The sequence below is a fragment of the Harpia harpyja genome, chromosome 20, assembly GCF_026419915.1.
Source record: "Harpia harpyja isolate bHarHar1 chromosome 20, bHarHar1 primary haplotype, whole genome shotgun sequence".
Classification (NCBI taxonomy): Eukaryota; Metazoa; Chordata; class Aves; order Accipitriformes; family Accipitridae; genus Harpia; species Harpia harpyja.
Window position 1 is genome coordinate 1,787,269 of NC_068959.1, and position 55,036 is coordinate 1,842,304.

The window sequence follows — 55,036 nt, forward strand, 5'->3', positions numbered from 1 at the left end:
TTGGAAAGTGCTAGCATACATTCGATGGACAGGAGGCTTCACTTCTAAACTGAAAAAGTGGAGTTTTGGATTGGACTGAAATATAAATCTCATCATTCCTGTAACTCTGGGCCAATAAGTCCTGACATAATTTTACATCAGTTTCTCTTCTCTAGTTTTCCATTTCCCAAACATTTTCCGTTTGTCCCACAGATAAGAAAAGCTCCTACACTGCGCTGTGCACCAAAACATTTGTGAAGACGTGCACAAGGACTTCAGAGTATTTTCCCTCGGAGGAACTTAACCGTCACATCCCATTACATTTGAAATTCAGGCTATTTTTGCCCGTGTGCATCATTCAGCACTTGTCCTCATCGGCTCTCGCCTGCCAGGATGATGACTAACTCTCTCCCTTCACTTGTTCCCTCCACCCCTGAGAACATTCACATCCATCTGGAGTTTCTCACAACAAAATATTTTTAAGCTAACCAAAACACCGTAAAACAGGATCAGCAAACTCCACTCGCTCGTCCCCGCATCCTCCCGAGTCTCGGCACACGACGGCGCCGGGCTGAAGCCGCGGAGCCGGTGCCCTTGACCAGGGGCTGGCGGAGGGTGGGGGCTCCCATTGATGCCAACACAGCTCCGCAGGGCGCCCTGAGCGAGAAACCCACTTTGAACCAGGGTTTGTACAGGCCTTTTCTTAATCACTTCGATCCTGTTCATTGGCTACTATTTAATTTAACTTCCCATTTTAGAAGAAACAAAAGAGAAGCCCACCTTGCCTCATGCTTCAAGCTATACAGCCTCACTTCAACTCCCCATCCCGGCAGGAAAATGAGGCTCTGGAGGATGCTTTACCCAAAGTACCCATATTCTACTCAGAATAGAAAGCTAAGGAGGGACAGAAACAAAAGGATGCTATCAACCGAACATGAATTAATTACATTAATTAGCAAGTGGGAACTGAACAAGATGTAACAGCGTTAAGCTGCAGCAGAGGACACAGATTTCAAGGTGCAGGAAAATCCTGATAACTAAGAATGGCGTGGCAGTGAGACCAGGGAGAAGGCAGCCCAGCCGCTGTCAGGGATGCCCAAGGCTGGCCTGGGAATGCAGCTGCTGGGAAGGGCTGAGAAGTAACTGCAGCCTGCGGAGAGGTGATGGGGGCCAGCAGCTCCAAAGCCCAGCAAGCCCCGAGCTGCTGGCACCCCTCACCACAGTCCCCTGTTCTCGCCTTTCTGCACATCTTCCTCCAAACCTTAAAGTCGATATTGCATTCAAATATTTAACCGTTTCCTTTGGCAAAGTGTTACAAACCTGACCGCTTCCTACCCCCAAATGGTGCCAGCTTGCAGAAGGGTGTCAGGTACATCCACCCCCGTTGTATTTGGGTTTCTCCGAACACAGCCAAGGTCCTGAGCTGGAATCCTCCCGCTGTCCGCCCAGAACCGATGTGGTGCTTCCCCGCCTCTCCTCCGCAAGGTCAGAAATTAGGTCTTGCAAAAGCAAATTCTTATTATTTTCAAATATTATCTGCTTTTGTTCATCAGTAGCCAGGGCTAATTACTACGCTGAGGAAATACGTCACCTGAAATTCGTTGCCCAGACTGTTTCATCTTTAGGCTGCGAGTCTCAGACATCAATAAGATCACTGACTTGCAGGAAGAAAGAAGAACTCTGAAGAGAACCAGTAACAGCAGAAAAGAACATGAAGGTGCCCAAAGAAGACCTCATGAGTAACAACACAAGGAAAAAAAAGGTTTGAGAGCCATTAAAGGCAAATCATTTAACATTTACTTTCTGTTGCTGTTTTAAATTTCCACATTACTGCACCATTAATTAGGGAAAACTACAGGAACTGATGGGTATTTTGACAGGGCAGAGACTGCTGGACTCAGCCCAGCAGAACTGTCATAACATTCTGATATACAACATTAGGGGTACTGTGGGTTTGTGGATTGTGGGGTTTTTCTAAAGAAAAAAAAAACCAAAAAAACCACTAAACCCCAGTAATTCTGTGAAAGGTAACAGGTTAAGGCCACAAAGAAAAGTGGGTTTTAAGTGTTAAAAAAAAAATTCCTTTGAAATCATGTATTTTCCAGTCTATAACATTTTAAATGGCTATAATCTGGGTATTTTCAAAGCAGGGACAGGAGGAAATTAGTCAGAAAAATATTTAAGTGTTAGAATATGGTAATTATATACAAGTATGTGACTCTGTAATACCCAGCAACACTTTGAAGAGGGAAGGGCTGACTTAATTTTATTCTACTGCCCTACCCTGTGGAAGAGTAAATGCATGAGAGATGGAAAAACAGGGGGATCGGATCCTGCAGGGAGAGACAGACACCCCCCCCACCTATGTGGGTCTGGGAGCGAGGTGTGAGCCCCCCCAACCCGCAGCCTCCATCCCACCGGCATCCCGCTCCCGCTCCAGCCGTTGGCACAGGATGGGGAGGGAGAAGCGGGACATTCACTCGGCACCTCTTTGTAAGGAGGTATTTTGATTTCTGCGCTGTCTGAGGCTTTCTTTCAGCGGGCTGTAACGGCACAGCTGCCCACCGCCCAGCCAGGGCGATCCGGCGGGGAACCCACACCGATCGACCGACCTGCTTAAAAGTTCACCCGAAATGTTAATTCGGAACAAACTCACACCAGTTGCTTGAGCAATGTCGCTTTCCCGAAGGAACTTTATCTTGGAGGAACATTTTAGCTTACGGCTTATTTCAGAAGTTATAAATCATTAACGAAATGTTACATTTCATCCTTTTCTATTGTAATATATGTTACATATACACATCACATAAAAAAATCAAAGCTAGTTAAAAATTACTGCATGAGGATGGAAATAGGAGCCACACAAACCATATTCGTGCTACAGGGCACAAAGGACCTATGGTTAAAATATGCAGTTAATCATCACCAATCCTGGGGAAACAGCAAAGAGTTACAATACAGGATGGTTTTATAGTATACAGAAAGAACCCCAACAATTGTTTTCCATCAGCACAGCCACCTAGCTAGCCCCAGCGTGCAGACACCATCTCCAGTGAAGTTTTTGCATTTAACCTCGGAAATAACCGAAATTAGTTAACAGAAATACTGTTAACTACTGCAGTAGCTAAGTTGGAATTAAATATGTTCCTTTTTGCTACAAGTTTCATAAACTTAAATCCAGAAATGCAACAGGAAAGAAACATTAGCGGTACCTTGGCAATCACACAGTTGTAAGCTCAAGTGATTTATACATTTGCATTGTAAGACTTTAGCTCTTTCTAAAGAAACAGCCCCAACATCTTACCCAACAAATCAAAACTAATTGCCCGCAAAAAGTATTTTAAAGCTGAAGCCAGATTATTTAACTGAAGAGACCTCAGAGATCATTTTGCTACAGTCTCTTTTCAGGGAAAGTTCAATTCTACAGATGGGGGGAAAAAAGAACATAACAGTATTTGAGTTTTTATGCTGATACAATTAATTCAGTATGGCTACTAGTGATCAGTATCCCTCTCTATATCAGGTGGAAGGTATAGATCTTATCCCTGCCAAAATAAAGATGGATTTGCTGTCTGCTTTTGATCACTTCATTGTAATATATGCACAAAAAAAAGTTGACATTTAAGCGTTTGCTTTGCTGTTCATTAATTACATCATTTCTAAATGGAGCCTTGCAGTGAAAAATTACATGGCTTTTTAGGAAAGAGTTATAGCTTTTTCTATTCAAAATATAACTGAGTATTAGCGAGGGTTTCAGGGAAAGATGCAGCATTTTTTCAGGCTGCTGTCAGTACTTTGCAGCTCTGTTTATGGACTGGTGCCGGAGAAGTGAGAACAATCCCAGTACTTGGATTTTTCAGGCTCAAACTGGCCTGCTATAGCAATACAAACACCAAAAGGCCCACAAAGCACTGCTTTATAGTCACTATGACTTTTAATGTCAGTACTTTTCCACAATGTTGCTTTGTTTGCCAGGGAACACAATTTCCTCCATATGAAAATTCATTTTCTTAGTCACAAGTAAACTGATAGGGCTTTGAGAAAGGTGTGCCAGCAGGTAACAGGCTGGTAGCATCAGTTCTTTTTGTGCATTTAAAAAACGTATATACGTGAACTATCACAAGCCCATAAATCCATTAGGAAAGACAATCCCCAGCTGTTCCAGACCTGACGGAGACAAGCAGCTGTGCCATGCCAGGTGACCACCTTCCTCCGTCAGAAGCATCAGCCACATCTGGCAGCAGCTGGGCAGATTCACCCAAGGGGGCAGTGACAAAAGGGACAAGACTAAAGCCTCAGGCAGGCCCAGGGAAGGTTTACACGATCTGGGGTACTTCAGGAGTAGATTTGTTAAAACCTTCTGGGCTGAATGCCACCGTCACAGCCTGGGCTGCTGGGAGAGCGGGGCCGGGCTGCCCCCATCGCTCCTGCATCCCCATGCAGCCACGGGCACATAAAGCTCCACATGTCCAGTGGGGACATGGGACACAAAAAGCATGATGTTGGCATTACGAAGTTGCAGGATAGCCAACGTCCCTGTACCTGCCCTGCGCAGACCAGCCGTTCGCTTGCAAGCCCCCCCAGCCACAGGACGCTCCGCAGAAGGGATCTCCTCCTTGTCGTGTTTCAGGAGGCCTGGGACCAGGGCTCCCAGGCACTCAGAGAGAATGCGAATAACAACAGTTCCACTGCCCTGAAAATATGTTTGCATTTGTTCACTTAGTTGCTAAAAATGCTCGAGTCACATGGGAACGCCTGGGAATGCAGCCCAGGAATTTCGTTTGTAAGCAGAATTGTGTTTCTGGAGATTATTGACCTGAATCGTAAATAAATACTCAGGAAAAAAATAGAAAGATTTACAATCCTTGAGACGATCTCTTCAATCAGGAAGAGTTGGAAATACTTCTCACAGGACCCTCACTGATCTACAATCAAGTGGCCAAGTCCTGTAGATTGGTAAATAACCCACAGCCCTTTCACGGATCCAGTTTCAGACCTGGAGCCTACGATGGGAAAATCCATATCTCGGATTTAGAGTCTCTGCCTGATAACAAGCGCTGTTATTCTGCCAGTTGGACAACAGGAACGATCACAGCAGCTTCAGAATCCTGTTTATTCAGAACAACCGGGCCATATCTGCTCTCTACCTCAAGGATTTCTACCTGTGCAAACCACAGTTACATGGAACAGCCAGTCTGAAAATCTGTATTCTGGTAAGGTACCAACCTCAGAATTTGCATTTACCTCAATGGAATTTTTTATCCCAGTGAATGGCAAATTGCTCTGATATAGCAAGTTCAGATTTTGAGACTGAGACAGCCAGCACACAGCAAACATTAATCAGAAAACATCTTCAAGCCAGCAAAACCTTGAAAAGCAAGTGCAAAAGATGGTACGCTTAGGTGGAACTAAAGTTGTCAGACAAGTCGGACATAATTGCAAAAAATAAAGAAGTATATAATACCTGATCCTTCAAAAAACCCTTATACACAAACCTACAACCCAATAATTCCCAACTGGGAATCTTATTCCATCAGTGCCAGTTAACTGCAGGTGTCCAGAGATTTCAATGTGCCAGCATCATCCTGTCACTTTAATACTGAGCAGTTAAATATTCTTTGGGATTACAGGTAACAATGTGGTTCTGCTCAGGTCTATGGTAGACACCTAACATATCATGCTGAAGTATAAGGTAAATATTATGCTGAAGTATAAGGTAAATTTCATATATACAGATTTAAGCGCATATGAAAAAACAGTAAAATAATTTTTGCCATTGAATGGTGGTATCAGTCAAACTTAACCACAGCTTATGAAAATCCCTTTACAAGGGAAGCTGTTTAGTGAGAGCTTGTTATTCTGTCAAGCAATGCACCTGAGTGAAGAAGACAGGTCAGTTCTGGTCTTGATTTTTTATTTGATAGCTGCAAGAATTACGTTTTATTTCCTGCTTGTACCAAATCTGACTGAAAGTGAGGGAAGAAACAGGCCAGCAAGAGGCAAAGGCAAGAGAGCTCCTGTCAGCCTTCTCAGGAGAGAGGGCAAATCACAAGTGATTTGATGGGATGTGGAAGGACAGGCACAGTTTTTGCCCTGGATGCTCTTTACTCATTTGGGATCTCCTTTCTTCCCCCCTCATTGAAGAATCCCATTTTTCTGTCTTCCTCACATAGACCGTCTTTCCAAGCTTCTCATTACCTTTCACTTTATCCTAACTAAACCGTGAGCTCAGCGAGTTAACGGTGTAGGTTCACTTACTACAGTTGTTCATAAACACCCAATTATTCATGTAAAACCAGGTCAATAGTTATTAAAAGCTGAAGTGAATTACCAAACAAAAGCAAATAATGAATTACTGCAGCAAGCAAAAGTGCTGGCATTATGGTTCCTACCTCAAACCCTGCACGTACGGGCTGCTGCCAGGAGCCAGGCATCAGTGCTAGAAATCAGCCGAAAATAACCGACAGTGACACACGCTTTAGGAAATAGTTCCCCTCGGTACCATCCCAACCCGCCTTGGAGCGTATTGCACAGCTCTCCATCACCCTGGGGCATAGCCAGCTCGGTCCTCTGAGACACAAGCTGATGGAGATGGAGGACGTGGCATTTTCTGAGCACAACTTCGCAACTGCAACAAGCGATCGCTGCGCAGACTTTTCTTTAGGTTTGCTGCTTTTTTTTTTTTTTTTTAAAACCACTCGTAAGGAACTGGAACAGAATGTCCCACCACAGACTGTGGCTGCAGCACCAGTTCAAGACTAAAGAGCATCCCTTATACCAGACTAAAATATTCTCATCTTTCACGAGCCAATACCCCCAAAGCTGACGCTGATTTCCATTCCTTGTATTAAAACTCAAAAACAACACCGAACATTCCCACAGCCAGGTAAGGCCACAGCAAAACTGCAAGGGAAGGAAGGAAATGAAGCGCAGTTGGTGTTAATTATGCAAAACAAGATGTGACTTAAAGGATGTGAGTAATGTCTGGGTACAAGCAACAGGTGCCTGATAAGAAGAGGAGGAAACCCAGACCTTTCATCTGTACCACAGAAGCAGACAGCAGCAATAGCTTCATTTAGAATAGAGATAACGATACTTAGTCACCTCCAGGGTGGACTACAAAGTTTCTGAAGTAATTTCATAACAAGAAGAGTGGATGCACTGCCCCCGTGTCAGGGAGCCTGGCTGCCGGGGAGAGGCCCCCGCTATGTGCTCTGGCTTTTCAGGGCAGCAAGATAAAGCTCAGGAACACTTTCATGGTGTATCGCTGCGTGGATGGGCCCAGCACTCCCTCCTCCCCACCAGAAATACAGGGTCTGCTTTGACATCCCTCCATCCCTCCCTTTCTGGGTTCCAACGGTGGGCTTCTCTCTTACTTCCTACGGAGGCTGCAGGTGGGTGCAATCCAAAAGGATCCAAAAAGGAGCTCTTGAGAAGTGGTATCATTTCCAATACTCCCAGATTCTGCTCATCTTAAAAGCTTACAAACACAGCCCTGCAAGAGTTGCACCCAAGCCTAATATCTCTGCATCTAAGCAGGCACTTCTATTTTCTGTTTGGCATCTGTTTTGTAGCACCTGATTTCTGTTTGGCATCTCGACATGGACCTGGTTCAGGCTGTGACTCATAGCCCACAATACCACTGCCAATGTAGCAGTCACCATTTTGCCAACAGTTTTGTCACCCCACACCTACCCCTTCTTATTTATTTGCAGGCATGACAGACCAGCACAGTAACTGCTGTTAGCAATGCACAAGGGGAGGAGAATTCCTACAGCAACATCCAAACAATTTAACTTAGATATGTATGACAAATATTTGGCACAATACACAGTAAATTTAACAGTGGGCCTAATTTTCCCTACTCTGCCTATGGCTAGAAGCATCACAATCATCAAACACATCAGAAATAGATGATGCTGCCCTAGATGGATTTTGCAGCAATGCATTTCCATGCAAGGGGCACATCACCTCAGTGGACTAAAAGACAGAGATCCAGTTATCCAGGTTTTATGAACTGTTTCTGAGAGTTAGGTGATAAAAAACCTGGAATTCCCTTTTCTCATTTTTAACAGGAAATTTTAACCTATGGTTTCCATCCTCGTAACATACACAGAAATGGTTAAGTAAATAATGAGAAGGAAAAAGTTCTCCTCCTTGTACCACCAACAGATGGCAAAACCACCCATAAGGGCATCCTTTGGTTTCAAGAGGCAAGGCCAAGTTTAAAAACCACCTCTTCTGTAATAACTTGAGCCCGCTGCCAGCAAATTAGAAAATTCCACATGAAATATCAGTTCAGACAGAGAATTAGCTACTTCTTCATGCAGGAGTGCTGCCTGCATGCTGACTTACCGTAAGCCTACAAACACCAGCCAGAAAGGCTTTGGAGGTACATGAAAACCTCAGCAGATAGTCTACACATGTGCTCTTGATCCAGCTTAAAGATAGTAAAATGCCAAGTGACCAAAGATTTAAGACAGAACATGGCTACGCATTCAAAACGTCTCAGAAGCACAAGTTACGCATTCCCCAGGGGGTTGCACTTTCACTTTACTAAATTGCCTGCATATTTGCTTTTTTCTGATGGTAGATTAGGAACCATGCATTTCCTTAAACCGCCAGCTTTTGGCCAAGACACACACGCCCTTCCTGGAGACCTGCCAGCCCACACTCACAGAAGAGGCAGATCTGGAGAACCACGTTCCAACGTAAGCTGCTCCAAGGCGAGCCCAGGAGCCGGCTGCCAGCGACTGCCAGGCACTCACCATAGACCCAGCTCCCTCGGGCCAGGCAGGCGGGAGTGCAGTTAAAGAGAGGAAAGCTTGGCCGAGTAGCCAGACCCCTCTGAACAAGGCCCAGGGTTCAGCCTATGGCATTTTGTTAAATCTTTATACAATAATTTTGTGACTGTGAAAAGTGCAAATTTGAAAGCCCAGAGGAAGAAGCGTATGTTCTGTTTAACATGCCTGATTGTAAGGGGAACTTTTTCGTTTTTAAAGCTAGGGAAAAAGGAATATAACCTTAAAAACATGGGTAGTAACACGCATTCCTCTAAGGCAGACCCAACTTCTGAGCCTTGAAACCCCTGTGTGCTTCCAGAGGCCGGTCACGTGTATGCTGCACAGAGCAGGCTATATAGCCTTAGTGTGAAAGCCCCTTAAATATTCTCTCTCTCTGGCTATCTGTTCAGTACTCACACACACAGCGTCTTCACGCAACGTCATCTCCTGCTGCGGGTAGCCAGGAAGAAAACTGCGCTCCAGTTGTCCCCAGGCGCGAGACGCTGACAGACCCCGTCCTCCAAAGCGGCCCCGTCCCCCTCTTCCAGGCACACGCATACAACTCGGATATCAGACCTGCCTCGTGCACAGTTTGGTGGGTGGATTATGGCCTTGCGAGGCACAACGCATTTAAGGAACATGACCAGATGGGCATCTGATGTCTGAAGACACTCGTCCAGGTGGCACAGGTGATGAGCAGAAGCGAAGGTGCCTGCTCAGCACTGCCTGGGCGATGCCGAGATGGGATGTCAGAAGAGGTGCCTTTATCATGCACCATTATTTTAGCAGGGTGGTAGCTGGTAAGTACTCAAGACTCTCAGGGCTTTATAAACAGTAACTAATAACATGCACTTTACAGAATCACCAGTGGTTAGCAGAGTGGGGTACAAAATGAACATTTCAGATGTCATCTTACTGTAGTCTGTTCATAGAATCATAGCTCTTCTACTAATTGCAGAACATATAAAAGTTGACTGCAAAGTGTTCAGCTAGATGATGGTGATGAGTATTTCCTGTCCTCATTGGGAAGGGAAAAAAGACAGGCAGATACTGGAGGTTCCAGGAACAGGCAATATTATATTAGCTGGACAAGTATTTTGCTGCTCCATATAGTTTCAGTGAAACAAATAATATGACCTGAAAGTGCCAGTCAAAATAACATAAAGCCCTACAGGAGATAAGGATGTAGCCTCTACCACAAAGCACAGGCAACCTTTCAGCTTTTCCAACGATATGCAAGAACAAAATCAAAGTATTTACTTTACAGGCAATGCAGTTGTGGCAGCACCACAATTCATCCCAGTGAAGAAGTCATGTTCAAAAATCTACAGCCATTTCAGGGTTTAAATATGCATGAAATGCATAAGCAATTAATTTCCTGCACAAGAAAGGAATGTAGAGTTCTGTATCACTGGTACTGCCAACATGTATAAACATATTACACCTCTCAGGATAAGTGGTATTTCTCTCAAAGCCTCAGCTTCCAGAACCCCACGATGGTAACATGATGCTCCTCCCTGGCACTCTTTATCAACCCCACAGAGCCCTCGCTACAAGGACAGTCTCATCCTCGTAGGAAGTAGCACAATCTTCTTCTTACAGAAGAACAAGGAGATTTGAGAGGCAGAGCAGAGCCCCAGGCGGATAGCAGAGGTGGGGAGAGACGCCAGCCCTCCGGCTCACATCCCACCCCGTGCCTCGCACGCTCCTTCTGGATTTGTAAGGCTCACGGCAGCGTGCGCATCTTCAGCTCCTCCTGTTTGCAGAGGAAAGTCAAGATAGCCAGGCGGCTCCAGAGTGCAGATAATCAATACACCACCCTCGCGCTGCGGTTTTGCTTCAGTGACCCAGAGCTCAGCTTCTGAATCCTGACCCAAACCAGGGCCCACTGGTACAAATGGGACCAGCAGCTTGGAGGAATCCACACGCGGTTCCAGTCCAAAGCAGCCTTACATGCCCGGGCATAGCAAACATGATAAGCTCTAGCAAGAAACACCTCTGTCCATAGGGAAGAATTAGCCAAACGTGTTTTAAATATGTTAGGGATAGAGGCAGAAGGAATAGGAGGTTAATTAACTCAAAGATTTACCATTTCAGAATTCTATGCTTAAAAACGTTTCATACAGTTTGCAGTGATACTAGCAATATTCTGAGTTTTCCTCACTCCAAGTTTTCTCTCCCTAGAGCCATATGGCCAAACCCCATTTCCTCCTCGCCCCTCCACACACACACACGAACAATAATTTTTATTTCCTCTTTTCAGTTTTATTGCTAAGGCTTTTGTCAAGAGTGTACTGTCTAGTTGGGCTTTGCCTGTAACTACTGTGTAATTGTAGTGTCAGCCTTCTTTGCTATTACATAGCAGTTTGCAGTTGCCACAGAGGCGGACGGGGTCTCGTGGGGGGATGCTTACTGTACTGCAACAAAGGACTTCCCCTGTGTGTATTGTACATGTGGCCCTGAAATACAGAACTCAGCAGTCTTATATAAAAAGCCTTTAATTCTGAGACGCTTGACTCTCACACTACTGCAATGTTACAGCACACTTGCAAAACTCCAGTTAAGGTTCAGAATTCATGCATAGGCTAGTGTTGTAAAATGATGGGATCAGAGCAGATTTTTTTGCTCAGGCATTTGAGTCTCTCAGCTTTGAGCTGGTTTCCAACACTAAATACAGCAAGATGTTTGGGGTTTTTTTTTTTTTCCTCTATATAAGCTTTTTAAAAATTGCATTTTCTTCCATTATCCATTTATTTGCCAATTTTCAAAATCACAGACGAAGAATTTCTATGCTTGCCTGTCCTTCAAGCAGTATTTTAAGGTAAAGAACACGACCATTAACAAAGCAACATTTTTAACAACCATATTCTATTTAGTCTCAAAAGCAAGCATCTGCCTTTTATATTTGAAGTCTAGTAATATTTTATGCACCACTCGGCTAAGCTGTTCTTTAGAGAGTCTCCTTCTTCTGTCCTTTCCTTGTTAAATTGCATTTGCCCATGACCCATGAACACTGCTCCCACTTGCAAAGGTCTCTGCCCTCAGAGACAAACACAGATGTAACCAAACAATCAGCCTTAGAGCAGACGCTCCAGGAGAGAGAAATCTTTTCTGTGGGGTGTATCTGCAATAACACACAATGTTCATATTAGCACTAAATAAATAAATAAACAACATAGACATCTCTCCAGTGCTGTGCAAGCTTTTCAATATATGTGCCATAAATATGGCAGGAAATGAGAAGGAGCTCCATTTGTACTCTGAAGGTGACTCTTCACACATATTAAAAATACATCATTATTCTTAATGCATTTTCAGTGTAAAGCAACCTGCCTGCGAAGATCCTGGAGGGCTGTGCACACAGAGACCCAGCCTGTCACCGCTTCTGCGCCAGCTGAGAATTGAGATTCTCCATTTGCTGAATGGGAACCGAAGCACATAACGACATTTCGGAGCTCTCAGCACGCAGTTAGGGCAAGGTTTTCAGGGGAGCTCAACACCGAACAGCAGAACAGCAGCTGTTTGCTAAAGATCGTTTTAAAACCTGGCCCTGAGGGCCTGCCTCACACTGCCTGCAGAGCGCTCGGGATGCAGTCCAACAGGACTTACAGAAAGCTGAACATGGAAAAAATTGCAAAGCTGAGAATAGCACAGAAAATGCCTCACTTCCACCAGCAGGACCATCTCCTTGCTCTTGGGGGTTTTGTGTGACCTGCACAGCTCTGTCCCACCTCCTCCACCTTCTCAAGAGCCATAAAATAAATCTACAGGTTGCACATACGACATGCAACTACAGCTATGGGTTTTGCTTGCATTTTCACGCAGGTACTGCCAGCGAAACGCCCAAGCCGCAAGGCACAGCTACCCAGGACGGGAGTGTGTCACGGCACCGCAAGGAAGGGAACGAACCGCAGGGCTAAACACAGGAAAAGGAAGCCGAACGCTGCAGGAAAAATCAGGAATATCTTCTCGCTTCACGGTCGCACACCCCAAAACCGGGGATAGCCGAAGCCTCCAGCTTAACCCGCCCCCCCCGGGCCCGCACAAAGCCGTCCGGGCTGCCAGACCCCCCCCGGCTCCCGGCGAGAAGCGCTGCCCGAGCTGCCGCCCTTCGCCCCGCTCCACAGCGGAGCCGGGGGGGCTGCTCCGCCGGCTGGGGCGGGGGGGTCTGCCGAGAGACTGGGGGCATCCTCACGGCTGCTCTCCGCTAACGGAGGGGCCGGGGCGAGGGGCGGCCGGGGCAGGGCGACCCCACAGGGCCCAGAGGGGAGGAGGGGGCTCGGAGGTGCCCCCCCTTACCCCCCCCCCCCCGCCCCAGGCGGCCGGGAGCGCGGAGCCCCCCGCCCCCGCTTCCCCCGCCGTTACCTCCAGCCCCGGGCGGGGGGCGCGGTACATGCGCAGCTGCCGCCTGCCCTCCATTCATTAAAAAAAAAAAAAAAAAAAGAAGGGGAGGGAAGGGAAAAAAAAAAAAAAAAGCGCGAGCCGTATCCGTCCTCCGCAACTCGCAACACGCTCCTCTCCAGCCCCCCATTCATAAAAGGCAGCCGAGCATGCGCGGTGGCGCCCCGGTGCCCACCCATTCATAGAGTCGGGAGGCCGCGCAAGCGCAGAGGGAGCTGCTGCCCTCCCATTCATAAAATAGCCATTTTCCCAGGCAGCGGCGGTTGCAGCATCGCGGCGGCCGCTGACAGCGCCGCGCTCGCAGGTCCCTTCCCGCAGCTCCAGCGGCTCCTGCCAGGATTTTCCCAGGTCCGGCCCCCCTCGTCCGTCTCGGATTTAGGATTAACTCGCCTATGGAGAGATGGTCTTAGCTGAATTACTTAAAGTAAGTGCGAGATCTGTGTCTGCGAGCAAATGTTAAATATTTTTTAACTAGGAAAAATAAAGCCTGCTTCCCGAGGGAAAATCTTGTGCTCTGTCTAGATGCATTCATCTAGTCCCTTAAAGATCACTGATCATAAGCATATTTCTGACTATGACTTTTCTAACAGCAATTATCTATAATTATATATAGTGGATAGCTGCCTGGTGCTTCACAACCTAAAGGAGACTTTGCATTCTGAAGAAACATCCTGTTTCTTGCAGAATTTGCATTTGTATTCCTGTGCTTCTTATTTATACCTCTTTTCTGTGTTCTTCCATCAACATCTGCATTTGGTGTACGTATATGGCAGGCAGGTTTCACCATACTTGCGTCAGGTTTGTTTGCAAGGCTTTTATAGCAGAATAAGGCTGCTCTTTCTGTTGTTGGGATGTCTTCTCCTTCATCCCTTCTTCCTCCCCCCAAAAAGGAGCAGAAATATATGGACACCTGGGCTGACAAATAAGAATTGGATATTTCTTGCTTTGGAATATGAAAACTGATTATACGCATTTCCTGTCTTTTCCAAAGCCCTATGTCTTGTTAGTGTCAAATAGTTCTGAGCTGTCTCCATAATAGGACACTTCAGAGATCAGCCACTGGTGTGTCAGATCATTCCTGCATGACCTTTGCTCTTCAGCATTTTATTTCATACAACTGCCTTTTTTTTTTTTTTTTTTTTTTGGCCTCAGTGCCTTATTCCATCACTGTTCTGTTCCCTGTCTTGCTGTATACTTGGTTGCTTCAGTTTTAAATCTGGATGGATTATATATTTTAAGGGCTAGATAAGTAATAAAATGTGTACCTAGAATCATTTCATAAAGGTATATGAAATATATTATATATGGAGGAAAAACCTGTCTTGGCTGCTCTTCTCTACCAAGTGCGTAGCAAAGATAAGCCAGGATTTTATTTTCTGGTACCAGTCCTGGCGTCACAGGAGAAAGACAAGCCTAGAGACGACATGTTCTGAAAATTCATTATCAGAAGGGGAATGGAAAAAACAGAAAGGGGCATGTAAAAGGCACAAAGGTCTTAGAGGAAAGCAGGACTGGAAATGCAGACCTTGGAAATGGCAGTGCAAATGAATATCAGCATTAATCACAGGAGGAAAAGGCTTCACTCTTTTTCTTCAAGTGACCAAGGGTCTGATTTCTTGATTTAAATCTTTTATAGCCCCAAGTTTTTCCTTGAAGGGTAAAGGAGAGAAAGAAAGAGAAAAGGAAAAGCATCCCTGAGTTAACTGGAGTAGAAAAGGCACGTTCTAGATTCTTTAAAACTTCTTCAGCTGCTACCTTTCTTCCATACCATGCTAAGGGTACAGTATGTCAAAAATCAGCTCAGGAATTGCTGTTTAATTAGGTAAAGAGAAACCCAGCTTTCCCAATATTAAGGCTTCCCCCCCCCTCTCTTTATTTTGGGTTAAAGAATAAAGCTACAATTTGTGCACGGAATCACAATGATCCTGATGACTAGCTTCCCCCTTCTCCGTATAAAAATGAATGATAGCAGGAGGAGGGGTTGTTCTCAGTTATTGGAACCCCACTGGGGATGTCTCATTGATAAATGTGCCATTTTCCATGGGCTACTGTGTTGTCCGTTGCTAGAAGGGACTCTATATTGGTATTATAAAATTAGAGGACTATTTCTGAATACTGCAGTCCTTTTGAAATTCTCTGTGAGGTATGCGCAGGGGAGAAATTATTTGTTCTCCTCCTGAAACAGCAAAACAAAAGCTGTTTTCACAGAATCATGACTAATTCCCAAATCATACTGGGAAATGCAACATCTCAAAAAGCAATCCCTCCCTCCCCCCCAAAAAATCCTGTTATCAGACTTCAGTGAAATAAAATTCACAACCCTTGCAACACTACAGCAATAATTAATTCATGGTTCTGATAGTTTTCCAAATATTAACCATAAAAGCAAAAAAAATCATTAATCATATTGCTATACAATTTTCCAAATTCAGCCCAGTACTTAAAACTGCCTTTTTATAGGCAAACAGTTGCACAAGTATTGTTTGGGTTTTATTCTTTTTAAATGCAATACAATGTATTTCCTTAAGGAAGTATAAAATCCTTCTAATATGGTTATCATTTAGTACCATGAGCTTAATAGATCATATCTGAGCTTAGTTTTCTGGCCTTAAAATAAATGTTCTTATCCAATAAAAAGCCTTGACTAAGAAATTGGAGTCCCTAGAGATCTGAACGTTAGTGGGCCAAAATGTGCTTTATTCACTCGCACCATAGGAACAGACAGAGCTGGACAGAGACAGCTTCTTGGAAGTCTACAGGTCTCATTTCCCAGCTTCTGAATTTCCACGCTCTGGCAAGAATTTAGTGTCTCGTTTTAAAAATGGCAGGTTTCCCTAATAAGCTTTCTAATTTTTTTTTTCCTTATTACTCGTAGAGAAAATTCTAGCTGTCCTTAGACAGATAAGGCTACTAAGGAGGGGAACAAGAAGAATTAATATCAATATTTTGTTAATATTAATACACATTTTATGGAAAAGAGCTTTTTTTTTTCTTTTTTAGAACATTTACAGCTTGACTCAAAATTCAGACAGCCTAACTCAGTCTTAATGAACTCCAACACTGTATATTATTCTTAATCACACATTAAAAACATGTGCTTACTGAAAGGTCTCCTTTAACTTCAAGTATAGTCTTCTCTCATTAAAAGCTTTTATTGAACCTTTTGACTTCCAGCAGCAGCACCACATCCCTCGTCACTGCTGGGAGGTCTGGACAAGAGGATGTCCTTAATTCCAAACAAAGGCAATGGCAGAATTTGTTGCCTTATCGCCAGCCTCTCCTCCCTGGGGACTCGGGGAAGCGAGTCCTGTATTGATCCCTCTCGTTCACTCTGGTGGAAGCAAGCCCCGGCCAGCAGCACCCTGCTCGCTCCCACGTTCCTCCCCAGGTCCCAGCCCCGCCACGCCTGCCCCGCTTGGTCCATATCCTCTGTGAAGCCCTATAGATCTTCCCTTTGCAAGTATTTTTTGATAGCAAGGATAGCTCTTATACCAGATACCCTGGCTTCGTTTTCAGGGTATGTCCTGGGCATTTTCCTCTTTCCCAAAGGGCTGTAGGGAGGAGCTGTAACTTGCTGGTGAGTCCTGGCCACCAGCGCCGCGCCGGAGCCAGCAAGGCAGGGTTTGTGCACATCCCCAAAGCACGGGATGAAGCTGTGATCAACGCTTTCTAGATAAGGTTTTCTAGACTGTGTAACCAAACCACCACAGGAGAGAGAGTAGTTATGATTGTCCTAAAAGCAGTGATAAATCGGAGGAGTTTTGCACTGGTTACCATAGATTCTGAACGGTGTTGACTTGCACAGACCTTGAAATATGTCCCTGCCCTTGACAGTATACTGCCCCAAAGTATATTGTTTTCAGTTATGATAATTTCTTTGTATTCAGACTTATCTGTAAAGATTCTATTGCTTATTTTGTTTTCTTCCTGTTGCCCTATTGTTTCAGCAATTTGTGTGTCCCATATAGCAAAGAAAATAAGCAAATTTCCGCAGTACGTTTACTGCACCTATTACTACCTGTATGCTAATCTTAATTAGGTGATTGTCACATCTCTTTCAGAGACTGTAATTCAGCTTTTGCATGGATAATAACGGGTCTAGTATCATAGTAAGCAAGAGGAGGTGTGATGCAGCTGTTAGGTGACAAGATTCAGAGCTCTCTGGTCCATCCCCCACTGTCACTGACCCACAGCAGAACTCCAGGCGAGTTCAGGCCTTACCGCAGCCCCAGTGCACGGCTCCCACGGGCTTCAGCCAGGGCTTGGCCTTTCATCTCGCTGGTAGTTTCTCTATCCTTTCTTCACAAAAGCTTGTGATGCTTCAGTATTCGGAAAATTCTTGGAAACCTGTGATCGAAAATTCTTATTGAAAACCCAAGTTTGCTTTACTCTGCTTATGGTAAGAAGGCAGAAGGCAGCCCTTTCCATACCATTACTCTCCATCCCACCTAGTACCATTATAACCATTATAGATGTCCTAGAGCTGGCCACCACTGTCACAGCAATGGGCAGCACTGCACTGCCTGCATGTTCAGCAGCTTCCCGGCGTTCCAGGGCGAAGGTCCAGGCCCGGGAGAGGGGGCACCGGCGACGTTGCAGAACGTGCACGGGACAGTCCAGCGCCAATAATCCCAGGAGAAGGCTTGGTTTGCCGAGGCAAATGGCTCTTCTCTGACACTGGTGCTGTTCAGGCACAACGGAAGAGACAGGCTGCTCAGGAGGTGTAATTAAGGCATAATTCATTAGAAGGCGGTAAAGTGCCCCCAAATCTGGTACTTGCAGCTTACAAAGGGTAGAAAGAGTTGACAGTGGCTACATGACTTCTCAGTTCGTACTGGTGGTCTCTCTATTAGCAAACATACTCCAGGCACCACGTTTGGAGCTTTTCTTTCCTACGACATTTAAGACTGAGTTCAGTCATTTGCACATCAGCATCTGCATCTTGAAATTTTCTGCATCTTTCAGTAATGGGCTGGGCAAAACTGTGATACCTCATACGTGGTGCTGGGTGGACAGGAGGTGGGTTGTGGGAGCACATTTTCCCATTTTCACATTGACTTCACTGGGAGTGTGGGCACTGGGGATGTGTCAGAGTCACACCAGCGCTTCCCAGGGCTGGGTTTTGCAGGATTGCTTCCACACGGGACCTGATTCTGGACTTATGTCCCTTATTCTCTTTACTCTTTTGTTACTGCATACATCTAGAATGTGTTAAACATATGAGAAAGTACTTATTGTTAACTAATCAGTAACTGAGACAGGTATAAACATTATATATATTTCTGCACTCGTTAGATATTTAAGTCAAGATCCATTTTGTTTTTCAGTAACTGGAAGACAAGTTATCCAACTCCACTTTGAAAATAAAGATACTAGAACCTTATTGCTTCAAAAAATGTTCTGAAGACGTTAATGAGAATGAGCTTTCCTGGGGGTTTATATGACTTTCTCACGGAACTGCCTACAAGGATGTAGCTTTCTGTAGAATGATGTAGGCAAGTCCAAAATCCTATTAAAAAAAATAAGATCACCTTTGTTTTAATTTCATATGACTAAAGAATCTTACAAAACGTTCGAGTCTGAAATAATACCAAAACACTTTAAAATAACAGTTGGTTTCCTACAACTTCGGGACTTGTAATTATGTAGTACAATAGTAATTTTAAATTGGCAATATCTTGATGAAGAGTTGAAACAAGCACTGCAGCACATTTATGAACTTGACTTTTGAATCCAATTTTACTCCCTTGGAAGGAAGTACATTTTGACTTGAAAATTGTATGTGGTGAGCAACCATACAGTCCCTGGATGGCATGGGGGAAGAGACATTTTCTCTACATGGGAGTTTGTTGACACGTCTGCTTTGAAAAGAACTTCATTGTTTCACCTACCTCTAAAGAAGGAAAAAATCCCAATGTAAGAACATACTCATGAATTTTTCTTCCTGTTGTCTACTTTCAGAAAATTGCGTGTACAATTGCAACCAGTGAATTTGTGCCTACGCTAATGCTATAATATGTCTGTAATTACTGATGATCAAAGATTAACTAACTTTGTTTACAAGTATTCTGTATGGCATTTTTTTTCAATTAAAATGCAATTTAGAGTCAAGCTGGATTAGTGCAGTGGATGACAAAGGAACTGCATAAAGTTTCATAGCTTTTGCAAAGTATGTTGCTTAAGTATCTTAAATCTCCTTTTCTACTTTCTCTCTTCTATTTTTCTTTTTTTATCTACAATTTTCTTTAAATGACACATCTTGTTATATTAAATCTGTTCAATTTGAGCAATTAATTCAATATCTGCAAGCAGTACCCAGCTGCCATGCCAGAAAGAGAAGCTCTGTTCACAACACCAACATCACAAACTTCAGTCCTTCCTTCTCACAGCAGATGAGCCCTACGAGAGAAATGTTCTTTCTCAAGGGGTTTGACACTTGCAGCTCATCTCTAGTAACCATCCCCTTCTTGGTTAGCCAGGGTGGCTGTCACAGGCAGCTTCAGGCACTCTAGTTCCAGCGGGGGGAAGAAAGGGGGAGATGGACAGCTCAGCCCATTCTTTCTTGCCTTCCCTCCCAACCGAAGTGGCTCACGTTTGTCACCACTTCTACCCAGGGCTGCTTCAGACACGCAGTGGCCAGTTCCACGTGCCGTATGCTGAATTAGGTCACCTCAGCCTCTGAGCCAACACCAGCAACTACAAGACACAGTTCACTCTGAACCCCACCTTGCTCACCTGCGCAGGCCTTCGGAGCCAATGCAAGAGCCCCAAGGTTCCACCCCTTCAGTTCTTGTCCTTTTTCAAGGTCTTAAGTCCTGCCAGGTCACCCCAAACATTAATTTTCATTGGGGATGTAGCTGGGACAGAAGCTGGAGATGACAAGATACCAACGCTGCTGCTCAAGGCAATGTTGTCCTTGCTGACAAGCACCCTGCGTGCATGATGGGTTCCTGGTGGGGAGCTGCAGAAGGGCATGGAGTGCTGCTTCTGGAGTGGGAATGAGCTTTCCTGCGGCTGAGAGGACATCTTACCAGATACTCCTGTAAACAATCATGAGGTCTCCTTATATCTGCCTGCAAATTGACTGCATTTCAAAGGATGACTTGCTTGTATTGTTCCAGTCATCCTGGAACAGTTTCAGACTGGTTGCAGCTGCATTTTTTCCCCTCTGGGGAGCACATCAACCAAAAAAGGTCAAGTTATGATGTCTTGGAGGATCTTCCAGGGAAGTCAGCAGGATCCATGCACGTACCCAGGCAGGCACACCTCAGCCTGCAAGACTTCACAGGAGCAGTCTGGCTTCTCAATTTGCTTCTGGTTCAGCGCAAGTCCTTAACCTGAGAAGTTGACTGGATTCCTCTTCTTTACCAAGAGAGATGGAGTGCTGTGTACATACACAGCTATCTAGTACCCTTTGCTGAAATCTTTCTTTTCATGGGATGCAGACATAAAGCTTAAAGCAGAAACAGCTCAGGGAAAGATGTGCCCAAGGCACGTGCCAGTGGAAGCACACAGACAAAAAAACCTGAAGCAACCACACCATAAAATATCATCATCATTGTCCTCTGGGCAGATCCCAATGGAGGAGAGCCTCCTTGCAGAATGAACACCACCCAGCTCACTCTCTAGTTCCACACTTGAGATGTTTGACCTGGATCTGTCAGCAGCAATCTTACTGCACTGCTGAAACTTCTGGCGACAAGACCAGCAGCAGCAATGTAGTCACGGTCCTTGGAAAATTCCATAAATATCAGAAATTTCTGTCTCTTAAGCGTAGCTTGAAAGGTGAGAGCAGTTAACTGTGGAAACCCTCTGCTCAGGAGTGAGAAGGCAGGGCAGAGGTTGAAGGACCATGTGTGGCACTAGCACCAAAAAGAGGTAGGGTGTGTATCTATGGTGTTGTAAAGGTGATCTTCAGCAAGAGAGACTTGGTGTCCAGAGCAGGGGTCTGGGAATTAGGAGAGCTGGGTCTTAGTTGGCTGTCGTCACTCCAGAGGTTTTATCCAAGTAGATCCTCTGCCGAAATATCTGCAGGGTCTTTGAGTTTGCCATGTCAGGGCTTCCATTCCGCTTGCTCTGCAGAAATAATTTGCCTGTTAGAAAGACAGTTTGGAACAGTATTATAATGAAAAAAGGTGATGAATAATTTTCAACATCAGCTATCCTAAAGTGTGGTGTTTAGACCAGGGTCCATCTTCTTTCTGTGATAATTAACTCTGAAATCCTGATTAGCATTATCTCAGTTAAGCCATCTTTAATGTCTGCCTGCATATGGCCATGTCTGTGTATCAGGAGTTTGCGTGTTTTAGGAGCGCCTGTGGCTATAATCCTTCTCCAAATTAATCTGATGACATAAATTCCATGTGATGTCATCACCGGTTCTGGACCATTGCAGACTGTGCAACTACAGAGTTAATATAAAGCCTAACTGCCAACTCCTGTGTGCTGCTCCTGTTCCCGGGGGGGGCTGCCCTCCCGCTTGCCGGGGCGAGGGGCTCCCGGTGCGGTGCCGCCAGCGATGCAGAACGCCCTCAATGTGCCAGCCTGGCTCAGAGCTGCCGTATCGGGGAAAATCAACATCAGATCAGCCTCGCTGCATTGACAGAGGCGGTGGATGCTGCCTAAGGGCTAAACAGCTCTCCTGCACACGCGTGCTGGCACACGGTGCGCCTTAAAACAAATAATGCTCCACGGGTCCAGTCTTATCCTGCTGTGAATGGACCGAACTCCAGTTCTGAACTGAGTTCTCCGAACTGAGTTCAGGCCGGAATGCAGAGCACCGTGCTAGAGGTTATTTAAAAATGATGGCAAGGCAATGCTGCCAGTGACATGCAGGAGCAGACAGGTAGCCTTGTAACATCGTTCAGCGTGCCACCATTTCTTCCAGCTACCTTCCATCTAATACCAGCTCTGCTGCACTTACTCTTGGCAGCCAAAACAGCTGCATCTCTCTCTTTAAAAAAAACAAAACAAAGCAAAAACAAAAAAAACCAAAAAAACTGTGAAATCAAAGTCTTCCTGCAAACAGAACACCTAGCCGATAGAGAACTGACTATTTTGCTAAACTCTGACTTGCAGCAAGTACTTTTTATACCGTGAGACTGGATTCTGACATACAAAAGAAAATCAATTTTTTTCCCTCTGCATGCCCCATAGTTGTCAGAATCATTGGTTGTTTTTGGTTTTTTATATACAGTAAATAGGAATAGATGCTTTAAAAACTCTCTTGTTTCTCACGTCAGGATGTCAATGAGCTATGAATAATGAAATAAAAAAACTTCAAATGAATGGCTAAGACCCAGCAGAGAATTTTAACTAGTGAAGAGAAGCAGCATAAGGACTGCATTACAATAATCATAAGCACTGCTAGATAAAGCACTTTTTCCTACTCGTCTTGCACAGCGGACAAAAGGAGCCTGGCAGGCAGGACACGGTGCCAGCGTACAGAGGCGGCATGTGCCGTACGGACCACGCGTTGCCGCTCTGGCCCCCGTCCCCCGGCGTCAGCCCTCTCTCCTATTGATCTTGGGAAACCGGGCAGATTTTCAACCCCTCCAATGCCAAGTGATCTATCAAAGCAACAATTTACAAAAATAATTGTGGACTCCAGTAACATTTTTCAGTGGGTAAAAATGCACTTCCCTTTCTCCTTCCTAAAATGCATAATTAGTTCATGCTCCAATTTTTGTAGCGTTGTGTTAAATTTAGGGGGGAATGTGCTCTTGCAGAAGGGCATACATTTACCCTCTCACACACACACGCTTCTCCTGTGTGCCTTGGTTGTAGCTGGATGCAGTTTTCTCCTGACTTTTCTTTCGGACTGCTGTAATATTAAAACTTTTCACGCTGTTGGAAAAGGTTAATTTGTTTGTCTGAACACAGACAACTGGCAATGCCTTAAGCTGTTCACCATTTCCTTTTTCTTGATACCAGAAGCTTTTCCCCTCCTGCAACTTGCTCTGAAGCTTTACTCACTACTTCTTTAAACTGATCTCCAACATTATATTATTTATGAATAAAGGTCGCCCCGTGAGGAAATGGCACATCTACTAGAAAACAATGTGCACTTTCTAAATTTGAACCAAGTCGTTTCCGTTCTTTGATTTAAGTTTAGTTACTTCCTGTGGTTTCTTGTCCTACGCCGCTGCTGAATCTTTGGATCGACTCCAGGATAAATTGCACTCTTTCAATGAAATTAGAAACTGTGGCAATAGACAGCTTAGCTAGTATAGCTAGTAAACAGCACTTAAACTAAATATTAGTCCACTTAGTGTTTTGGAGTGCCTAATTACCTGCCCGAGGTGACATATGCGGTCCGACCCGTGTGCGTGCTCTCCCCATGAGCTGTACCCGTCCGCTCCCACCCTGGTTTGCAACCAGACGAGCTGCTGAGCAAGAACTTCCACCTCCCGCAGGAGGGCTGAAAGCAGCCTTTGAAACCCACGGCTCCCGACGGAGACGGGACACTGCCTCGCTGAAGCCAAGCCACCCTCCCACGGCACATTCTGGGTTAGCAAGGACAAGTGCTCAGCCCCGCGCTCCAAAGCGTCTTTGTGCCAGGCCAGCGCTCCTGCGAGCCACAATTTTGCATCAGGATTTTGGGGGGGGATCAGGGTCAATTGGGGAAAAAAAACCCCAACCTTAGGTAAGTCATTGCAGGCAGTTTGCTGACAAAAATACATGTGAATATGCACCGGTAACCCTAAGATGTGCTTTCCGTCAGTAAAAATGATGAACGGGCACTTCAGGAGCCTGCAGTAATGGTAGCCCTCCCAGGACCAGAGCAGCTATATATGGCCAAGGTTAGGGAGAGGAAAACAGTAGCAAAGGAGGAGTGATGCCCTTTATACCAGGGCAAGTGCTCTGACTCCCTTGGACACAAGTTTACCTTGTAAGACCTTCTGCATAATAACCAACATCAGCAAAGAGCCCTGTTTGGGCTGCGGTTGCAGGGTCACTCAATAACAATGCGTTCTTTCTCTCCCCTGCCCCTTTTCTTTCTCCTTTCCTTCCCCCAGGATACTTAAGAGCAGCTTTTTCACCGTTAATCAGACTGCGTTATCAATGGAGCCCCGGATTCCCCACAACATCACCGTTGTCCCCAACTCTGTGATGGTCCAGCCCTTGCTGGACAGTCGGATCCCCTATGGGCGGCTGCAGCATCCGCTCACCATCCTGCCGATTGACCAAATGAAGACGACTCACATAGAGAACGACTACACCGACAACCCCACCGCTTCCCAGCTGGCGGCCCAGAAGCATCCCCGAGGCCCCCATGAACCGGTCTTGACCAACCAGCACCTCCAGCGCTGCGAGCAGGACGTCACCCACCCCTGGATTTCGTTCAGCGGGCGCCCCAGCTCCATCAGCAGCAGCAGCAGCACATCTTCCGACCAAAGGCTCTTGGACCACATGGCCCCGGCGCCCGTGGCGGAGCAGTCCTCCCCCAGAGCGGTTCGCATTCAGCCCAAGGTGATTAACTGCAAGCCCCTGGACCTGAAGGGACCTGTGTCTCAGGAGCTGGACAAGCACTTTCTACTGTGCGAAGCCTGTGGGAAATGCAAGTGCAAGGAGTGCGCGCTGCCCCGGACTCTGCCTTCATGCTGGGTGTGCAACCAAGAGTGCCTCTGCTCGGCGCAGAACCTGGTCAACTACTCCACCTGCATGTGTCTCGTCAAGGGCGTCTTCTACCACTGCACCAACGAGGACGACGAGGGCACGTGTGCCGACCACCCCTGCTCCTGCTCCCACTCAAACTGCTGTGCCCGCTGGTCCTTCATGAGTGCCCTCTCCCTGGTGCTCCCTTGCTTGCTCTGCTACCTGCCAGCCACCGGCTGCGTCAAGCTGTCCCAGAGATGCTACGACCAAGTGAGCCGGCCCGGATGCAGATGCAAAAACACAAACAGTGTCATTTGCAAGGCGTTGCCGGAGAGCAAAGCAAGCAGGCCAGAAAAGCCCTTTTGATAGCTTGGGAGGACAGGGAGTGGGAGGATGCTCCACGGAGGGGGGTGGCGTTGGCTCTTTTTAATAACCTGTGTTCTGAGGATAACGTTAGCCTTTTGCCTTCGGAGAAAGCAGAAGCAACTATTTCTACAAACTGAAGCGCTTTGGGTTATTCAGGGTTTTGGAATTGGTCAGAATTTACATAGACGGGGCCAAAGGAGGAGTCTTAATAATGTAGAGTGAAGGCTGAAAACCTATGTATGTCATGAAGTACAGCTGCTTAAAAACTCCTGGTTCGGACGGACGGCTGCTCACCATGCCTGCACACCACAAGAACCATTAACTGCTCGCTTGGCAGGCACGGCCGCACAAGCAATACCCATTCCCAGCTGCGAAAAGCTGCATTGGATTCGTATTCAGGGTGGGCATCTTGTTTTCGCTTTCCTTCCAAACTCTGATTTACTACCAGCAGCCGGTTGAAGGTGACGGGTTAACTCCCTCCGCCCTCCTTCCCCACCTGCACACTGTTAGAAGGGCCAGTTGCACACAAAGTACGTGTTTCCCAAAAGCTTTCTGTGTCCCTCAAAGGTTTTGAACCAGAAGTAAAGATACAGTTCATTTGTTTAAGGGTCTTTTAACATTTAGGCATATTGCTTGCTTTGAACCCTCCTGGCTACATTGATTTGGACCCTCTTTTTAAAGCAAGATGGTAGCAGGGTTGCTCCCTCCCCGGGAAGAATAGCAGCAGGATCTGTTCAGGCAGTTGCATCAGCATCGTGTCATTCTGCCTGTAAGCTGATCCGTAGCATCACGTTCTACTCAATGGAATATTAATTTTACATCAACAGTACAAACCCGCTCCAGAAGGATGTTGGTCGAACCCCGTTTCCCCAACACGCATGCTTGCTCCCCCAGTGCTGGAGCAAAGGGGATCTTAACTCGTGCCACAAAGCAAAGACGTTCAGTGTTTGTTTCTCTAAACCTCTTAAGCTCTGTTAAGAAGTCACAAAAACCTAAGTGTACAATACACATAGGTGTATTTTTATAGGGATATCAATCCAGTACCTCCTCTCCTGGAACAAGCTCTTAGCTCATTAAATACTAAGATTTTTAATTTTTTATGTCTTAGGGATGAATGGTGTTTGCTTGAAGTACAGCCCATTCCCCCATCTCTATTGCTGCTGTTCAACTTTTGCCTCCTCTGTACAAAAGTGTGTCTTTTTAAATGGAGAGAATGCCTTTAATGTTTATTTTAGTGTTAACAAACACTAGGGAAAGCCAGGGGAGGGAAGAGAGCATATTTGAAGAATGTGCCCATGGTTTTCAGTGAGCAAATATCATCGGCTTTGTCCGTGCACTCATCCTAGGGCCAGTTCTGCAGTCCCTTAAGATGCAGTAAGCCCTTTTTCTTGACAGCTACAAGGTGCTAAATAAAATGTTTGTCCAAACATGCAACACTAATAAGTAGGTAGGTACTTGTTGCATGCAGAAAACAAATCTAGATTTTTTTTTTTTTTAATTAGAGGAGATTTCCTCAGTAAATGCACAGCAGTGACAGTGAAATGTCATCTCTAATTAGATAAGCAATAGGCAGAGCTCATGTAGCATTTCCAGGAATCCCATTTGCTTGGTTGCAATACAGTTGCTGCGTAGGAGTTGGCAGGAGCATACTGATGGGACTTCTGGTGTCTTTTGTTTTCAGAATTCATTTAACCTGGATGACTTGGGGTTTAGTTAAGCTTAATTGTAGATATTTATTGAATGAGGAATTTAAAAAAAAAACAAACAACTTTCTATATTTATAACATTTGCTAGCTTGTATATGATAAATTATAGAAAAAGGGATACTACATCTGTCACCAGATACCAATTCCTATGGTTTATCCTTGTTTTGACCATATGGGGACACCAGAAAGAAGGAAGCAGGTGGGGATCCAGAGCTGTATTTATTATCTTGCACAAATTGGAGGGGAAAAGATAAAAGGAAAACCAACCTCAAACTAGCTGAACTGTTAGTTGAATGTATAAGGTCTTGTATTTAATAAGAGAAATCATTTTCCTAAGATGCAAACAGGCTAGAAAACGCAGCAGGAGAGGTATTTACCTGCTGCCCTCCTCTATTGGGACCATACGTATCCAAATGGCCTCCACCTGTGGTTGTTTTGCCTTCTTGACCCTCTGTCCCTGGCTGTTCCTGGGGGACCTGAGCTGAAAATCTGCAATAGCAAAGCCCATGGCTTAGATGCGTGGTCCTTGCAAGCAAATACAACGCTGGAGTGGTCGCCACTGTGCCAATCTACACTCATGTATATACACCCAGCAATCCCGTATGGATTTACTTTCATTGTACATAGTTGTAAACTATTTCTCTGTTGGTTTCTTTTAATATATAAGTCCTGCTATGGTGTAAGCCGATCCCATGCTGGAAGACTGTAAAGCATTAGTGGATGTGTTAGAGCAGTGGTAAATGTAGCAGAGGGACCCTCCCTCTCCTCCTCGCCCTCCCGGCACAGCGGCCGGACTCTGCTCCATCAGCGCCCGGTCCAAGGCACGGCAAGAAAGCGCGGAGCTCTTTGCAGAGCGCTCGGAAAGGTTCGGGGTCAGCCGAAGCGGGGGCTCCGCCGGCCGTGCTGTGCCGGGGGGCTGGCGGAGGGTACGTCTCCGGTCGATAACGTCTTTATTCCCCTCTCTTCCCCCATCCCAATGCCTCCGTTCCCCCATCCCATTTTAAGGTACTTGGGTCTCCTGCCACCCCCGAGACATACCACGGGCACGGTGCCGTGGAACCTCAGCCCCGGCGAGGGCACGGAGGCGGCAGCTCCGGCCATCCTCCCTGTGGGTCGGGTCCCCCCCTCGCAAACTGAGGAACGGCCGCTAATTAGCACAAACCTCGGGCGCGATGTTCGCTCGCCGGCCGTGCCGGTGCGGTGGGCTGGGACCACGAAGGCAAGAGGGGAGGGGAGGGCAGGTTGCCCCAGGTCAGGAGCCGTGCCACCGCAGAGCGGCTCTGGAGGAGGAGGAGGAGGAGGATGGCAAGGCGCTTAGGCTTTACCACCCTGAACTGCTAATTGCTGTTCGTTGCCGGGTTTTGTCCTCTGCCCACACACGGAAGGAAAGACCCAGAAAGCAAGAAGGGGTGACTTCACGGCACGCTGGCAATGCCACGCTGCGTCCCTCAGCAGAGTGGCTTCAAGAGACAAATAAACCGTCACCGCACCCTCTGTCCCAGTGCCTGCCGGGTACAAGGAGAAGCTACTAAATTCATGCTGTTGCTCCCCGGGCACCGGCTTTCCCACCCGGACGAGCCCTCACCCTTTCGCAGCACTGGGTATTCCCCCTCCCCTCCCACGCTCGGACACGCTGATAAAGGTTTCCCCCATCTCCTGTTACCACCCCACCACATACACACCCTGAAAAGTTACCACAGAAGGTTTTCTTTGTATAGAATATTTATTTTGAAGCTCTATTTTAATAGTATTTATTTTAGAAAGTCTACTATTGTAAGAGTTCTTCTGTTTGTGAAGAAAAACAAGTACTGATGAATGTACTGATCTAGAAATTATATATATATATAAAAATATATATTGTTAAATATATAAATGGCTGTTGTGTTTTTTAAAAAAAAAAATCCCGAAGAATGTTTATAGCAATTATTCTAAAAATACAAGCAGAGAATAGCCCCAAATCAGTTATTTGATAACTACACATATCAGGAGCAATTGAGGGAGTCGAGAGCCTGGGTGGGATAACTCAATACGGATGGCACGCTGGCTCCGGGGATGCCGACACGTGGTGCGGCCACCCCTCGCCCGAAGGGGAATCGCAGACCCCGGTACGCACCACTGATGGTTGTGATATGCACCGTGCGGCTGCCACCTCAGCCACCAGCTCCGTGTGGGAAAGCCTTGGCCGTGGCAGACCTTCCCATGGGAAGGGGCACCCCCGAGCCCCCAGCACGGCGGGGACCCCCCGCACCGACAGCCGGAGTCGGAGCAAGGGGAGCCCCAGAAGCATGCGGCCCCTCGCCGGGATGCTCTCCAGCCCCGCGGATTTATTCCAGCTGAGGGACTCGGAGCGATGCTGGGGTTGTCCTGCCCTACGGCCTGGCTCATCAGGGTGCGCATCGTTTAAGTGTCCCCCAGTTCACCTGCAGCGGGGAAGAGCTAGCTCCTCGGTGAGGAGGAATGTCCTACTCCGTCCACTTGGAGCAATTCTCTCCTTCCCTCTGCCTCTAAAATATGCCAGGGAGACTTGCATTGAAGGCAGGCTGCTTCTTCCACGGGGCTAAAGCTCAACCCATAGCGTGAAAATTGGGATAGAGATTAAAAAAACAAAACTCAAACTCAGTGGTACCCACCGCACAGAGGGATTTTGCTGACCGGCACATCACACAGAGCTTCCCTTGACATTTCAGACCCACTCCCTGCTGTCGTGCTTCTCATTTCTAGGAGCAGAGCTGGCACTTTCTGTGTACCGAGCGGTTAGAGACGGGGTCTGCTCAACCACCACAGCCATACTGACGGGGAGAGGAGGGACGGACCGCAGGAGACAGGGATGGAGGCCAGAGGAGAAGGCCAGGAGGGCTCTCCCCTCCCGCCGCCTTCTCTTGCGCTCACCCCAGCGTTAATAACACAATAAGTACGTGGCCTCAGGCAGGTGTCATTTTCATAATTTATGAGTCTCCAGGACAGGAGGGGAGTTCCAGTCTTTATTGTGTTTGCACACATTTCGGCTGCCTGCGCGGTGCTCTGCGGGGCTGCGCATCCCCCCGCGTTGCCCACGCACCCCTGCCACCCCCGGGCACCCGTGATTAGGGGTACCTCTGCACGCAGGGAGCAGGAGGGCACTGAAAACCCCTCCCCGTTTCCCCAAGTCATTAGAAACTCTTCCCACGTTGACGCCAATATTAGCTCTCCATGACCCAAAATCCTCCCGGGGAGGGGGCAACGCGGGGCAGGATGGACAACACCGAGTCACTCACGGGCAAACACGCACCTCGCCAAAGAGCGGGGCATTGTTTCCTTCACAGTTATTTATTTCTAGAGACAAAAAGTCGGAGCTGCTCCTACGGCGTGATTTACCCAGGCGGGGCTGTGCTGCCGACACCGGCACCGGGCACTGCCGGGGCCCTGGCTGGATTCAGAGCATCCGTGGCTCCCATCCACCCGCACACACCACCCCGCCTCCCCCCGCTGCCTCGTGTGTCACCAGCATCACGTTAGACTGCTAAAAATAAAGTATCCGGGTTATTTTTCACCATTCCTGTTATTTATTTGCACGCACTGTGGAGCCATGACTCATTAAAAGACATGCCATGTTTTGTGTCATCCGCAAAGGTAACCCGAGTGCTTTACCTGGCCTGAAATAATATTATTGAAACAATAATGTTGAGTTAGTTACTGGATCAGATAAAGAGACTATAACTGCACTGTACAGATCATGACATCTGATACCAAAAAATTTGCAATAAGGAAAAGATGCTGAATTTATTATGCGGGTGGTGGGTTTTGTTTTTTTAAAACAAACAGACTGAGCCAGGATGTATAAATTTAAATCAGAGTTTAGCAACACTGACTGATGTCTTGCACATAAAGCTTTAAAAATATCAACTCGGTGTTCATGTCTCTCTGCTGGAAGCAAACCAGAGCACTCTTGTTGATTTGACTAGTAATATTTTTTCAATCAGAATTATCACCTTTTTAAAAATCATTTTTTACACCATTTTCAATAATAGACCATTGAAGGAAACCAGTTCCAACACCATGAGCACAGGTTTTAAGATGGCATAGAGATATGCAGAGCTAAAAGTATAACAGACTTGCCAGGTCCAAAGCAACCACAGCTCTTGGAGGTCAGACCAGAAAGGGAATTTCTAGTGAATCAAAGCACCCAAAATACCCATTAAGCAATGTATTAATACTGAGTGAATGGGCTGAAACTTATAGAAGTGAGATAAAAAGTTAATTTTGAAATTTCCTTTAAAACTATTTTGCTAAAATATGTACTTAATAAACATGTTGAGATTTTTCCAAGGGTTTAAAAAACACCCTTGATGAGATGTGAGATCTGTCAGCGTTGCCAGCAGCAGGAGGAGGTGACGGGGAGAGCAAACAAGCAACGCTGGGCAAAAGTTGCATCCATCCTCAAAGACAAACACTGCAATAATCTGGCTTCACACCAAAAACTAAATAAAGCCCTGAAGATGGGGCTTTTCAGTTACTGGCAGCTCTGAGGTGGGTTTTTTTGGCCGGGGAGCAGGATGCATTCTTCCATGGTGAGACGCCTCTGCAAGAGCGAGGGGAACAATAGACACGACGCGATCCAGGAAAAGGCAGGAGCTGCGGCGGGCATCGGATGCCCGGTTCGAAAGCTGGGGCTCAGGCGGTGCAGGGCTTGCTCAGCACCCTGCCACGGGGGACGCAGCAGGATCCGGCCCTCCCACGCCACGTGCACAGCACCGCTCGCTCTCAGCCCCGGGACCAAGGCAGAACCCGTCCCCCACGTGCGGCTCATCGGGGGCTGTAACACCAACCTGCCCAAGCCTCTCCAGTAAAGGATATTTTTTTTAATTCTTTGCAATTTTTTTTTTTTTTTAGTTTTACAAACATTTACAAATGTTTTCCCACCATGTGTACACACGCCTGTAGGTGCACAGATACGCATGCATGCACAGGCGGAGCCGGGGGGGGATTATTTGGTGCCATTCCCCTTAGTGAGCACCTCTGCTCTGTTTACATGGAAACTAGATAAGGGATTCAAGGTCTGGTCTGTCTTTCAAAAAAAAAAAGTTATTAAAAGTCAGCAGATCCACATCCATGATCATGCTGCTGACACAGGAGCTTTTCTTTCATTTCTGAATTTCCAGGTGTGATGCTGGCGCAAGCGTGGCAAGCAGGAGCCAGCTGTGGCACAGGAGGGCTGTGCTGCTCCCACGCGGGTACCACCTCCCACAGCGCTTCTTTCCCAGTAATAAATAATTCCTATCGCCAGGATTAGACACCAGTGGTGTGTGAATGGGCACGATGGCAGCTGTGCCAGGTGGGAGAGCCCCGTGCCCCAGCCGGCCGAGTCCTCGCAGGGGATCCACAGACCGGCATACGTCACCCACGGATGAAGTCTGGCCTTTTGTGAGCGGCAGACAAATGGCCAGGATAAAGATAAATTGCCTTTGCATTTTGTTTTACTTCCTAATGATAATAACCTCCCGTGTGAGACAGTGAATCACCGGGCTGCCCGCTCTGACCCCCGCCGAGCGCCGTAAAACTTTAGGGATCTCCTCAAAGAGCCGAGAATGACCACGACCCTTCAGAGGGCACCTGCGCTCCCACACAAAGCGAATGCTTCCTTTTCAGGGAAATAACGAGATGGTTATAAACATCAAGGCAAAGCCTTTCGGGAGGGAGACGCAGGTCTCACCCCTCCTCTTGCACCCCACGCTAGCGGGGGGCTCAGACCCAGCCGTGCCCTGAACAGACCCCGGGGGCCCGAGCTGGACGCCAGGTTTTGAGGCAGAAGAGGGGTGAAGGGGGTTCACAGAAGCTGCTGGTCATGCCTCGGCCACCAGAGCCCATCGTGGCCCTGGGGAAAGCAGCCCTGGGCACCCAACCTGGGCACCCCGAGGCTTCTGCTGCTTGCTCAGGGGTTGTTATGGCAGGCAAAAAAAACGACCAGCAAGCTGAGAAACAGCAGTCAAAGGCATGACTGGAGGAGATATTCTTCATAAGGTCTTTTTTTTTTTTAAATGAAAAAAAAAACCAAACCACAACCCTGTGGGTCTCCCTGGTGCCAAAGACAGCTGCATTTATTTCACACGGGCTCAACAGTCGCCCACAGCAGCAGCTTGGGCTGAATGACAGCTCAGGACTCAGAGCTCACCCCCGCCCAGCAATCCCCACCACCTATTAAACCCAGAAAATAGCAAAGGAGATCGTGGAGAATTTCTGAACCAACCAGCCAGGATTTCAAGTCTGGGTTCTGCAAATCCAAATGGGGTTTGTGCTCCAAGCACAAAGGTCCAGGATTTTTTCAATAAGAAGCCTGACAAAATATATTTCAGTATACCTGAATAGAGGGAAGATTGAAATGTGTGCTACCCATTTACTCCGTAGCACTGCAGCTTTCATTGACATTTTTCTTCCCCTTACAGCAGGGAATAAATAGAAGTTTATGCATGAAGAAATTCTTATGAATAAATCATAAAACCAAGTTCCGCTCGACGCCAGGTATGTTTGTGATTATGTGATGCAGTTATGTAACTGGATTTTCCTAATCAGAAACATGATATTCTCGGAGCATGAAACTGGGACGCTCTGCACCACGTCCCTTCGCTCCAGTTGCCACAGTGGAGCATCCGACTGTGTGCGGAGCCACAAAATCCTCCACTAAGAAATGTCCTGCTCTCAGCTGCGAAGGAAATGGTTCACATTGCCTCTTCAGTGGAACCGTCTTGTCCAAACAGATGCTAAATCATGAACGTATGAATAAAAAATCCGTTACTGTTGATACAGCATTTAATCGCTTTCATGAAAAGGGTGAGCTATTAGCACAGATTCTCCACTTTAGAAACTACAGGGGTCTAAACAGGGGTCTGTGGGTGAAAGTGCCTAGGGCCCCACCAAAACCAAATTTTTATCATCTCTCATGTTCAAGGACATGGAGTTATGATTCTGTTTCCACCAGCTGCCCCTTCCCTCCGCAGCAGCCTCATCACACTCCTGCACTACTGCAAATACCTTCAAGGCTGGCATGAACCAGCTTTCCTGATATTCCTGTAAGTAATCCTTATAAAGACAAGTACCAATTTTATTTTTTCCTTCACATGGGTGTCTGTACCCACTGCTAAGAAACCTCCAGCCGTATCTCAGAGCAACTGAAGCGCAGCAAAGGACTCGCACCTAGCCGAGTGGGATTCGGTTACTGTGAATTAGGGACAGGACAAATCCCAGCTCACCAGCACAGATCTGCCTAAAACTCCAACAAAACCAACAGCATCTCCACAGCCACGGTGCCCGTGGGCAGATCCCTGCCGCCCACGGCACCCCGTCCTCACCGGAGCCTGGGGAGCATTGGGAAGCGGCACCCACCTGCTCTCAGCCAGGAGAAAGAGGTTTGGCCGCACCATTTCTGAGGGAATAGGAGGTGGGAGTGTAGAATAAGGCCAGAGAGTGCTCACTGCCATCCGGAGATTAAAAAAAAAAAAAAAAAAAGAATTTAAAGGACCCCATGCTGCTGGGAAGTGATGGGCTTTTCTGCCGGTCCCAAAGAAGTGAGTGGAAGATACGGGTTAGGACTCCAGCGAGGCAGCAATATATCTTAACGATCCCTCGGCCAGCTCCTTTTCAGGGTTAGCCTAAACCCTGAAACCCGTTTAGTTAGGCTAAACGCTGTAAACTGCAAAGGAAACCCAGAATGACAAACAATTGTAGGAACCTGAAAAACCAAGTTCCTCTGGATTTCATGGGAAGTGCGATTTTAAATACTCTGACCTGTCTGTCTGAGGGGAAGTGGGCAATAAATAGCAGCCTGGTTGTTATCAAGAGGATGTGAGCTATTTATAAAAAATTCTTGGGCTTTTTGAACTCTGTTTAAAGAGGCAATATCCTTCACTTGGGTAATTGGGGGACTAAAATGCTAAAGCAAACAAGATTACTCAGCCACCTTGGGAAAGTTTAGTGCTTACTTGTGTGTTTCTGAAATTTCAAGCATATTTAAACAGCTGCGCTGTTATTGTCCCCAAATCCAGAGGAGAGCATGAAAAGGTCTTTCAGACTGCTGCGTACGCAGGGATGCACCAACAGCTGAGACCTGCTCCAAAATCAGAGGGATCTGACCATCGCAGCTCAGCGATCCCAACAGCTGACAGCTATGTTTCTTAATTAAATAGTACCTTACATCAACAAAATCCCTCACCTGAAAAGGGGCTTCTACATGCTTTATGACATGCTGGCTTCCCAGCAGGATTAAATTATCTCCAGCTCTGAGACAAAACATGGGTATCAATGCATGCGGGTTGCAATAGCAGAAGAGGGGGGAGATGTTGGTAGGAGGGCAAGGAGAAAAGGAAAACAGGCAACCTGCGTAAGGCGGGATGCACCCAACACCACAAACATACAAAGCAATAAAGACCTCCTTTTGCTCAAGGGAAACTCATCCCACCCCTCTGACAAATAATTGCCTTTAAATAAATTAGGAAACTCTCCTGCCTTTGCTGGGACAATCACCTCCCCATCCAGCCTTTGGCAGCACATGGAGATGCACCCAGCCTTCAAGTGCTTTCAGAGAAACGGGGCTGACAGCCCACGGCACGGTGCTGAGAGCCGTGCTCGGGCACAGCCATCCGAGGAGGGATGGTTAAATGCCCAGGTCACACTGGCCGCGGTGCCCTTACCCTCCCAGCACCACGCCAATGACCAAGGATTGATGGATTTAGGGCTGTTCGACTGGGGAGCTTTGAGCATAAGCCTCTGAGCTGCTCCCCTTCGCCAGGTCCTGACCCCCTCCGTGCAAAGCAACGGCCGATACACGCCAGGGAAACATCCCTCCCACTCCTTCTCACTGTCCCATGATCCACATGTCAGGATGTGGCACTGAACGGAGCCCTCAAGGGTTTCCACTGGCTGCTGCTTTTATTTTTCTGAGCACAGCCGTTGGGCAGACAACATTGCTCCTGTGTGGGAACCACACACAAAGTGTCCTGACAAAATGATGGCATCGTCTAAAATATACAAACATGCTCAAAAGAAGGAAAACCATGAAATTAAGGATAACAAACAACAAAGAGAAACTCACACACAGAATCTGTTAGTGTTTATGAGTCACTAGGGCCTTCCTGTCTCCTCTTATAAATTGTGGGAATCCACTGTGGTCCATCCTCTCCTTGAAAACCACCGAGGTGCTATTTTCCTCACAGCCCCAGCACCCGGGGTGGGGGGGAGCCCACTGCACAAATGAAAGATTTTTTTTTTTTTTTTTCTTCAAAGTAGGAAACCAAATCTGAGGAGCAAATGCTGCGAGGCGTGTAAACAGAGGCGACTGCAGAAGCCTTCGCGATGAGATCACCAAGCGCCTTGGCCCGGCACTGTTTTCCAACGGCGGAGGGCTTAACAATGGAATGGATGGGAAATGCCAGGAAAAGTTAAAGAGCTTTGGACACGAGGTCTTTGTAAAAGCTCATTCTTTATTATTAACAAACAACTTCTCCCCATCCTTCCTTTCTCCCTTTGGCAAATGAGGATTTTCTTTCTTAAATAGTGTTTTTTTTTTTAATCTTAGCATTTTTAACCTCTCCCAGTGTGCCCATTCTGCTCCATCCAGAGCACCCCACCATGCCAGGACATTGGGACGCCAACCGCCGCATCACACCTCCATGCACCACCAACATCACCCCGAGTTGTGCTCTGACTTCAGAGCCAAGGTTTCCCCTCCAGGTTGCTGGTGGGTTTGCAGGATGGCGGGACATCAGGCAGGACACACGCTGCTCAAGCACCCAGGTACTCCCAGGAGCAAAGACCGTCACCCCTTGGTCAGGCAGAGCCTGTGCAAATGCCGCCTTTAACCCGAGGGAAGGATGCTCAGCCCGTGCTTCCCAGCTAAAACTGGAATACACAAACTAGAACCAGCAACGGCAAGCTTTTTTGGATTTTTATGTGAAAGCTTCACACAACAGAGGATCTCAGATGGCTTCAAGAGAAGCCACCCAGACTCGCTCAAACCAGGGCCAGCCTTGAACAGCTCATGCAAGCTGCAAGTAAAACACTGGCTAAACACATCTGCACATTTAGGGACTCTCAGTACCAACTTCGTGTGTAGAGATAAAAATACAAATAAGGATTGTAAGGTGCTCTAAAGTGGCATTTGATACTCAAACGCAAAACCCAGCCTTTGGGAGAACGGTACATAACCCTATACAGCACCTCAAGGTGACAGTGTTGAGCACTGCCGAAAGCTCAAGGGAAACTAAATCTTGTATTTTTACTGTCAAAATTCCCTCCTTGCCTTTTTCCTGGCGAAACACTGCTGGCCACTGACCGGTTACGTAGTTTCTAGAGCTTTAATGAAAGGACAGACCGGAGCAGGAGCTGTGCTGCTTCCTCAGCCTGGAGCAGGTCCCGTGAATCAGGAGCTCCCAGCAACACACCTCCACTGAAATTTCTATTCAGTTCACATGATTCCTTCTGTCAGTTCACAAAACGGTTTTCCTGCTCCCTCTGGATTTCTTGGTTTCCACACCACAAGCACTGGAAATAAAATTATTATAATAATGATTATGCTACAACAAAAAGGCTACCCCCAAAATTACATACTTTGGAAGAAACAAGGGAGTTAAAAACCCTGAAATGTCAACCATAAGTGTTATAATTTTATGTTTGCACTAACTAGAGGACATGCTTCAGCAGTCCCTTTCATCACCAATAACATCTCCCTCGCCTCCCTGCTGGAGGAGCCCCGTGCCCGGGACAGCGGCTGTGGGGAGAGGCAGCGACCCCGATGCCGATGAGGCTAAAAGCAGCGACAAAAAAAATATTTCAGTACTAACAGCGTGAGATATGGAGTGGAACCAACACAGGATTTTTACAGCTATTTTGTACCACTGCAAACGGCTGCAGAAGGAACAGAGCATCTCGTGGGCACCGAACCCACTGTACCCCAAGCGAGGGCAGTGCCTCGGTGAGACGGGTGCCTGGAGCTGAATTTTTCATTCAGATTGAATCATTCAGAAAGCTGTACCCTTTATGTCAAGAAACTATCTTTCACTCATATGTGCACTGTAAAAATCTGTACCACAGCTCAAGAGCTGTGGGTACAATTGACTACAGAAAGAGCCTTAGTATCCAGCCTGGTGCCCCAAAAAATGAGCAGTGCTGCAGCTACAGATGCACGTTCAGCAAAGAGTCAGCAGCACCACTTGAAACTTTCAGCTTTATATAGACTGCCAGTTATTGGGAAATGTTACAGAAACCTCTCCGTTCCCTCAGGAATATTAAGGAGATATTTAAAATAAATTTAAAATAAAACCAAAATAATGTAAAGTTTTTCAGCACTCATATGAGTTGCAATTTCTGGGGTGTTGTAATTCAATATTGGGTTCTTTCAACATATGATCACTTCTATGACAACTGAGAATAGAACTGGGGACCCCGATCCCATAACCCTCCCCACAACCCGTGCCCGTGCTGGCCCTGCCAAACTGGCTCCTAAGTCCCAGATTTATATATAACCCAGTGGAAAAAACCCTGGTGTGGATCCCCTGGGACCTGCTGGTGTCTCAAAGCCCCTCTCACACATTGCATCAGACACATCCCAATTTCAGTACCTCTGTAACACAGAGCATGTGGCAGGCACTGGGAAAGGCAGGGCTGACAGAGAGCATGAATAAAACAATAGGTACCACTCATCACCCTGAGGGCTTCCTCATACCGGGACTTAATTTCCCTGAAAAACAAAGAACAATTCCCTGCATCATGTATTGATGGGTCTTGAGTTTGGTCCCCAGTACGAACACACACACACAATTTTTTCTTTTACATTTTTGTGTGATGACTTGCATGACAAGCCTGGTAAAAGCCTAGACAAATAACCCAAAACACACAAAAATGTAATACTGTTTCATATTAACTTCCAAAGCACTTCACTGACTGTAGGAAGAAACTACACTAAAGCATTAGAACAAAAAATATCGACCATGTATGGAAAAAATATATACGTAAAAATACCCACTTAAAAATCATCCACCATTACGGAGTTGACAACGAGCAAAGGGATCGCGGTGGGCAGAGCTGCTCTTGGGGCACCTTTGCGCAGGGGTGACTTGGATCTGGAAACAGAGACCCAGGCAGCTGCAATGCTGCTGCCCTCCAGCAGAGCCCATGGGCACAAGATATTTAGGAAAAATAAAAAGAAAAAAGAAAAAAAATCCCACTGGCTCATCTGTCAAGAGCTCTGCTTCACCCCGAGCTCTTATTTGGCCAGAGGGTTCGTGCTCTTGGACCACTCCTGCATCTCTTGGCTGCCGGCGGTGGCTGGAAGGTCGGGCTGCGGAGCTGGGGCAGGTCCCCGGGGTGGGAGATGCTCTGGGGAGCACACGGGGACAAAGGAGCCCTCGTGGGTCTTGGCACAGCGGTACAGCCACGCTGGCACCCTGCCTGGTTTGGGGAAAGCCTCCCCGAGAGCCTGTGCAGGCGTTAGGTGGGAAACACGTTCGGCCCCCGATGCGGGACGCAGCATCTGCCTGCGGGGAAGGACAACGTGGTGCCGGCCGGCGCTGCTCCGTGCGGGCAGCTGCCGGATGCCGCAGCTTCAACTCCGGCCAGCTCAGCAGATCCGAGATCTGTCCCGGCCTTCGAAGCCCCAGGGCATCACCCCACTAATTGCCAGCAGCAAGGTGTAACAGCTACAAAGCCCTCCCGACACCGGAGCAGCAGCGTGGCCCTGGGGACCAGGAGCCGTCCCCATCCCTGACCTGGGGACGGTCCTCGTGGGCAAACAACACCCATCCCGCAGGGGAGAGTGGGGCCACAGCAGAGTGAAAATCATCCGGTCTCAGCAGAGCGGAGAGGATGTTCTGGAAAGGTTTTTCTTGGCAGGAGCCGATGGGGCTCCCCCTGCCTGCCCCAAGGCCCTGCCAAGGGAGCCCAAGGCTGCGGGGACAGCGCATCCCATTTTGTGTCCTGCCTCACTCAACTCCAGCCTGGCTGGCGGAGACCAGGCTCTACCCTCCAGCTGCATGGGTGTGCTGTCCAAAAAACCCCCCCCCCCCAAACTACCAAAAAGCACCAACAAAACATCTATACTCTAACAGGGAAAACAAACAGCCTGCATGCTTTAAACCAGGATCTTTCCTCTCTTCCCCCCACCCAATATATTTATAATCTACCTGGCGGTCTTGTAGCCTTTTTTCTATCTAATGACCCTAATGGGTTTGGGAAACAGCCAGTAAAAATTTGAAAACGTGATCTCTATCTACATGAACAGCTTCGTATAGAAATGGGGAAAGTTCTTTGAGAAGCTGATAGTGGACTGAAAACAACCTTTTCCAACTCTGATTGTGCCAAGCAGCTGCAAGAAAGAAATACCAGCAGGAATGGAAAAATGTTTCCACTTATTTTCCTAGGCCGCCTGCCATCAGAGAGCCCCCAGAGCGGGGCGGGGGGCACGGCAAGACCCCCCCCCAGGTGTTTGCACAATTGCCTTGGTCAGGAGGTAAATGTTTACGGCATCTTGCTGCAAAGCAGCAGGCAGCCGCTCCCAGCCTTGCCAGCCAAGCCAGGGGCAACCTGAGTTGAGTAAGTGGAAACTGGCCCCTGCTTTGCAATGCAGAATCCAGTAGCTAAACTTTAAACCACTTCCTCTACCTCCTAACAATGCACAGAGGAATTTCCACAAATCCCAAGGCTGCCCTGACTTCCATTTCTAAACTTGGAAAAAGAAATACCAGGACATTCCTTTGTTGTTCCAGCTCACTCGCTGTTTGATCTGGGGTTTTTTCTCCAGCTGAGCCAATTAAAGAATCCCAATTTCCCCTGGAAAAAAGCATAAACTGGTAACAAACAATGTGCCTGCTTCTTTGATTTTTAACTAATTGTTTTCGAGTTGAATCAAAACCTGCCACCTCATTCTGGTCGGTGTGGTTTAATGCTTAAATAGTATTTTGGCCAGAGAGAAGAGAGTGATAGAGGCATTTATAACTGCATTCCTGCCCTCTGGAAGGAAGCGGTCTAGTGCTGCATTTATTGAACAGCGGCTATTTTGGATCACACAAGCAGCTTGAAATATACCCCCCCACACCTCCCCAAACCACGGCCACCCCCAGCTGGTGCCCAGCACAGTCCTACAGCCCCACACCGGCCCCGGGGGCAGAAACTCCTCCATGCTTACACACGCTCCTTGGAAAGGTTTCTATTCTTTGCTTTTAGTTTCAGGGGGTTTGCCCTTTTGTCTCCCCTTTGCACTTGCTGTGCCGCCTGGGGTTCCTCCCTTGCTGCCCCCTGAGACCTCCCTCTCCCTGCCCGGCTCCCTGCCTCCTTGCTGGATTCCCCCTCGCATCCCCGGGCACGTCCTCCGCCCATTCATCCCCCAGTAAAGTCCCCTTCCCCACCATCCAACAGCTCCTCTCCCCGCTGCCCGTGGGCAGCATCCCCGCCATCCCCTGCCCAGACATCCAGCCACGGGGGAACACAGCCTCCCCCACTGGTGTCTGTGACTATCTGCCGTGGGAGCTCTGGGCACCAGCAGAAGGAGCTGGGAACGAAAGCAGTGACACCCAGCAAGGCAGCGGTCCCTGCTCGCCCCACGGGGACGCAGGAACCCCCAGGCGATGCGCTCGTGCGTGGTCAGCTCCCGCGTGGCCCCAGCGTTTGTCCCCTCCGCTGTCCCCCGTGGTGTTTGGGTGGGAAAATGCCATTTCCTTGAACTTCCAAAGAATCTGTCAGTTTAAATCACTGCGCTGAAAAACAAGATACACGCTCGGATGCGAAGCGCCAGCCTTCACTTTGCTCCAGGAGTTTTTAACAGTCATTAGAGAAAGGCAAGGGAGTTTTAGAGCACTGAGGATCAGATCTGGGTGCCTAAGCTGAGCGGAGAGGAACACCTTGACTTGCAGTGAGTGTGACTGCTAATCAGAAACCCTACAACTGAAAATAATCCAAGCAGCCACCTAACCGCAAATAAATAGCAAAGCTAGTAGGGTGACTCTTGCCTCAAGTGCAAGGAAGCATCTATTCTTCTGCCAGGAAGAAAGAGAGACGCGAACCTTGAACTTGAGGAGGAAGGACCGGGTTCCTGTTGTTCAGCTGGAGTAATTAATTGCATATGTATCGAGAGAGGCCAAAAGGGGAAACACGTGCTGTTCGTGGAAAGCCAGCTCGGAGCCAGTGCCACCGGCTGGCACTGGCGGGACGGCCTCGGGGAAGATGCGGCTCCTCCATCGTCTCAGCTGTAGCTCTGCCATGAGGATCCGGCGGCTCTGGCCCAGCAGAGCTGGTGGTCGAAGACCATCGCCGTGGCCTGAATCCAGCTGTGGGCCCTGTATGGCTGGAACGAGCCTCCAAGTACTGGCCCAGTGCAGACAACAAGCAGTCGTGTCCTCAGCAGGCTGGAGCCCGGCTAGACCGTCGGAGAGATATGCTGCAGCGCAGCGTCCAAGTGTTGTTGGGTATCGTTAGTGAAATTTTCTTCTCATGAGCTGAAGCTCAGACCTCTGTCTTTTTCTTTTTTTTTTTTTTTTGGTGGTATCTTATCATCCAAGAGCTCATTAGCCAGGAATTCCTCATGCTGTTTATTTTCCATTTGTCCATATGTTCCCCACAAACTCAGCCTAGTCCCTGTTTTAAGTTTATACTTAGAAGCAGTAATTGGAAGGGATGAACAAAGGCACGAAGGAAGGCAACACAAGCACAAACAAACTTACCAGATGTTTTGGATTCCTGCATTTCCCCAAGAAGCAGGATCCTTAATGTTTTGATCCTGTCATCACAGTACAGAGCTGTTGCAGTCCAGAATACAACTGGCTCCTCTCTTCTGACTACTGGCCACAGAGACAGTAATTCAAGTCACCACGAACAACCCAAATCGGCTCTTACCGCGAGCAAAAGCAAAACCCTGGGACGTGCTTATTTGGCATCGATGCCTACAGTGGAATTGTCCCAGGGATGGATTTGGCTTTAGACTTTGAAACTGCAGGGCAAAACTGAGCTCCTCAATTCACACAACCTGCTTGTAAGGTGGACGGAGAGCTCGTGTGGCCCCGCAAGCGCCGCGCTGAGCCAAGAGCCGGAGGGAGAGCCGCAAAGCCGGCGCTGGCCACAGAACTGACTCCAGCCCAGCAAACCACCCTGCCCCTTTTCTAAATTATCCTACCCACTGAAGAGTCTAAAAGCTCCGGGAAGAGCCGTTTGCAGGACAGACGGGGGACTGCCTGCCGCTTACCGGATCGACACGTGGCCACGTCCCTCCGCAGGCAGCCATACCCTCATCCCCTGCGGATTTGGAGATGCTGTCACGTCCACCCTTCAAGCCCCCCAGCACTATTAGTCAAATCGATGCCACGGAGAGATGCAGCTCCTGCCTCGGGGCCGAGGTGTCCCCCCCCCAGTGCCGGCCGAGGGCTCGGGCAGGCTCCGCAGCCTTTGGGCAGGCTGAGCCCTGCCCAGGGTGCAGGCACGACCCAAGCCGCCCTGCTCACGGTTACCGTGTTTTAAATACACTTTATTGTTGGTTTGTTTGCTGCTAGTGCAAACCCCTGTAACCATGCTGGTCTCTTGGTGTCCCACCGCCCGGGGTGGAAGACCACGGGCTGGGGCACCATCCCCTCCACGGCTTTGTCTCTCTGCATCGGGGGGTTGCATCCTCAGAGACCGACACTGCTTTATTTTCAGAATTGAAAGCGACTGGTTTAGTTGCGTAGGTGCGAAGTCTTTCGGGCATTTTCTTCTTTCTGTTCAAGAGTGCTTTTTTCCTTTAAGTTTTATGCCAATTCAAAATCGATTTAAACGTCACCAAAATAAACCAGTGTTAATCTGAAACAGAGCACTGCACTAGTTAAATTAAAATGGTATATGTTTACTTGTAGATAAAGCCTTGTTTTTCAACACAGCTGTTGCAAAACACTTGGGACAATGTCGAGATACTGTACAGGACAGAAAGAATTGAACTAAAAAAGGGATACTGGCAATTGTGCACGGCCCGACTAGCAGACGAGAGCTGCTGGACCGAGGAGACAGCATTTACATTATGGTTAGCAGTCTTCTCTCCCATTCAGAGCGCAGCAGTGAAAACAGGCCGTAAGATTAATGAAAGGAAAAACTGTGACCACAGCAAATAGAATGACTCACGCCCACTTGCTGGTCTTAATTTCTAATCTGGAATAGTAATTTTCTGCTGGACCAGATTAAAAATATTTCTCCTCCTGCTGAGCACATAGCCCACAGGGATCCAGCAGCCCACACTCAGAGCACTGGCCACTGCTTGGGTTTAATGGCTGAGCAAAACCAGCCTCACAATTAACCGAGCTCTACCTCAGCGATGCACCAGGGAACACAGGCTGGGGGATGAGAAAAAGGAACGCAGGACAAAGAAATCCCTTCTGTCTCCCTTCTGTTCTAAAAAGCAAAAGCCCTTCAAACACCACCACTGCCGCTCGCAGAAGTCAACTGAATACACAAAATTAATAAAAGGGAGAACACTAAAAGCAGACTAAATACGGGAAATCATGTACAAAAGCACAACTCGCATCATGATCGGAAGGGGAACTTCCCAATTTGATTGCAGAAAGCAATTTACTTCAATTAGCAGGGACATAAACAGAGCGCTTGCTTAATGGAAGTATTGCATCTCCAAAAAAGCAAGCTCCCTTAATTACATCTCTCCTCTTGGCACTTGCTGAACTTTCAAAGCCTGTTTTATGAGAGACGGGTTGAAATAACCCTTTGGTTGTCAGTCAGTCCTGCCTGCTGTGCAAACGCACTTTCAGCAGAGCAACAGGGGCACGTTCCTCTTGGGAGATTTAAGCCACGTCCCAATAAGGGGGACCCATGTTGGGCCAAAGAGGAGATCGCCAAGGGGAAAGGCAGCAGGCAGAGCCTTCCTCTGCCTCCTCCTCCTCCTCCTCCTAGCAGAGCCTGCGCTCTCTGCTCTCAGCCGGCTCAGGCTTTGCTTAATGTATGGATGAGGTCATTCCCAGCAGCTTTGGGAAGTTTGGGCCTGTAAAGTGCTTCTTCCTCCCTGTTTCCAGCTGGAAAGTTTGGGATAATAGATCCGGATTGTCTGATAAAAGCCTTCCTACGTAACCAGCAATGAGGTAGGACCAAAGGACAAGGGGCACATGGTACCCAATACATCTTGCTCTCCATTTCACTGCCCTGCACCAGAACCCAGCACTGGATTTATCCCGAGTGCTTTAGGGCCACTTTATGTCCATTGAGCTGCAGACTGAGAGGGCAGTAAAATTCCTCCAAGAATTTTACTTTTGCTCCAAACTAAAACCAGCAAGAGACACCAACGCGAATACCCATGCAAACAGTAGGAATTAAGCACAAGCAGCTCATCCTGAAGTCTGGGTACAGGGCTCTGCATCCCACACCACGGGAAAACCATTCCCTAGGAACCTTTTAAAATTGAAACCCCCGCCCGTGCCCAGCGGCAGCCCCTTTCGGAGAGGGCAGCCGGGCAGCCCCTGGCCCGGGCGCTCGCTGCCCACCCGCCGAACCACCCTGGCACCGGGAAACAGCACCAAGACCTTTGCTTTTCGACTCCAACACCCTGCGGGTCCTGGGCTAAGGAAGCAGCGGCTGGACAAGGCGATGGGGACTGTCCCTGCCTCGCTGGGCCAGTACGTCTGCTTGTGCCTCGGCTTCTCGTCCTGGGAACGGTGATGATACGATTTACCTGAACGTGCTTCTCGGTTCCCTGATAAAAGTGCTCTGCTATAACGGACAAAATCACTTTACCTAATCAGGAGTATTTAGGTCCAAATTCATGCTAACCAGCCATGATGGAGCAGAGAAATAGATTTCCACAAAGGACCCAAAGGGCAGCTCAGAGCTGCAGACACCAGGTTCCACACCTGGCTAAAAATCACGGATCCATCATTGCACCTAAGCAACCGGTTCCCGCTCACCCCGGGCACCTGCAAAGTGCTGCAGCATCTGCAGCTCCGCTTTTCTCAAACCCTAGCCCTAAAGCCAAGCCTAATGTGCCTTAATGTAGGCATTAGCAGACAGCTGCCCCGAGGTACAAACAAGACATTTACGTCCCTCTGCATCAGTGTTACGCTCACCTCCATCAGCTCAGCAGGATTTGGCAAAGCCAGGCAGGTCTGCAGCCTCCACCGCCGGGACCTGGCCCATCACCTCGCACGGAGACACCTGAAAACAAAGAATTAGTGAAATTGCTGGGAACGTCCTTCAGCGATGTCACTGGGAAGAGCAAGAGGATGCTGTCAGGAGCTGCAGCTCTGCACTGGTAGCCCAAACCAGGCACTGGCCAGTGCAAGATCCCACCCCTCATCTCTCTCCTCTGGCAACTGGAAGAGAATTTACCCTTCTAGGCTCCACAGTCCCCCGTGCCCAGCCCCTGGCCTGATCCTGAAACCAAGGGCTAGTCTGAGGAGAGACCAGTCCTGGCTGCAATCTGGAGCGTTGGCATGAAGAACTCCCAGCCAAACTCAGGAGAACCAGCTCATGTGTACATCGTTTACTTATTCCAAAGTGAACCCCAGCTCTATCACCATTGCTGCAGTCACCGTCCTGTACTTTATATTTTAACCTACAGCTATTTCAGTGCTTTGAACTTAGTTTTCTTTTGGGAGTTTTAAAACATCATCTCATCAAAGCCAAGCTCTGTGTTATTCTTTGCGTTACTGTTTGCATCCTGCAGACTTCAACCAATCTTTAGATTTGCTGGGCATCGGTGGGTTGGGTTTTTTGGAGCTTTGGTGTTGGGTTTTTTTGCAAAGTCAGGGTTAGGTCTTTGGTTAGAGGTAAGTTAATGTATTTCTGCTGCCCCTCTCCTGAACTGCAGAGTGCTGCCACCAGTTGGTCCCCCCAGCAGTAACCCAGCCCCATCAATAGCTTCACCACCCACAGCAGCTCCCATGCAGAGGGACAAATTCTAATAATGCTCCATGTTAGCAGTAAGATTTTGTGCTGGTCCCACTTACCTCTACGCAACTTGGAGAAATAAAGCAGTAGTATCTATCTCAGGCAAGTCCTTGTACACATAAGGAGCACACCCCACGGCAAAGGATGGTGCTGCTGCGTGTTATAGCCTATTTGGGGGTCCCAGAGCAGGGCTGGGGCACGGTGGAGCTGGCTTTCTTCCTCCCAGAGCTCCCCATCACCTGCTGCAGGCACAGAAGGCTCAGAGCAAGTAACACCCAGGCACGGCCGGGGCTTTTGGGCACTCCTGCCCCAGTCGCAGCTGTGGGAGGGAGTCAGCAGCGATTGCAGCTGTGTCGAAGCCTCCCACGGGGCCCGGGCGGCTTTGGCCACAGCTGCTGCCCACGGAGTTCTGCAGGGCTCGGCCGGGGCGGCCGCAGGCACTGCTTTCCAGCCAGGGCACCGCAAAGCCTCGTTCGGCATCCTGCAGCACGGCATGGCCCCCACAGCATCCGACAGCACTGCCCAGTCTCCCATGGCACTTCACGGCATGGCACTGCATGGCCTCATACGGCAGCATCGCTCTCACACCGTTTCCATTTTTCGGCTGCCCCGTGCACACGTCAGAAGCGGTAAGGCCAGCGGCCGGAGTTGTGCCAGCCCCGGCACCGCACCACGTTCCTTTTGGCACCGGAGCTTCTCGCCGCAGGAGAGCGGCCTCGGCTTCTCCATCCCCTGACACCCGCAGCAGGACCGGCTGGTTTTGGGGCAGGACGATGCTGCACGGGGCAGCCACATGCCGTGACTCCAGCAGAGCAGCTGGGGCAGCTGCCGCCTTGCTCCCAGCCCAGGACCTTGGGTTTTCACCCCACGCAGGAGTGTGTTTGGTGAACTGCCGCTGCGGCAAGCTCGGGGCAGCCCCAGCTTTCAGGCCGCTGTAGCACAGGGGCTGTCTTTGCGTGGAAAGTAAACCCTCCAAATTAAACCCAGGGCATAGTGCAGTAACTCACCACCAGATCCCTTTAATCGAGCCAGTACGATGTGTGTGAGTGGGCTGGCAGAGAGGGGAGCAGCGACAAAGAGTCCGAAAACATTAAAACGATGCAATCTGTAGGCAAAAGTTACTGGAGGCATCCCGGCGAGGACGGGCATCCCGGCCCCGTGGTGCTTGACCATTGCACATCTGCAACCCCTTTTCTTTTTCTTTTCTTTTTTCTTTTTTTTTTTTTTTTCTCCTCCCAGATCACTTTAAAGGTCCAGATTAGGGCATAATTAGAAAAGCAGTTAAAGTGGCGACCTGGCGAGGGCAGTGACCTTCGGCGGTGGCAGGAAGCGCAGCGGTGGGTGGGCTGGGGGTGCAGCCCCGCACCCGCGCTGTGCACAACACCCGCCGGGCGCCCGGGAATTAGCACTCGGTTGCAAAAGCTCCTTCTCCAACCCCCGTCAGCAGCCTCAGTTTCTTCCTCTGCTCAAAGAAAACAGGCATTTTGGTGAAATAGCCGTGCTGAGCGATGCTGAGCGCCCGCCCCGTCCCCATCCCACATGCTGCATTGGCACCGTTCGCTCAGGCACGAGATGCCCCATCCTCTCTCCATCCCCCAGATGGGCAGCACCGGCTCCGACCCATCGCACGTGGCCAGGGACTGCCCCGCCGTCACTCGTCCCCGGCACCGACACGTGGCCACCAAACCGTCCCCGTCCGCCCCGAGTGGGGACCGGGTGCTGCACCCCTCGGCACTTGGCTGTCGGACCCACCGGAGTTTGTGTTTCCACGCAGGGCTGTTTGCGGCCGCTGTGCTCCCTTATCGCCGCCACGACCTTTGCTGGTTGCAGATTAGTGGCTGGAGCCAGTTGGATTTGTTTGATTTCTGTTGATGGTTATTAGGCAGAGGAAGTGCCAGAAGGGATTTTGACCTCGAGTTTAAACCTATTCCAATTAGAGCCACTGAGCCTTTAATTACCACGCTCTGGCCACTTCGGTTAAAGCAACAACAAAAACAAACACAAAATCTGGTCGAAGATGGGCTTTTCTTCTCATCGGCCCTCCGATCTGCCGCCTACTTTGTCCATGTGCTGCACGACTGCGGGCATGGGGCATTTTGGCCCACAAAGCCCCTCGCGCTGCCTCCGGACCCACTGGCTGCCGCAGGTGACACCACTCCAGGACGATGCCCATGGGCAGGGGGCACGCTGCCCTCGCCCACTGCCCCAGCACACCACCCACCGGTACCCGAAGGATGCTCCAAGGACCATCCCCTGGTGCCCAGATGGCTCCAGGCGACAAACATCCGAGGTTACGGTTCAGGAGCCCATTAGAGCTCACTGAGAGGTGATGGTTATTTTGGAAACAGTGATTTCTTACTTAGCATAACTTCTACTGAGTAATTCAATTTTTTTAAAAAAGCAGTCCAGAGCGCTCTTGTATTTTGCTCCACTTGGCCCGGGGACATGGAGAGTGTTTTACTCTCCCTGGGGCACTACAGCACCTTTTGGCTCCCAGCGCAGACCCCTTCTGATGCTCCAGACCCCGGGCAGAGATCCCCACCTTTTGCTTTATTTCTTATATCCATTGCTATTGGGTTTTATTAACATATTTTAACCTTAGCAAAATAAAGCTTGTGTTTGTGTAGGTCCTATGATTTAAAAATAGTTTCTAGGATACATCCTGTGATTGATTTTTTTACATTAAACAGTGACTAAACCCTGATATCTGCCTTCCCTGACTGGCTTTTGTCCATTCCCCAAAAATTTCAGAAAAAAAAGCAAAATGGAAATCCTCATCCCGAGCATCGCAGCAGCGCAGCAGCAAGCAGCTGAAGCGGGGGGACAGCGTGGCTGTGTGCGAGGGTCCCCTGGGGGTCCCATGGGGGCTGCTCCCCTGCCCACCTCCCCTGGGACCTGCTCGTCCTTGCAGGGTCGGAATGTCCCCGGCCCCGCGGGGCCCCTCTCCGGCAGCACCGGTGACACAGCACTTCTCTGGAAACCTCTGTCGTGTTTCCCAAAGGTGCTTTCTTTTACCCCAGCATCTCCCTTACCTGGGGATGCCCAAAAGCGGCTCGACCCGACCCCCTGCAGCCCTTCCCTGTCCCCTGGGAGTTTCAATTCAGTGAGGTGGAGAAAAGCCCAAAGCACAGACAAACACACGGGCCATATTGTGTATTTAAACACCTGGAGAAATTTGCCACCAGCTGTGTACGGCTCTCTCACCATAGTCCGAGTCCCAATTACCAGGAGATGGGGTTATTTAGCTGCTTGCGGATTAAGTCTACATTTTGGCACCTCATTTCCCCTCCCCAGCTGCTGTTGCAGGAACTTTATTGCAGGGACGGAGCGGAGCAGGGCAGGGGAGTCCCATGGTGGGAAAGGCTCCGTGCCCCCACCCGTGGCTGCGGGATGGGGTGCAATCAAACCACAGGCTGAGGCAGGATGGCTGCAACTACAGCTGCATCACGTGGCGCTTTTATAAGCCTTGTATTTTACTGTAAACCCCAGCAAAATCTGGCCAGTTTGACCACCGGGATCATCTCTTATTGCCTCTGGTAGCCACACGATGGGAACACTGTCATATGGGGAAGCCTCTGAGTGTTCATCCCTGCATCTCGTTTTCATTACCTAAATGCTGTAAGCCGAATTCTACATCCAGAGCCACATCTTCACAGCCAGCTGACTAATTTTTTCACCGGGCAAAGCCCAGGTGTGGATGGGCAGTGGTTACTGCACACACACGCTCATGGCCAGGACCTCACGTGAATGGGAACTTGCTACAGAGATCCAACAGTTAAGGAAAAAAGAGAAAACCATGAACTTCCCTGTTAATTTCTCTTGCATTTTCATACGTTTATGAGACTCATGAAGGTAAAGCAAACCTAGGAAGTTAATTAAAGTTTCTTCACAGAGCACACGGACCAGAAGGCACTTGGGCACGAGGCTCAGACGCTTGCACGCAGTCAGCACGCTCTGCCGCTGGGACAAAGCTGATGTACTCTCCTTGCTCCAGAGGAGCTCTGCTGCTCTACAGCAAACACAACCCGACTGGATAAATTGCAAATATCACACACCCAGCTGATACTTTGAACATGAATTTGTTGGTTTGAATTTAAAAGAAACACCAAAAAGTTCATTGGTGTTTGCATGCAAGAGATTATCTGAAAAATGCTACACAATTATTTCGCAAGGAAACCAGCTAAGAACTATTTGCAGGAGAGAGAAACTCCTCATTGTCCAAGGTCACGGTAACTCTCACCATAATATTTTCTCAGCAATACATGTGATAAGGATGACTCCTAATACAACCCTTTGGACAAAGGAGATACCTAAAATGAAAATCTTTACTGACCTACTGTTGAGAAACAGATGCTGAATTGATGTAAACTTGCAAGTTGGAACAGTGGATGGACTCAGGCGTTACCAGGACAGGTCTGAGTGAGCGTAACGACCCTGCCAGTGCCCACACTGTGAAATGTTTTATGTGATGAGTAATAAGTATCACCACTAAAATGGCCTTGCATTCAAGGAGTTTTTAAAAAGGTTCATTAATCCAACTGCCACGAGGTTTGGCTTATTGTACGTATTTTCGCAACACATTTGTTTCTCTTTCCTTCCAATTCAAGCTATGCCATCTTTTAAACACGAGGCAACAAAACCAGCAGCAGGTACTACAAAACTTACTTCAGCATGTAAAAAGATGGCAGCGAGTCCCACAGCCCCTCCAAGCACGGTCTGGGTACACGGAGGCACTACAGCCTTGTGCTGGCGTGGGCTAGGCTGGAGTTTTTGGCTGAATTACATTTTCTGGCCCTTTCAGGTGCTTCCTACCACCCTCTGCTTCAGGATCTCCGGGCCGTCCCTTGCGCCATCACAAGTATCTTAAAAGAGGAGAGTGCACCAGCCCAGAGAAGAGGTCATGGTAATCCAGCCCATGAATCATTTCCACAAGTGAAGCCACCGAAAATGAGTCAGTCGTTGGCTTTGTGTGGCCAAAACACAAAGCGATTAATTCACTGCAGCATTTTTCTTGTGAGAAAGGACTTTTGCATTAAAGCAAAAAGGTTTATAGAAATCATTCCTAAATCCAGCAGTATTTATCAACTTCTTGGAAATATAATTGTGTATTAGCTAGAGCAAGAGGAGAGGGGAAAAAAGTCTTTCTTCAGTAACTGGGAGGGCTCCCATTTAGTGGTTTTATTCCTCAGCTTAATCCTCTATTTCACATGGATGCCACGGACAATTAGCACCAATCTTTTCACTGGAGGCCGAGCTCCCATCGGAGCAGGCGGAAGAGCATGGACAATGGACAGATCCCATTTGTTTCCTCCGCAGCGGTCCTACCTTCTCTGTAGGCAGATTTGATTTCCTCCAGCACGTGCTGTTCCCCCTTTATCTGATCCTTCTCCCCTCGGGTTGCTTTTCCTTCTTTCATGGGAACTGGAAATAAGATGTCAAGATGCACTTCCTACAATACCTGGAAAAAAAACCTTGGAGCAACTTTCAAATGATGGCAAAATATTTTAAAAAAATCAATTGTACAAACAATTCTGGTATTTGGACAAAAAAAAAGTGACTCCATTGTAACACAGCCAAGCTTTTCTGCATAAGACTGTTACTGATGCAAAACAGTTTAACCATTTTGAGACTTACCATGGAATAACATGTGCCAGCGCTGGGCCAGGGCCAAGTGCAAGCCCTAAGGCAGGCGGCAGGGAGGAACGGCTGTGTCTGCCGGAGCTCTCTGCCCGCCGAGCCACAGCAGCTCGGCAGCCCCTCCGCAGCCAGCACGTACCCTCAACAGCGCACGAAGCCTCCATCCCTCTTCCAGGCACAGTTAGCTAAAAGGAATACTAGAGAGCTTGACACTTCTTGCGTAGAAATGGTGAGATTATCAAATTTAGGGTGATTTGCTAGAGAGTCTCAATCTCTATTCGCATTTCTTATCCCCTCCATGGCCGATGGCCAAGGGAGAGGTCCCGTGTTCGTTCAGATCACTCCCTCGCTCAGAGGTTGCATCGCAGCATTTCAACGTGCTCATCACAGCCCAGCCTGAGTGAGACTCAGACAGATGGTCGCAGTCCAAGAAATCCTGGGGTTATCGAAATGTAAGCAAATCTAAAGGGAGAGGGGAGCAGTGATGTGATGCTGAAGTTTCAGAGGTGCCATTTCAGGTGCACGCAGTACAAAAGGTGCGATGCAAACCCTCCCACCCAAGCAAGTTTCAGGAAAATCACACATTGCTGGGTCTTCTGCAAAGGTTACCGTGTGAGGCAGCGCATTTTAAAACCACCATGGAAATCACAAGTATTGCCCACGGTAAGGGCCGAGCCAATCCAGCTGTCTCCCCGCTCCGGGGAAGGATGGAGCACGCTGTTTTCCACAATCAAAAGATGAAACCCGTTTCTGGGAGATTTAAGTTTGAATCCTGTCTGAACCTGCTCAGAGGTTTACAACGCTGGAAGGAGAAAACAACCTGGCTGACAAAATGCAGGCAGGAAGGCCAAAGGTATGTATTTGGTCACTGCAGATGACCACAGACCTGCCACTTACTTGGTATAAAGTGGCTGAGCTGTCACAGACCCAAAATAATTATCTGAGCTTGGAGTCAGTGTTTAACCCACACCAAACACAAATGCGGGTCTCTTCAGACCCCGTCACCCACCCGCTTTCGGCAGCACATCCCTCCCCTGGGCTCCCAGAACTGCTCACTGAAGAGGAATGATGGAGCAGTAGGTGTCTGTAGCTTCAGGCCACCGAATGAAGAGAAACAGGAATGCTAAATATTCGAGTTCTCTGAGTATACAAGACCAAATAAGGCCCAGATGCCAAGAGAGTAAACACAAGGCTGATCTACCAAGTTTGGGCAAATGTGATTCAGAGTTCCCTAATGCTACAGATTTTGCCTTGCAGGATAAACTTAATAATTCTCTCTGCGTACGCTTATTCTTGTTTAAAAAGGAAGTCTCTGTGTAACCTCCATCTATCTTTGTCAGCCCCAACTGCTTGTTTGTGAGGACTATACATTTGAGAAGTTCAGCCATGAACCAAACCCACAGACAAACCATTTCACAAAGCAAGTAAGTTATACACGTGAAAGTACGAAAAACCCGACACACCCCCAAAAAGTGTATGGAATCGCCACTTCCTGACCTACCAGGCTGGCACCGAGGATGGTCTCAGCGTTTGAAAACCTGGTTACAAAAAGGAAGAGAAACACCTTGAAGTGGAGATTTGTGTTACACCTTCTATGGAAAAGTAATGAAATTCCCACAGATAATCTGCATTTGTAATCAATAACCAGGTGCAATAAAGCATTGAAACTAAATTAAACACTGCTCTACAGCAAAAATTGCTACATAAGTGACATTTATTAATGTTCTGCTATATTTACAGTTTTAACATAGTAAAACTCCAAAGTGAATTACCACTTGGCAGAAAGCACAAAAGTGCACATTAAATCTACATTTATAACGCATCATAGTCTCTGCTAACACAAATTATAAAAGCAAGAATTACAGGTATGATAGGAATTGTCTCAAAAGTCCCAAGCCAAAGAAAACAAACAAAAAAAAGGCCTTTGTTTTGCAAGGTAATTTTTTATACAAAGTTGCAATGTGATCTTTCATTTTTACACTACCGATGTGTACTGTGAAAATCCCTATATAGTCCAAAAAGTAGGTAGTATGAAAGTAAAGTATACTACAACATTGAGAATATAGACTATTAAAAAATTAATACTTGTGCCACCTTCAAAATCATACTCTCTCCCAATTACACCTCAAGAATCTGTACCGCATAGACCCATTTTTCCTTTCAGCCACAGACAGCACAGGTGCTGTTGGATTTAAGCAGCAGAAAGGCGTGTAACCATAGCAATGCCATCGCTTCAACTTTTGAGATCATCCCTTCGGGCCGTCAGCATGACGCAGGCTGTACAGGACAGACCAGAGCCCAAACCCGCTCCCAGGATGGAGGAGGAAATAAAGCAAGCCTGTCCCCTGCTGGCTCCAGGGGCAGGGCTCATGCTACCGAAATCACTACAGAAACTACCTAGATAAGGCTTTATGAGCACGTCACAGACTCGACTGCAATAGCTTTTTCAAACATTAGCCACTAATGATTCAATGATTACAGAATTCTGCATTAATTATTAAAATTTTACACCTAGAAACAAATAGAAAGAAATGCTTCTCCTTTTTTTTTTCCAACAGTACTTTTATTTTTTTATGTATTTTAAAGCAGGTGATTATTTTTTCTTCTGCTCCAGAGTCTTGATTCACTTCCTGCAGGTGTCCTGTTGCTTCTTGAGGGAGAATTCACTAACGCAGGAAGACATTTGCCAGAAAACATCTG

The 55,036-nt window shown here is 47.9% G+C and overlaps 2 protein-coding genes across 3 annotated transcripts in view; one reads left to right on the forward strand and one right to left on the reverse strand.

Annotated features, from left to right (window-relative positions):
* Positions 1–13,338: 13,338 nt before the first annotated feature.
* On the forward strand, positions 13,339–28,652 carry SPRY4 (sprouty RTK signaling antagonist 4). Of its 2 annotated transcripts, XR_008232725.1 has the most exons (3): positions 13,339–13,587; positions 24,182–25,681; positions 25,715–28,652. XR_008232725.1 is itself a non-coding variant. In XM_052772008.1 (2 exons), the coding sequence occupies exon 2, from the start codon at positions 24,228–24,230 to the stop codon at positions 25,125–25,127; it is 900 nt and encodes a 299-aa protein (XP_052627968.1). In that variant the 5' UTR covers positions 13,339–13,587; positions 24,182–24,227; the 3' UTR covers positions 25,128–28,652. The 2 variants fall into 2 exon arrangements, 1 of the variants encoding a protein (XP_052627968.1); XM_052772008.1 differs by having other exon boundaries at positions 24,182–28,652.
* Positions 28,653–54,032: 25,380 nt separating this feature from the next.
* Positions 54,033–55,036, reverse strand: part of NDFIP1 (Nedd4 family interacting protein 1) — an 18,962-nt gene continuing 17,958 nt past the window's right edge. Inside the window, exon 8 of the mRNA XM_052816470.1 lies at positions 54,033–55,033. The gene's annotated coding sequence lies outside the window, so the exon portion shown is untranslated. The remainder of the gene's footprint in view (positions 55,034–55,036) is intronic.

Bases quoted from the DNA above. Each gene is read 5' to 3' on its own strand.
- SPRY4 (XM_052772008.1), top strand. From the start codon at position 24,228: ATGGAGCCCCGGATTCCCCACAACATCACCGTTGTCCCCAACTCTGTG.